General features: G+C 37.8%; 1 protein-coding gene, 1 long non-coding RNA gene and 3 other non-coding genes across 5 annotated transcripts; 3 read left to right on the top strand and 2 right to left on the bottom strand.

Moving 5' to 3' along the window:
* The first annotated feature begins 13,270 nt into the window (after positions 1–13,270).
* On the top strand, positions 13,271–13,386 carry LOC141327222 (U5 spliceosomal RNA). The gene has a single exon (XR_012354531.1). It is a non-coding gene; the product is annotated as a U5 spliceosomal RNA (small nuclear RNA).
* Positions 13,387–13,891: 505 nt separating this feature from the next.
* On the top strand, positions 13,892–13,963 carry trnag-ucc (transfer RNA glycine (anticodon UCC)). Its single transcript has one exon. It is a non-coding gene; the product is annotated as a tRNA-Gly (tRNA).
* Positions 13,964–14,065: 102 nt separating this feature from the next.
* Positions 14,066–14,137, bottom strand: trnad-guc (transfer RNA aspartic acid (anticodon GUC)). Its single transcript has one exon. It is a non-coding gene; the product is annotated as a tRNA-Asp (tRNA).
* A 16,601-nt stretch (positions 14,138–30,738) lies between these two features.
* On the bottom strand, positions 30,739–32,543 carry LOC141325634 (uncharacterized). The gene is made up of 4 exons (XM_073834407.1): positions 32,459–32,543; positions 31,907–32,050; positions 31,461–31,825; positions 30,739–31,301 (listed from the first exon to the last, which is right to left on the bottom strand). Exons 1-4 carry the CDS (start codon positions 32,541–32,543, stop codon positions 30,819–30,821), a joined length of 1,077 nt encoding a protein of 358 aa, XP_073690508.1. The 3' UTR covers positions 30,739–30,818.
* Positions 32,544–38,242: 5,699 nt separating this feature from the next.
* Positions 38,243–69,321, top strand: LOC141325639 (uncharacterized). Its single transcript, XR_012353795.1, has 4 exons — positions 38,243–38,463; positions 50,701–50,762; positions 56,656–56,730; positions 68,389–69,321. It is a non-coding gene; the product is annotated as an uncharacterized lncRNA (long non-coding RNA).
* The last annotated feature ends 2,768 nt before the right edge of the window (positions 69,322–72,089 follow it).

The following is a 72,089-nucleotide window of genomic DNA, read 5'->3' as shown; positions in this document are numbered from 1 at the left end:
ACATATTTATTTAAGCATCTTCACATAAAGATTCTAAACATTTTTAATTAATGCGGCTAAAAGTGCGGCATACGGGTCCATCATAGTGACTATTATTTTCATAGCGTTCGACCACTGGTTTCGTCATTTTTTCATAGCCCACCTCAACTGCATGCTGACACTTCTGGGTTAAAGGCTGCGTGATGTGCGCGTTGCAGTTAAATACACAAACACAGGAAGGCATGGATATCTGCGTGCATGGGCCAGTTTGTCGTCGGTTGATTGACTTCAGTCCGTTGAATTCAATGAAAATAATGCACACCCGAGGTGTAACGGCAACTCTGCTTCATGTCAACACCCCGTCATCAATTATTCCTTTCCTGTCTGTCACTGCTGTATGCCAACCTGGCAACCCATAAGCCTTAAATGAGTAAATTATTTATTATGAATGAATGTAATGCTTATGCAATGACTCGGCTAACTGATCACTGAAAACTATAGACCAATTATAGGTTTGTAAACATTCGGGAGAGATAGCTTTTATGGCTAGAGAATTACACGGATACGGTGCAAAATAGTTCGATTTGAAAACATTATCAATTATAGATTATATTGATTAGATGTCATTTTTGAAATGTCCTCAGCTCATTGCAAGAGCTTGTCCCCCATCGATAAGCACTGATATTCAACTAAATTGACCTTAGATAGTGGGATAGTCTTACAGATCCAAAACAGAGATGATGTTTTTTTTTTTTATGGGTAGAGCCCATCTGGTGGCAGAAAACTCACTATTTTTTTTAGTTAAATCAAGTTATAAAGTCCGAGTTAGGAGATATAAACTTGCGTTTGCAAAAAAAGGCTGAATTGTAAGATTAAAATAAATAAATGTTGTGTAAAAATGTTAATAGTAATAGGTTTAAATAATATTTCATGCTGTAACTGTAGGGCTAATACAATATGCCCACTGTTAACAACATGTGAATATTATATAGACCTATTGTTTAAATCAAATTCTTGGTTTAAAAGTAAAGTAAGCAGTTTTCATCCATAGTTTGTCCGTTTAAACATCTGCGTTTAGCTTCAAATGGCGTCTTTGATGACAGTGTTGTATAAAAATGATTTGCATTCAGATTTTGACATCAAAAGGCACAGAAATACATATTTTTCCCGGTGTTTTTCTGCAACCACTATGTGTGCGCAGCTGCAAGTGACTTAACTGTGAGATCTACTCTAAATTGGTCTATAGTTTTACAGAGAAGCAGTTACAGAGGCACGTGCATTTGATAAACACAATGATTTATTTGTTTACATAGCTACATTTGTATTGCTTAAAACTATCATATAGATGTTTTAAATATATAAAGTTTGAATATAGTGAGTATACGAGTAAGTAAGTCAGTAAAACAGCCAGTAGGTGGCAGCAAGTTACTATTTTTAGAGTAAGACATTTAATTAAATTATTGATTTAAATGGGTGATTAATTTAGTGAGGAATAAAGTGGATTATTTAATAGTGGGTTTGAATTTATGTCACGATTTGGTCAGTTAACCAGATGCGTGGCCATATTGGTGATATTGGATGTAAACAACAGCATGGATTGCACGGTTAATATACTACTAAATAGGTTATTCTGCTAATTTATGCTGTCTAAACCACACAAAATCATGTGGAAGCAGCTAAATCACAGAGAGATGGACTTAGTGAGCAGGAAAGGGCACAATATTTTGACGAACTAAAGTTAAGATACGTAGTATGAAAGGGTTAATTATGCTTCTTCCCTTTTTGAATTTGAGTCAGTGTGTGATGTGAGGCGTAGCAGTACTGTGTCGGGCCTTCATCAAAAACAGAACTAATCCAGGCATTTGTGCCAGGTTTGGGAGAAAGGTATTGTAATAATGTAAATTATGTCAAAAATAATGCGTTTTTTGAACCAAACATGAGAGCATGTTCTATTTCAAACCCCTTTAATTAAGATATTAGACTAATATTTTAACTCCTAGACTGGAAATGATACGAACAAACATGAATGTTATCAAGTTTTTTTGTCCGAGAAATTCTAGTTCAGTTTCAACCACAAACACCTTTTGTTACTCAGACAGTTTTTTTTAAATTTTGTCAGTCTATAGTACTCCAAATGTTTTTCCCGGTCCGACCGATTAGCACAGCCTAAAACATGACAATAACTGACCATTTTCAGCAGCAATAATTAGGGAAATATGCAAGTTTCATTTGGTTCAGTGGTATTGTTTACGTTCAGTGCCTCCAATATGGCTGACCGGCTGCTCCCTTTCACGATGTGAACGTAGACTAAAGATGGTGAAGATAATGGGGGCGGGTTATGGTTAGGATAGTTTGGTTTAATGTTAATGGATGGCCAGGCAGACGTACATCAGTGACAGACAGACAGACACAGTGTGCTGCATGGAAAGATGTTCCCAGCTGACGGATGGCCATTTTCACCTGCAAGTGAACAGCGAGCATCGGCAGCTGATGAGGCGCGTGGAGTGACGTTGACGCCCCTCTTCGACTGATTGGCTCGAGGAGGAGCTGTCAATCTAGAACTGGTGGACCAGTGATGACGCTTAAGCCTGCCCTGATTTACATCAAACTCTAAGCGCCACATTTGGAAAAGCAAGTGCAAAACCTGGAAACAAAAGCCTAGTGACAAACAGCATAAACATACGAATAAATCGAAATATGAACAAAAATTGTCTGAGAGCACTGAGAGTAAGATACATTACATTTATTACATTTTTGATGTACACTTATTATTTTTTGAACTGTGATCATTGTTTGCTATTCTGAAAACTTTCGTTTTTTTATTTTTTTGTGATGTACTTTTACTGACATTTTTTAATTTTCATTTTATCATTATTATAGTTTATTATTATTTTTCTTTTATCCGTAAGCGCAATACAGCAGGAAATTTGATCTTATAAGAATGGCACACTTTATGTATTTATGTATGTATTTATTTTATGTATAAAACTTATGTGCCATATTTCTAAGTCATTATATTTGTCATAACAATACTTGATGTACTGTTTGAAATGTTCCATGATGTGTTGAATAAAATAAATAAAAATGATGTTGTCACCCGTCATATGTTGCTGATTTATAATTTTTTAATTGTGAGGAAATTTGATTTATTTATTTATCTTTGGGTAATCTTTGGAAACTCAAAAATTCATTATTAGTAAATATTCCTGTGGGTTCAGCTGCTGACCAATCCTGACTCGAAAAGAAAGACATTTATGTTCACCAAGGCTGCATTTATTTACTCAAAAATACAGTAAAACAGTAATATTTATACTATAATTATTATTACAATTGAATATAATATAAATTGTATTTAATTTATTTAATTACAACAACTGTTTTCTATTCTAATGTATTTTAAAGTTGAATTTATTCCTTTGATGGTAAAGCTGAATTTTCAGGAGCCATTACTCTAGTTTTCAGTGTAACATTAAATCATTCTGTTCTTAAATCTTCACACAATGTATCTCCAAGTCAATCACACTTCTGTGAAATCAAACTGCCCACTTAGGAAGCAAAACTGATTGACAATGAATTTCACATGCTGTTGTGCAAATGAAATAGACAACAGGTTGAAAATATAGGCAATTAGCAAGAAATTCCCAATAAAGGAGTGGTTCTGCAGGAGATGACCACAGACCACTTCTCAGTTCCTATGCTTTGTGGCTGATGTTTTTGTAACTTTTGAATACTGGCAGTGCTTTCACTCTAGTGGTAGCATGAGACGGAGTCTACAACCCACACAAGTGGCTCCGGTAGTGCAGCTCATCCAGGATGGCACATCAATGCGAGCTGTGGCAAGAAGGTTTGCTGTGTCTGTCAGCGTAGTGGCCAGTACATCAGGAGATGTGGAGGAGGCCGTAGGAGGGCAACAACCCAGCAGCAGGACCGCTACCTCCGCCTTTGTGCAAGGAGGAACACGAGGAGCACTGCCAGAGTCCTGCAAAATGACCTCCAGCAGGCCACAAATGTGCATGTGTCTGCTCAAACGGTCAGAAACAGACTCCATGAGGGTGGTATGAGGGCCATGACGTCCACAGGTGGGGGTTGTGCTTACAGCAGGAAGTTTGGCATTTGCCAGAGAACACCAAGATTGGCAAATTCACCACTGGTGCCTTGTGCTCTTCACAGATGAAAGCAGGTTCACACTGAGCACATGTGACAGACGGCAGAGTCTGGAGACGCCGTGGAGAATGTTCTGCTGCCTGCAACATCCTCCAGCATGACTGGTTTGGCAGTGGGTCAGTAATGGTGTGGGGTGGCATTTCTTTGGAGGTAGCCTGACTGCCATTAGGTACCGAGATGAGATCCTCAGACCCCTTGTGAGACCATATGCCGGTGCGGTTGGCCCTGGGTTCCTCCTAATGCGAGACAATGCTAGACCTCATGTGGCTGGAGTGTGTCAGCAGTCCCAGGAGAAATAAATATATACTTAACCGCAAATACATTTTTAGTACATTGTTATTTTTTTGTGTTAAATAAAAGTGTGATGGTTATACACTATAAATACACTAATTAAAAGTATGTTTATACTTCAGTAGGACTTTAGTACACTTGAAAAAGTATACTTAAGTAATAATTAAATTTTTTGTGTGCTAAAAATATACTACAGAAAAAACTTACAAGCGAGTTTTATTAGTGTTTTTCAAAAGAGTGCTTTAAACAGTGGATTTTTAGTAGACTGCTTACATACTACCCCTAAGTTTAAAATAAGTTAATATATTTAAAAAATCTATTAGTAATATATTGTATGTAGTGAATTTTACAGGAGACTCATCTTATTTTAACTTGGCCCACTCAGGGATGCCAATTATGTAGTGAGTTCTGCTTTCGCCCACTAGGAAGGCGAAATAGTGTAGTGATGGGTACTCGTTTCACAGATGACATTATGATTCTTGGATCACGTGTCACTTCATGTGCGGTTATGAGTACATCACATAAGAAAGATTGGTGGGATATCTAACTTGTAGAACCTCTCACTGTATTATCAACACAAGGAAGACACAAGTGTAATAAAATAAATTTATTAACAAACAATAGACAAGAGTAATCAACTATTAAATTATTACCATAAATGCAAAACTGATAAAGTGCAAAAGATGCATAAAATGCAAGTGATTCAGTTGGATTTTGCTATGCCAGAGCTATGTTATCTTATGGAAATATACTGTTGCTACTCTTGAAAAAATAAGGTGAAGAACCTTATCATGCATCAAACAAATAAATGAGCTATTATTTGTTATCAATTGTTACCAGCTATATAATATCAAATGTAAATTAGGAAGATCATATACTGATAATACACAACAATGCCAAGGTCTCTGGAAGAGGTTTGGAAGTGATATTTACGTTCTCTGTGGTTGAGTGAGTAGTAGGTGCTGAAGGCTTGGAACACGCAAGCAAAGTTACCTGAAGTAAAGGTTTGCTCGCTGGAGCTTAACCTTGTTGGGAATGTCTGTTTGTCTTCTGCCTCTCTGGGCTAAAGACTCTGAACTTGGTTAATCTGCTTTGTCTCTCTTGGATGGAGACTCAGGACATGCTGCATCTGTTGTTGTCTCGCTGGACGAAGACTCTGAAAATATCTCTTTCCTCACAGACAGTGGTCATACCTGCTGCAGCCTCAAAGTTGGAGTCTTTAAGCGTGGAGTGTCTGTTTTCTGTCTCTCTGGACAGTAGGCTCAGAATGGTTGTATCTGTTAGTGTCTCACCCTTGCGGAGCTGGAGACTCAGAACGGAGATATCTGTTGCCACCTTCCCAGTAACAATTCTCCATTTGTGATCCTTGGAGAGTCTTTGGCTCCTCAAACTCTCCTCCTTACTGTGCATTAGGATGATATAGACACACGTCTTCTTCTAGGCAGATTTGTAACATATTTTGTTGATTGGAACTTCTTAAATATTGCTCTAATGGTGGGAATGGGGATTTTCAATGCTTTAGCTCTTTTCTTACAGCCACTTTCTATTTTGTGAAGGTTAACAAACTTGTTCTGCACATCAGAACTATGTTCTTTGGTTTTACTACTTGTGGTGGATGATTAAGGGAATTTGGCCTTTGTGTTCCTCATATTTATAATCCTGTGGAACCGGAAGTCATGGCTGCGCAACTTCATGCTCCTAGTAACCGTGGTACACTAAAAAAATGTAAATACGAATAGGAATATACTTCAGAGATATTTTATCCATAGGAATTTATAGGGATGCCAATAATTGTGATCAACATGCATTAGAGAAAACCATTTATTTCATAATGTGAGTTTGCCCCACTTTATTTTATTTTTTTTACCTCAATGAAAGGTTAGAATTTTGTACATTTTTTGAATGAAAGATCATAAAGGTAAACAATGCAGATTTATTTTCACAGCCACCTTTGCTCATATTTACCAAGGGTGCCAATATTAGTGGAGGGCACTGTACATGCTGCTTCCCTAGCCTTTAAGACTCCTTTTCATTTGCCCTTAGATACATTCAGAGCAGGTACATGTGAGAGCTTCACTAATCTTAGAGGATGCAGCTTCCTGTGTATGTAGGAGGAGTAAAATCAACAAAACAGCAATGATATACAGGTGCTATAAACTGTCAAAGAAGATTCCAGGAACGTTCATCTGGTCTACTGACACAAGGAAGCACCTATTTCGACTTAATAAATAAATATCTTACAGTGCTGTGACAGGTAAGCATTTTCTACTTTTTTTATTACGTATTGAGAATGCTTTAGGCCCTGTTTACACCCGTTAAGTTGCTACGTCTACTTACATTACCATGAAAGTTAACTGTTTTTGGAACCAATGCAAAGTTAAAAGTTTGTCTGGTTACTTACCCCAAATATAACCAGGTATTTCACATACCCCCGAATCTTGACCAATTCGTGTTGCATAAAAGTGTTGTATAATAAAAGTGGAAGTAAATTAATTTATTTAAAAAAAAATATGTAGACAATATATAAAGTATAAATACAATTCATTTTTTTTTTATAATAATTTATCAGTTTGCTTAGTCAACTTTAACATTAAAAAGATGCTTGATTTTCTCTTAGAATCTTAAATATTAGATGAGCGTCACACTACTTCATTGGTAGTTAAACCCCACTCCTGTGTTTTAGCTAAAGAAAGGTTTGCGGTTTTAATATTTTACTGTGTCTAAACTGATACAGTTTGTTCAGTTTACTTTATAGTGTTTACGAGCGATGTAAAGTTTATTAATTATTATTGAATGTAACATTGTAATAATTTCTATAACATTAATGTTATTTTGTGTAAATTATTATGAAAAACGGTGCGGCATTGGCGGCGGCCGGCAGACTAGAGCGCGGGGAGGAGGGCGGCCGCATCGGGCTGAGGACAGCGGTGGAGCTTTGGAGGATGACTGGAGATTTAGGACTGGGCTGGCGGTTCGAGCCGTTGGCACAGTATGTGGGGATTCTCGGCTTATGGCAGGCTGGTGCAATGCGCTGTTTCGGAGGGGGCAGCCTGATGGGATACCTGATGGGATAGCTCAAGGAATTCCTCCACATATCGCTCCAACGTTCGACCACCCTGCTGCAGTCCCCATAAAGTGTCCTCCGCCCGATTCATCTTGTGTATTGGTCCGTGATTCTGTCAAAATTGCCGTAGAGTGGAGCTAGGAGGAAACTTGCATGAGTTATAATTAAATGGACATTTATTGAAAAAACAAGGAACTTAAACCAGAATGACAAAGAACCAAAGTAACATTAATCATGAACAAGGGGAGTGTGGAACTAAGGACTATAAATACACTGAGACAGGGGAGTGGCAACCTAACAGGATAATAAGGGGAAGTACAAATATGGGCAGGGGGAAACCAAAGACGCTAAACCAAAAGGGGGAGACAACGGAACAAATCAAAACACTGGAAACACAGAACAAAACAGAACACAATACTGACAATAACATTATTGCAATTAGAATTTCTAAGTGTTGTCCAGGCATCACTTGAATTTCTGTAATAGCATGTTTAGAGTGGTTTTAATAAATTAGAGAAACTAAATTTGATTGTAACTTTATTGTTATACACTTAAAGGAACACTCCACTTTTTTTGGAAATAGGCTCATTCTCCAACTCCCCCCGAGTTAATAAGTTGATTTTTACCGTTTTGAAATCCATTCAGCCGTTCTCTCTTCACTTTTAGCATAGCTTAGCATAAATCATTGAATTCTATTAGACCAGTAGCATCGCGTTCAAAAATGACCAACGAGTTTCGATATTTGTCCTATTTAAAACTTGACTCTTCTGTAGTTATATCGTGTACTAAGACCAGCGGAAATGTAAAGCTGCGGTTTTCTAGGCCGATAAGATTAGGAACTACACTCCCATTCCGCAGTAATATCACACAGCGCCTGAAATTAGATCCCAGCTAGGTAACTTCCAATGTGACCAGTGCTAAGTTTGTGTAATTCCGGTTGTTGCAGCTGTCAGAGTTGCAGCTGGTAAATTGTTAGTGGCTGGATTTACCTGTGTGTGATTAGCTATGGTTATGTGCATTGTAAGGGGCTGTGATAGTAAGTCGAAGACGTACTCTAGTACCATGTTTCATAGAATTCCCACGAAAAAAAAGCAATTCCGACTAATGAATCAATGGCTGGCTGCTCTGAACATGGATCTCAAAACACCGTTAGAAACGATCAAGAAATGGCGTGTTTGCTCCGAGGATTTTGAACCAGATGACTATTTGGATAGTTTTACCGGTACTACAGCACGGCGTCTAAAGGACACGGCGATCCCAACAATCTTCAAACTAACGTTACAGACAGGACAACGAGGAGCATCGCCCACGGCTGTAAGTGTTACATGATTAATTGCTATTGTTGGCTAACGTTACCTGTGAAATGCAACCCCTGAAGAGTAGTTTTGGGCGAACAGTTGGCTTAGTATTTGCTATGACTAAATTCCATGTGTGATTGCAAAAGAAAGTTATTGCGAACAGTCGGTGGTGTTTTAAAGTCAGTTTTGAGTAAAAGTGTACATCATGAATATAAGCCTGAAAATGCAAACTGACAGTATGCATTTAAAATCTTTATATTATAAATTGTAGTGGTTGCAGGAATAACTTACTCTTGGGCTTCTGAGGAATAGGCGGAAAGGGCGTATCCCATAGTGAGACACCGAAACGTATGCTTGAAAGAGAACCAACTTTACCCAAGTCTGTCCTACTGCCTGACCAATTACACATTGCACTGTCTAAGGTAGCTTACTGTGGTAAATTGTTTGTGCCTGTTATGTTTTTAGGCCAAATTAAGTAAGGTAGACTTTAACATATGTCCTTTACGTTGCACAAGGCTTAATAGCCTAATTGTAGAAACAAATTTATGGGTTTTATAATAATTATACAACTTTCAGTGTGTGAAATAATAGAAATCCATTAAACAACATCACCGTTTTAGATAAAGCTACCAAACCATCTGTAAAAATCTCTAAATATTATTCCCTGTCATGCACAAGGCTTGTTTTCTTTCAGAATATCCCTTTATTGTGTTTATATACAGTACTAAATCCATATTTTTAAGTTTAATATACTGTACTTAAATTCATTAAACTCTGACACCATTTGAGATAAAGTTATCAAACCAACTGTAAACATCTCTAAATATTATTCCCTGTCATGCACAAGGCTTGTTTTTATATACGGTACTAATAATAGAAGGAATATTCCGAAAAAAACAAGCCTTGTGAATGACGGAATAATATTTAGAGATTTTTACAGTTGGTTTGATACCTTTCTCTGAAACGGTGTCGAGTTTAATGAATTTAAGTGGGTAAAGTATATTAAACATAAAAAATACAGATTCAGTACTGTTTATAAAAACAATAAAGGCATATTTTGAAGAAAAAAACAATCCTTGTGCATGACAAGGAATAATATTTGGAGTTTTTTTTTTTACTGATGGTTTGGTAGCTTTATCTCAAATGGTGCTGTTGTTTAATGGATTTCTATTATTTCATACATTGAAGGCTCCATTTTTGGAATTAGCCTTTTATCATAATTGTAATTTTTAATGTATGCAATAATATAAATCAATATCATTCCCTATAATGTACAAGGCTTGTTTTGTCTGGTTGTACCTTTATTGTTTTTATGTATGGTACTGAGATCATATTTTTTTATTTTTTAAATATATTTTATTGACTAAAATTTACATCCATTACACATGAACAACATTTAAGCTAAAGATATCAAACCAACTGTAAATTACTCTGAATATTATTCTGCATGATGCACAAAGCTTATTTTTCTGATTATTAAACTTATTTTTTTTATATACAGTACTGAACCTTGAATTTTTTTAGACAGTACCGCAAACCGATTTAAATCCATTATTCTTGAACAAAACTTCAGCTAAAGGAGTTACACTACCTGTAAATTACCAATTGCAAATAATATATTAATATTTTTAGAATTTACAGTTGGTTTGATTCATTTATCAAGGATTCCTTTATGTTTCTCAAATGGTGGCAGAGTTTAATGAATTTAGGTGGGTTCAATATATAAAACATGAAAAATATGGATTCAATACCATGTATAAAAATAATAAAAGTATAATCAGAAAAAAAAAAAAACAAGCCTTGTGCATTGTAGGAATAATATTCTGAATAATTTACAGCTGGTTTTATACCTTTACATTAAATGGTGTTGTCCTTTAATTGATTTATATTATTGCATGCATTAAAAGTTGTAAAATTATTATACAACACAAAAAAGGCTAATTCCAAAAATGAAGTCTTGTGCAATAACAGGGATTTATAGAACAGTATAATGTCATGTAGTTAAACTGTTTAATCCATGTACTACATGGTAATTTATCTTTTACATTTTTCTTGAAATTAAGCCTTGCGCAACGTAAAGGGCATATATTTTATGTATGTTAAAACATAAATTAATTGGCATGAATGTCTAATGAATGTCAAACTAACTTTACCGAAGTAATTAGCTTGACTACCAATGATATTTCAGGTATTGATAAGTAAACCTAAAATTCAGTTTTTCTTTCATGGTAGATCAAGATGCAGAAAAAAAGTGCTGCTCTTCCCAGGGAGAATCTGTGTTGTGTTACGCAAGGGACCACTTGGATTTCTCCTCCAAGAGCCATCTGAAGAAGCCAGACAGATTAAGGACGACCCCGCTCTGCTGGACAAGTCTGTGCCCATAAGGGAGGACCTTGTGAGGCAGAATGCTCTGGCTGTGGTCCGTCAAAGAGGAGGTGATGCCTCTGACAGGACGGAGGTCCTGGGAGACTACATTCTGCAGTTTGGAAAGTATAAAGGGAAGTCCTTCCGATGGCTTTTAGAGAATGATGTAGGGTACACTATGTATCTCATCAAGAACCTTCAGAAGGAGGAGGCGTCAGGCATCCCTATGGCTGAGGGGCATGGCAAGGACAGTCTACTGTCATTTGTTAATTATGCTCTTATTTTTGAAGAGATCCAGAAGAGATGTGAATGCTTGTCGTTCATTTCTGTATGTGTATTTGAAGAATGACCTTAAATGTTCCATATTCTAAAACACTCTTTAATAGTAGTTTACACTATTACACTGCTGTAAATCCTGAGACATGTAAAAGTATTCTAAATGTTTGTATAGAGGGGCCATGGCACACCACTTTAACATGCCCTCTTTCATCTTTTTTAAAATGTTTTTTTTTTTTTTTCATTTAAAACTTGCTTGTTAGGGAAACTCTTCATGAATCAAATAGAAATTGATGTAATTGACAAATGTCATAAAAATTATATCGCAGATTCTTTTCTACATTGTCTTATATCAGTGAATCAAAGTGTATGCAGTTCACTTGAGCAGTACATAATTGACAATGTTATGCAATACTATAATCTGATATAAACTACCAAAGCAAATTTTATGTGAAGTTGGAAATTTTTACAAGTATTTCTATATTTTCTACTCATATCTAGCATTTAATAATACTTCTGTCAGGATTTAAACTTGTGTTTTGTGAAATATTTAACATAAAGGGAAAACAAATAAATAATTAAATAAATGCTCAAGCTGCAATCCATTAAACTTGAACACCATTTAAGCTAAAGATATCAAACCAACTGTAAATTACTCTGAATATTATTCTGCATGATGCACAAAGCTTATTCTTCTGATTATTAAACAGATTTTTTTTAAATACAGTACTGAACCTTGAATTTTTTTAGACAGTACCGCAAACCAATTTAAATCCATTATTCTTGAACACAACTTCAGCTAAAGGAGTAAAACTAACTGTAAATTACAAATTCTAAATTACTTATTTGTCCTGATTATTAAATGTACAGATCTATGATATACAGATATATTATTTTGCATGTAGTTTAATACTGTGTTGTTATAGTTAAATGGATTTATATGTGTTCAGTACAAAAGTATGTTGTTTATGCTTGTTTTAGCACTCCAAATTCCACTGAAGGCACATGTTTGAGTCAATGTAATAAAACATTGATTTTAAGTGAAGAACTTGTCTCACCCGATTTAATCTTCAAACACTATTTGGCTTATTATCAAGAAGAATAATAGGTTAAATTGTTTTTGTTTTTTTTTTATAATTTTTTGAATGCAACAGTGTGATATATTGTACTGATATTACATACTTTATAACCATTCTCTATACAAAAAAATATATACACATTTCAGACTGAACTGATGTAGATTTTAACATACCTCTCATGTAAAATTTTGAATAACTCGTGCAGTATTTCAGTACCATGGACTGGGAAAGTAAAATTCAGCACCAAGGACAGCTGGCTAAAAATGTTGCAATCTGATTGGCTGTCAGTGAATTACAACTATTCACGGCTGGCCCGCGGGTGGCAGGCGAGAATTCTACCACTGAACCACCAATGCTCGGCTGGAAGAACTTCGGCCTTCACATTGCCCTGGATTTAGTAATGGTGCGTAACTGTTACACGTCAAATCCAGGGAAAGGGGGATTGGGTCAATATGCAAAGTTTGGAGCTCCTTCTAGCAAATCAGGCTTGGCCTTCAAGGCTCATTTTAAAGAATCCCACACACATGCAAACACACACCCCTTACTTAAAAGAACTCTGTTCCTGCATTTGCCCGGGAATCAGAGCCAGGCCTCCTGTGTGGCAGGCGAGAATGGATGATGGAAGAGACTTTTTAACTTTTACTCCTCCCATTTGGAGTGAGGGGGAGATGAAAATCTTATCGGCACCCTAGATTACCCTTTGTGAGTATAGTGGTTTACCACAGGGAGCGCACATGCTCAAGCGCATGGGCACACAACTCGAGTTTCTCTTCATAGACGCATAAATCTTTCGCCTTTTACTAAAGATTTCCGTGGAGGGGAGCCTTTCCGAGTGACCTGTATTTTTGGGTGCTCTGCTCACAGCAGAGCTGCACTGCAGTTTCAATAGCAGACTAAATCTGACCACACACCAATGTGCATTGGAGCAAAGCGTGCTTTCTCGTGGACCGTGTTTGCAGCCTTTGCGCTTCCTGTGTCGCAACTTCACATTTTTTTTCAGCCAGCATGGAAAGACAGCACTCTCATGACATGATGGGATCCAAACCTTGGGCTTCAGCTACTTTGGCCCTGTCAGTGACTTATGTACTTCCAGCATTCTTTTCTGCTCACAACAGAGCTGTATTGGAGTGTCAAGAGTAAAACTGGCCACCAGCCAATGGGCGGTGGAACGAAGCGCGCCTCACCACGTTCTGTACTTGCGGCCTTTGTGCTTTCTGCGTCGCAGCTCCAGATTTCTTTAGCCCGCATGGAAAGACAGCACTCTCTCGTACATGACGGGATACAAACAAAGATGGCTTCAGCTCCTTTTGCCCTATCAGTGACTTGTGCATTTCAAGCATTCTTTTCAGACGGCTAAAAGCTGGAGTCGGGAACTTGCGTTGGTGGTATAGTGGTGAGCATAGCTGCCTTCCAAGCAGTTGACCCGGGTTCGATTCCCGGCCAACGCATTTGTTTTGGCTCTGGCTGACGTTGAAGCAGAACTCCTTCTGTGACCTCTGTCAGCACCAAAATCTTTGGATGAGTCGTTCAGCAGCAGCAAAGAGCTGGGTCTCCCCGTCGGGGAATCGAACCCCGGTCTTCCGCGTGACAGGCGGAGATACTGTCCACTATACTAACGAGGAGCTGTACCCGCTGTGCTTCGCCCCCAGCCGACTTGACTTCACCGACATCAGCATAAGGAGCCACTACTCCATGAAAAAAACAAATCAACCTGCCTTGATCTTATTGAGTCTCCCAATATCTTGAATGCTACACATTACAGGGGGTCCTCATTTGGACCACTTTACTATTATTACTATTTTTTTTTTACTTTTCATAATGGGAACATGAAAAAAAGGATGGGAAATCATGTGGCAGTAACATCGCATTTACGTGGATCATATCGCCCACTGCTAGAATTCTACCACTGAACCACCAATGCTCGGAAAGGAGGGAGAACGTTTGGAATTAACACCGCATTTACGAGTATATTGCCCACTGCTAAACTTCGTCAACCTATAGATAAAGTGAACAAGTTTTATAGGCATTTGACGAATATAGACGGACTCATGAGTTTCTGAAAAGATTCGGCAGGGAACGGGGGTTGGTCGGTATGCAAAGGTTGGAGCTCCTTCAAGTAAATCAGGCTTCATTTTAAAGAACCTTACACACATGCAAGCACACACACAACTTAATTAAAAGCACTCCGTTCCTGCATTGGTCGGGAATCGGACCCGGGTCTCCCGCGCGGCAGCCGAAAATAGTTAAGCTTAACTTCCCTTAACTTTTCCCATTCATTCTCAACGGTAGTGCTTAACACTACGGATGCTATATATATTTGGCCACGTGTAGATTTCATGGCGCTGTTTCGCCTTTTCCCGTGGCGGGGAATTTAAGAAGTCTAGTGTCATCTGTCAATCATTCGCTGTGAGTGGAGGAGGGGAGAACAGTTTTACGATCGGTGGGTATCTGTTTACCGAATTGTTGTACAAAACAAAACTATTTTGCTGACAAGAATTTATTGTCTAAAGTACCTTTGCTCACACTTTACCTTTTTTCAAAAAGTGACCGCTCAGATGACCGCTGTTTTTACGTCGAGTTCGAGATCAACGCAATTAAAGCCGTCAAACCGAGAAGGTAAGTTGAATGCTATACTTTAGCAGTATTAACTTACTGTATTGTATTTACAAAATCATATAAATTGCATGTATATTATCATGTATTGGTTTTGTGAGAGTGAATGTTTCATCATTGATCTCTTACTATGTACTTCAAATGTTTAAACAAATGTTAACATTGATAAGATACTTATAATGTAATTAATATGTATTACACACATATATTACCTTTAAATGACAAAAAAGTGCATGTAATTTACTGTTATAATTTAAAAGGTGTGTATAAAACAACATTTTTACAGGGTTTCCGCGGGGTCTTAAAAAGTCTTAAAAAGTCTAAAATTTAAAAATCAAAATTTTAGGCCTTAAAAAGTCTTAAATTCGCTGTTCTAGGTCTTAAATAATTTCACACAGGTCTTATTTTTCCGATGTCCATGTAACGCTACCTCTAAAGCTCATATAAATTCTCTTTTTGTTGTTTCCGTGGTGTTGTAGTTCTTTATTTCACTGGTCCAAATATAATTTGCTGTATTTAAACTACAAATGAGACCAACATGCAATAGCCAATCAGCTTTCTGTTATTGGCGCGAGTCTCTCTCGGATTGTACCGCAGAAGTAAAATGGATTTAACTTTTTAGCTTTGGGGAAGTGCAAGTTTAGCAATACTTAGCTTGAAAAAACTAAATATAGGGCTTGGCTAAGGCCAGTTGCTAACAACTGTAGATTTTTTTCTCCCCCTGCGGAAGTTACTGCGTCTTCAGACAGAATCGCAGTAGCAGAATACAGGTCAAACTACCTTTTTCTGTATATAATGTTCTCAATAATAATAATAAATATAGGTCGAGCTAGCTGACCGCCAGCCTTGGAGATACTTTTAAAATGTTTTTTTTACTTGCCCGACCGAACAAACCGCCTGATTAAAACTGAAGTGACAAAAACAACTAACGTTAGCGAAGCATCGAAAGGCAAGAAAGATTCATATTTTAATACATTCAACGTAAACAGAAATTGATAATGGATAGTGTATTTCTGGTCTATTCGTGACGTACTTTAAAACAAATGAGCGTAACAGCACTCTAAAGAAACACACTGAGGTAAAAATGTTAAAAGTATAGTTTATTTATAAAATGATATAGTTCAGTAATATACCAAGTGAGCTTTATGCTGAATATTCTCACAATTACAAATGTTACATTAATTTTAGCTCAATAAACAAGTAGTTAGTCAAGTAGTTACTTGCATATTAGACAAAATATTTTCACTGTTTTGTTCTGTTTCACCAACGAAAATAGTTCCAAACAAGGATCGCAGCAGAAGCATTCTCCTATCAGCGTTTTGCTATGATTCAGCGTTTTGCTCGAATCAGTTGAAATAACTCGCTCATGAAGTGACTTACCGCCACCTGCTGGTAGTTTAATGTGTTTAAAAGTATGCCGCCACACCCAACATTTCTAATTTATATATTTTATAAATCAATAAATGTATTTAAAACATTAATCTCACTTTTAATTTTGCAGTGTAAATTGTGTAATCTCACTGCTAACAGCCATTTACAATTTATTGATAAATTCATAAAATAAAATTTCAAAGTTAATGCATACATTTCAAAAGTTAAAAAAAAGGCCTTTATAAAGGTAAATCAAATATGCAGATTTAAGATGTAAAAGCTTATAGAGCACTGATGAAAAAATTGCTTCAGAATTTTTTTTTACATCAGATATTTCTAGTACTTTTATGGGGATATTTTGTGTGGAATAGTATCTGCTGATATGAAAAGTTCACTGTATATCGTAGTAATAAATTTAATTTATGACAGCCATGAAATTGTTTACTTTTTACATTAAACACATTAAATATTACATATATGCATGTAATATATTATCTATTTCCATTACAGGTTTCGGTCTTCAATTTCATATAAGGTGGTATTAAAAAGGTCTTAAAAAGTCTTAAATTTCACTTGTTCATATCTGCAGAAACCCTGTTTTTAATTAGTTAAACTTGTTTTTATACATACATTTGCATATTAAATATTTTTATATACACACTCACACATATATTAAATGAAATATATAATAAATATTACATAACACAAATTTATTAAACATTACTTTAAATTTAAAGTATCTTATGCTCTAAGTCTGCATTTATTCAGCTAATAAACAGTTATATTATTAAATATTATTGCAATTTAAAATAACTATTTTATATATAACTGATGCTGATGTCTTATTTCATTATATTATGTATTTTCATGTGGCCATGATTTCAGAGCAGCATCATGAAGAAAACAGTTTTTTTTCCCGGGACAGTCAAGGTGTCTTTCAGGAAAGGACCATCGGGTCATTTACGCCGGGACCCATCAGAAGAGGCAAAAAGAATTAAAGACAACCCTTCACTGCAGGATAAGTCAACACCTCAAAGAGAAGATCTGGTCAGGATGAATGCCCGTTCTGTTGTCTTACAGAGAGGAGGGGATGTCTCTGACAGGCAAGAGGTGTTGGGAGAATACATTCTTCAGTTCGGCAAGTACTTTCAGGTGGTTATTGGAGAATGATGTCGGCTATGCTTTGTACCTGTTCGATAAGGTTGAGGAAGAAGAACAGGCTGGGCAGTTTAACCCAGAGGGTCCTTGCAAGGACAGCCTCATTTCCTTTCTTGAATACTCAAGAAGCTTTAAGGAAATTGAGGATCTTAAACGGTATCTGTCTCAAAGGCCAAATCCAGTGCCAGTTTTGATAGAGGATGACAATACTGTTGGATTTGGAACAAGAGCAAAAGATACTTGGAGAAAAATTTGGGATACCAGGGCAGACGAATATGCTTTCTTTATAATGAAGCAGAAGTGTGTTCCAGGCAGCAAAATGTACAACTTGCAGCAGTATCTTTTAAAACTGCAGCAAAAACAGCTAACGATAAACACTCCTCCATTGCAATCACCATCAGCTTCTACTGGAAGACCACCTGTTACTTCCAGTAGTGCCTCTGATCAGCCTGGTAAGTTAATAAAATTCATGCAAATTTGCTTATATTGGTTATTAAAGCCTACTGATGCATTGATTTTGTTTTATAGTGATGGAGGAGGATGAAGAACTGGAGAAAATTATGCTGAGTCTTTCGCCAACAAAATATCTAACACAGCTGAGTAAGTGAATTAAGAATCACGTCATGTGTGTTAGACAGAGCCATGTCAAGTTCAGCATGTTTATGACGCATTAAATTGCACACACTGGAGGAAAACTATTCAAATTGTAATGCTTAATTTTCAGGATCATCTGAAGCCATGGGATCCACAGTCTTTTCTACAGCAGGTTAATTTATCACATCAGATTTGGAGGCTTATTCTGTTACATACAGACTTCTGATCCTCCATGTCTGAATTTAATTATCTTAGTTGTTTTTTTGGCAGTGTTCTTGCCTGTTCTAAAAAACATGTTCTTTTGTTCTAACTACTGTTAAGGGTTGAACATGCCAGTGGTGAGGGTGAGTGCACTTCATGAATTGTATGCATGGTATTTAAACTGGTCTTCACGAGTTCCCACTTACTAATAATAAACAGAGTAAAAGGATAGCGATAGCGTATAAGGTTAAGCGTATTTGGCGTGAACCCAATAGCTCCCCCCTATAGAGAGGAGACGGGGTGGTGGAGGGATGTTGAAATGAGAGATAGGAAGGTAAGGCTGCTTTGATTATTTATAGTGATTCCCCTTAACACTGATTGGATAGGGAGTGATTACTGATGATGCATTGGCCGTGTTAATTATCTGTGCGCGCTCCTCCTGAAATTAGTTTATAAAACGTCACTTCACGAGTTCCCACTTACTGATAATAAACAGAGTAAAAGGATAGCGTATAAGGTTAAGCGTATTTGGCGTGCTGTCCGGGAGAGGGCTCCGAGCTCGAAATTCGTTCCCGAGCCCGGGGCACTCCCCCTGCCCGGGGAGAGGGTCCGAGCTCGGCAATCGGCCCGAACCCAATAGCTCCCCAAAAGGCTAAATGATCGCAGGACAGCAGCCAAGGGAAAACCGCTGTAACCCCCCAAAAGGTGCTTAGTTTTTTGGCTGAAGGCATGCTTGATGATTGTAGCAGTGGGGCTGCTAAGGCAAAATATGCAGAAAAAAAGGGGGAAGGGGGGGGGGGTGCTTCTGCGGAAGCTGGTACTGCTGCGGCAGTGGGGAAAAGGGGGGGGTGCTTCTGCGGAAGCTGGTACTGCTGCGGGAGTGGTGAAAAAGGGGGGGGTGCTTCTGCGGAAGCTGGTACTGCTGCGGGAGTGGTGAAAAAGGGGGGGGGTGCTTCTGCGGAAGCTGGTACTGCTGCGGCAGTGAGGGAAAGGGGCGGGGGGATGCTTCTGCGGAAGCTGGTACTGCTGCGGCAGTGAGGAAAAGGGCGGGGGGGGGTGCTTCTGCGGAAGCTGGTACTGCTGCGGCAGTGGGGAAAAGGGCGGGGGGGGGTGCTTCTGCGGAAGCTGCTTGGGCGGGACCTAAATCAATTGATGAGGGCCTGGTGGGCTTTTTTAATATGGGATCTGTCTGTTCGGACATAACTCTTGAAAGCGTCCGATGACCAGCGCCCCAGTGTTTGGATTTGTTGCTGTGACATACCTTTTTGGGCTGCTGTGTAGCTGCACCAATTCGAAAGGAGTGGCTAGAGAAGTTATCAGCTGGGGTACCTGATAGAAGCAGCACCGCCTTGAGATGCTTTTGGAACCAGAATCGAGAGACGGGACGGTTGAAGTCGTCTGTGAAAAGGGGGTCAGATGGATTTTTTGATTGGGATCTTCTGAGCTGGAGGAAGTCTAGGAGGGTTTGGAATGGTTGGATGGGCGACTGGAGATTAAATATATAGATAAAATGGCCTTTCTTTAATTGGTCTGACTTGCTTTGCTTTATGAAGTAGGAAATAACTTCATCATCTAGCACTGCTAGGTCGGAGATGGTTGGGTGCGTGTTAGGGTTAAAAATGGATGTGGTAGTGAGTTCAGAGCATCTGAGGAAGCCGAAGAATGCCAGGATGAACATGGCGTCTAAAGTACGGGCGGTGTGTAAAGATTGGTAACCTTTACAGAGAGTAGAGACGCATTTAGTAAGAATTTTCAGGGTTATAGGTTGGCGGGTGTTGGGGCGGGTAGGGTGGGTTTTTTGAATACCTTTGATGAGCAGGGACGTCTGGGAATTGGATATATTGGGTGAAAGTGAGCCGTATATGAGCTTATGAAAAAATTGGATCCCGCTTAGGTATCCTTTGATTGAGCTGATCTGGAGGTTTTTAATGATGTTGAGGTAAGAGATGAAGGAGGTAATGGCTAACAGGGAAAAATCTGGGAACGCTAGATTATAGGCGGAGTGGAAAGTTTTAAAACATTTCCACGCTGTTAGGTATGACTGAAGTGTGTTGGGGGAGACGGCTTGTAAGATGGACTCCAAAGATGCTGTTAGGAGAGGTCTCAGAGGATGATTTAAGGGAATATCAGCTCTGAATAGGGAGGTACTGGGGTTGGGAGAGAATCCGCCTCCGGAGCCAATGCTCTGAATTTCTGAAAGGAAAAGTGAGAGAGAGAGTCAGCTATTACATTTTTTGAGCCAGAGATGTGATGAGCAGTCATGATGAATTGGTCACGAGCTGAAATCCGTCTTAATAAGGGCATTAATGCGGAAGAATGGGAACGACCTTTATTAATGCAATGCACGGTGGCTTCGTTGTCGCAGTGCACGATTATACTAGTGGCTGACCATTCTTTACTCCATAGAGCGGCAGCGACGACTAGTGGGTACAGCTCGAATAGCGCTGAGGACGATAAGTGCTGCGGTAAGTCTGTTAGCTGGGGGGCCATGTAGAAGCGAACCACCGGCCGTGGTAGAAACCTCCGAACCCGACGGAGGGGGTGGCGTCGGTAAATAACTGAATGTCGACTGGGGAGGAAACCAGATTTTTGTAGAAAAAAGATAAGCCGTTCCATTGTTTAAGGAAGGATATCCACAGGCTAAGTTCGTTACGGCATGAGTCATTTAAGTATATCTGATCTTCTAGCGCGTGAACGGTTGACGCGAGGGAGAGGAGATGCGAGATGAAGGGGCGGCCTTGCGGAATAATGCGCATCGCAAAATTCAGGTGGCCTAGGATGGATAAAAGCTTGCGTTTGGAGCAGCTGGAGGCGGTTAAGAGAGAGGAGGCTACCAAAATGGTTCTGTCGATTTTCTCTTTAGGAAGGGAAGCCTGAAATTTTTGGGAATCTAGGTTGACGCCCAAAAATTCGATGTAAGTGTTAGGACCTATGGTTTTTTCTTGTGCGAGAGGGATCCCTAGTTCGGCAAAGAGTTTTTGGGTTGTCGCGAGATGGGCGTTTGGAAGGGAGTCGGGGGGAGAGATAATTAAAAAATCATCCAGGAGATGAACCAGGAACGGTAGATTGTAATTGTTAGAGAGGATCCAGCAAATCGCCTCTAACAACATATAGAAAATTTTAGGGCTGCTTCGACAGCCGAATGTGAGGCAGACGGAAAAATAAAATTTTTTCTGCCAGCGGATCCCGAATAAATGCCAGTAGTCAGGGTGGATGGGCTTGACTTTGAAGGCAGAAGTAATGTCGACTTTGGCCAGCCAAGCGCCACGACCTGCTTCTTTAATCAGGGTGATGGCTTGATCGATGTCGTGATAGTGGAGAGAAAATTCTTCAAGAGGAATGAGGCTGTTAATACTTGGGAGCGGGGATGACAGATCGATTATGAGGTGTTTTTTTACCTGAAAATTTTCTGGTTGCGACGCCGATGGGGCTGACTCGAAAAACATCAAAAGGCGGAACAGAAAAGGGGCCGATCATGAAATTTTCTTCTATTTCTTTTTTAATTAAGATGTCGACTGTTTCGGGTTCGGTGAGAGCAGATTGAAGGTTGGGACAGATGAGACTTTGGGAGGGGAGGCTTACGACACCCGGGTTAAAGCCATGCGAGAGACCTGAAAGGATATAATCTGTAAAATTAGAATCAGGATGGTGAAGCAATTCAGCAGATAAACGAGAAACATTGACAGGAGTCGATAAGTACTGTTTGTCTTTTTTATTTTCAGCTCTCTGCACTGGACAGATCAAACGGGCATGGGAGCCGCCACAGAAATTACATACATGCAGAAAACGACAGCGTTGTCTAGTGCACCTCGCATTTTGTTAAAGTTAGCGCAAGCTTGACTGTCGGAAGAGGAAGGGCGGCGGTGAAGAGAGGGGAAGGAAGAGGTGTCCATGAGGCGTGGGACATAGCTGGTAGATATGGGTTGGGATGGTTCGATAGGGATAGAAGGAGGGATAGAAGGGTTGACGAAGGGGCAAGAGATGTAGGAGTGCGAAAGGGAGCAGCAAACTGTGCAAGCGATGTTGCGGCAGCCAGTGAACACCCTGCTGTGGAGCTCGTAATCCAAGGCCCCCCAATAGGGGCACTGATTCCACTGAGTGGTACGGATTGCACATTTTGCCGAAAACATTTTGTGATAGGTGTAAAAATGTGAGCCACCGTACGAAAGCGCTGAGCGTCTCCTGTGGGGAAAAACAGAGCATATTACCTCTGAGAACCTGTTGAACGCAATGGTGACTTCAGTAAACGAAAGAATGCGCGATGAGTTGTGAGTGGAGTTTTTAAGGGTAACAGAAAATTTGCGCAATTTATTAGGCGATCCGGGTGTGAAGGAGAGAGAGGGGATAGAAGGGTGTAGAGGTCAATGTCTGCACCTGCTAGGATTTGTGTCCGGATGGAATTGGCAACAGGAAGTGGATCCAGCACGATTTTCGTTTGGAGGGATGGGCAGGGGTGTGCACTAATGCGACGGCTTGGAGGGGCGACGGCCTGAAGATCAGTGCTGTCATCGGCGCGCTGATGCCCAAGACGGAAGTGGGGGCGCGCACTGGCAGGTGCTGCGCTTGGGGCGCGGCCCAGGCTTGCTGAAGGCCTTTTAGCATTAGCCTGTCCTGGCCGTGAATAAGGGGCGGCGCGGCCCGTGCCTGCGGTGTACGCGGCTTTAGGAGGAGGGGTGTAGTTTGGCGGATCGCCCGCCTGCAATGAAGTGAAGAGGTCGAGGAGCTCCGCTTTAGTGGTTTGACGCGGAAAAGTCGCGCCGGCACTGGTGAGTGCTTGGCGCAGTCCAGCCACGGTCCATTTCCCTGTAGCTGGGATGGAGGAAATGGCTGAGGCGAAGGAAGACGCTGGCGAAGGCGGCTGATGCCTCGAGGGTGAAGGTGATGGTGGGGTTCGGCTAGCGTGAACGGTAGAACGGGAGGTTTTACGGCCCCGTTTGGCAGCCGCAGGCTCGCTTTGAAGATCCTGTGGGACGGCGTTTGCCTGCATCATGGCAGGTGATGTTGGCGAGGCAGCAGCCTCAAAAAGATTCTCCTCATGGAGTTCGATCTCGGACATTCTTAAAGCTTGGTTGGACCAAAGTCTGTTGAAACGAGAGATAGGAAGGTAAGGCTGCTTTGATTATTTATAGTGATTCCCTTTAACACTGATTGGATAGGGAGTGATTACTGATGATGCATTGGCCGTGTTAATTATCTGTGCGTGCTCCTCCCGAAATTAGTTTATAAAACATCACGTATGTTTTTGTCAGGTACACTATCTCATCCATACTCATGGCAGCTCCAATATAGGTGAGATGGTGAGGCAGGCCTTTAAAAGCATAGCATCAGACAATGTTCTCTGTCTGTATAACAGAACGGGAAAAGATGGGAAGAAGGTGTTGCCACCTGTGCTCCTGACATGTTTGAAAAGTAAGTGTTTAAGTTTTGGTTTGTGCATCTGGATGCTGCTATAGAAATTGTAATGTTAACACCTTGCTCTTTGTGTTTTTAGAATGTGTCAGGTCTTTTCACAAACAAAATGAAATAGAGGTGAAGAAGCTAAAAGTAATCACCAGAACAACACCAGACGCGGAATGTATTCACCAAGTAGAATTTTTTGTCCAACGCCAACACCAGGCTGAAAAGGGAACCAAATAAAGGAAAAAGCTGACTTTTTGTCTGATTGTTTTTATTGATGGAAATAAAGAATGTGGGTGTAAAAGTTTGAGTTAACTGAATTATTTTAGATAACAGTGAACTAACACAATTATTGTATAGTGGTGTTACATGGTGATCTCACGGTATGAGCACACAGTGACCACATTACGGACACACAGTAACCACAGTATGAGCGCACAGTGACCACAGTATGAGCACACAGTGACCACATTACGGGCACACAGTGACCACAGTATGAGCTCACAGTGACCACAGTATGAGCACACAGTGATCACAGTATGAGCGCACAGTGATCACAGTATGAGCGCACAGTGACCACAGTATGAGCGCACAGTGACCACAGTATGAGCTCACAGTGATCACAGTATGAGCGCACAGTGACCACAGTATGAGCGCACAGTGACCACGGTATGAGCTCACAGTGATCACAGTATGAGCTCACAGTGATCACAGTATGAGCGCACAGTGATCACAGTATGAGCGCACAGTGATCACAGTATGAGCGCACAGTGACCACAGTATGAGCTCACAGTGATCACAGTATGAGCGCACAGTGACCACAGTATGAGCGCACAGTGACCACGGTATGAGCTCACAGTGATCACAGTATGAGCACACAGTGATCACAGTATGAGCGCACAGTGACCACAGTATGAGCGCACAGTGATCACATTATGAGCGCACAATGATTACAGTATGAGCACACGGTGAGTGTGATGTGACCTCATATTTTGGCCACAGTATGAGTGCACTGTGATTGTGCAGTGACCTCATGTTGTGAACAAAGTATGAGCACACAGTGAGAGCTCTGTGTGGTTACACTTTAAGGGTGCTTTCACATCTGTGGTTCGGTTCATTTGGTCCGGACCAAGGGCAACAAATGATACATTGTAGCATTTTTCTGCCGTTTTGGGTCCTTTTCACACCACACTGATTGCTGTGGTCCGAACCATTTGAAACGAACCAAAATGCAGTCATGTGACAACATCCACATCACTCGTTGGCCAGATCGTGTCATTGAACCACTGATCTATAATAGAGAATTATATAGATCAGTGTATTGAACATATTTTCTAAACTGTTAGGCATGTTTTTTCAATTCGTGAACGCGCCGCATCGAGGTAAAAACATCTCAACTTTTCAGGATGCTGCAAGCACACCGCAGGTCATGTGACATGAACCAACCAATCAGCTTCATCCTTTCCCTTAATAACATTGAAAGTACTGGCAAGTTGGAGGAACAGCTTATACAGGAATAAACATTTTTTAATAAATATAATAGCAGAGCTACTGCAAGCGATTTTTAATGCTGAAAATCCATTTATCCTTTGCTGAAACTTTAGCGTATTTATGGAGAGCGCAGGTCATAGTTGCTAAGCAACGGCAGACGCCACTGGAGCGCAAGCTTTCCATGCGTTTTTAGGCGCAACATGTGAACGGCACCTTAAACAATGAGAAAGATTGTGATGTTCTTGTGAGTTTTTGAAAGTTGGGACCTATATGATCATCAGACCAAATTTAGAGGCTCCGCACCTCCTCACAACTCCAAGTTTGTCCGCGAGCTGTCAAGGGGCTATGTTGCTAAAGCGCTAACTGTCAACAAATACTTGTCCTCATCCCATAATGAACAGCGCAGCAGACTACGGCAGCTGGATTAGTCCAAAAAGGTGCAGTACTTTTTGCGGTTGGGTCTGTTCAAGTTCGGTTCATGTTCTCACCATAAATGAACCGCTCCAGTGTTCGTTTGAAAGCTTACCGAGACCACCTCTTCAGACAGGTCTCGGTATGCTTCTTTGGTCCGCTTTTGGTGCGCACTCGAGTGCGATTGCTATATTCACACCTGCCCAAACGAACCGCACCAACAGGGAAAACGAACTCTAGTGCGATTCAACCGAACTAAATAAGGCAGGTGTGAAAGCACCCTTAGTTCACTGTGACACACACATTATGACCGCACCATGAGAATATTGTGAGCTCATTGTGACATCATTATGAGATCAAATTGTTGACTGGGTATAGTGTATTGTGTTAGTGTGTTATTGAAATTTGAAAATTAGTGTCAGAGTTAAGTTTGATAGCTGAAAACTTTCATAGCGATCGTAAAAAACGAATCATTTCTGCTTCTCATAGTTTAGCCTTGGTTGCATTATTGTTTTATTGCAGTAACAGTCTTATTCGAAGTGTCGCATAAGTAGATGTGTTGTGGGATTTGGCTATTAACATTTTTTACATTTTAATTATATTCTACTGAAGTGAATGAAATGAACAAAATGCCTGAAAAAAGATGAGTTCATTTTGATGAATGAGTTTCAAAGATCTGAGTCAGTAAAATTATGCGAACTTCCCATCACTAATACACACATAAGGGATCTTAAAGAAAAGGATAAAATAAGATAGGCTTCTTTCATAACAATAAGCTATTTTTTTCCCTAGACAATAATGGATAAAGTAAAGCAGTGTTAGGCATTGATAGAATTTCCAGACAAAAGCACAGATATTCTCCCACAAAAGTGGCTTTTTGAACAAAAGTGTTACAGGCCAAGCAAACCAAACAAATTTGAAGGCAGCAGTGAAGAGAAATGAGCCTGTACGTTTGATTGCTCAAAAAGTGTGGTAAAGAATGTGATGCAAATATTTTTTATTATCTCCATGATCTGATTACTATACATGCTTTGCTGAAGATTGTTTTTATATCTTATCTAATAATTTATTATATTTTATTTAATTAATATATTATTAGAAACACTAGAGAAAGTTGCTAAAAAAAGTATGTGGATTCTGATCTTTATACATCGGAAATAACTTTTCATGAAGCAGGCCATGATAAAAGAATAAAAAGAAAGAAGAGGTTAACAATGATAAATACTAAAGAACTGTATTCAACTGATGATGGCCATAGGTCTTTAATCATCAAAACAACAAACTATAAGTTTAATACAAATTCCCTAAATATAAACATCACCTAAATCATCAAGACTCCATTCTTCATTCAACTTCATTCTTTGTGATAATTACATGCTCTTTTGATAGTTCAGTTCAGTTCATTTTTAGAGTGTTTGTTATTTGGTTTGATCAGAGAGCAGGAAGAGTTACTGCATCGTCATTCCATGAGGCAGCAAGGACAGAATTATCTTCATCGTCAGTTTTTTACTGAAGCATGCAGGTGTCGGAAACTCAGAAGAGAAGACCAGGGGCCGGTTGCACCAGCTGTGCGTAAGTTACAACTTAGCTTAGTTGCGACGTAAATGGACACTAAGTTACAATTTACGCACGACTAAATATTTTTGCGTTGCACCATTAAACTTAGTTTCAACGTAACTCTACGTATAAACTAAATATTTACGGAAGGGTCTGGTCAGGAGTAACGGTTGGAATAAAATAGCAGACTGAGTGAGCTGCATCAATATGTGTCAGGCTCGGGGTAAAGAGAGAGAGAGGTAGGTAAACTTAAAGTGGATTTAATGGTCGAACTCAAACAAAAAGGTAAACATTCAGAATACAAATGACATCATAATGAAAAAAGGCAAAACAAACAGAAAGCAGGATTAAACTTAACTTGACGAACGAATGAATGATAGGCAGGCAGGTTGGGTAAGGATTTTGGCGAGAGGTTTAGAGTCCAGTGTCTATCGAGTAGATCTGACAGTTTGTGAGTGAGAGTGCTGTGTATTTGTAGAGGGGACTGATGAGGAGCGGCAGGTGCAGGTGATCAGTAGGCTGGTGATTGGGAACGAGTGGGCGTGGTGATGGAACCTGACGGTCCGGATGTGTTGCTGACAATATGCTCTTTATTTTTAACCGACAACCTTCAATCATTTAGGGATATATGATGCTGCTGACATTTACACTCACTTACATATTAAGAGAGAGAACAATATGTGAATAAACGTACTTGTTTCTTTTTTTAGCGCGTCTTTAACACCCCATCTACAGTGCGACTCTGTGCACTTCGTGTTACAGATGTCAGATGAAATAATAAATAAATGGCATTTCTTTTTTTATTGATCCTTATTTATTTCAGTTAGTCTCTGAATGTTATTTACAAATGTGACCCTGGGCAAAAAATAGCTTTCATATAAACTAATATTATTGTTTCGTTTTTAATGGAAACTTGTTTTTACCGTTAGTATATGTGAGGCAAAATAAGTTAAAATGTTGGATAAATTACAATTCATAGCATTTAAACAAGTTTTGCTCGCGTATTTTGAAGGTTTCTAATGGATGATTTAGTGTAAACGTCATGTTATGTGACTACGCATTACTTTACGGAGAGCTTACGAACTACTAGCTAAGTCCTGTCTTATGAACAACTGGTGTAACCAAATAATGTATAGATTTAGTTACAAACTAGCTAGTAGCTACTAAGCCTCTAGTGTGGACTTTACGTTCCAATTTAAGTAAGAATTTACGAATGGCTGGTGCAACCCTACCCAGGAGACTCTAGAGTATCTTCAACAGAGTTCTTTATCTAGAACACGCTGCGTGTCACTGCAGTCATCGAAAGTCTAACTAAAGCAGATGCATTGTAGTTTATATACATTTGGGGGTAGTGCTCAGAAATGGAGACAAAGCACCTGGGTGATGACCTTAACCTTTTCACACGTGCGTTTAAAATATTCTATCTAACCCCAAAGAGTGAGTTTTTTTAGGTGACCCTTATTTTGGAATGTTTGGCATTACTGTTTCATTATATTATGAAATATCAGATATTCCGATTTCGAAATATGTGCAAATAAATGTATTTAAAAGTCCAAACACTTTTATAATGACCACGTTAGTTATTCTAAACCGTAAGTTATTCTTTGAATCCGAGCTGTGGGATTTACAACACGCAAATGCATCCTCTCCTCCCGAAAGACATTAAAGTAAGTCTCTGGTGAGCTGGGAGAAGAGGAGAGTGAACTTTATAGTTACCTACATAATCTGTATATGATATCAATAAAATATGTTTGTCAGAATATATTTGTAGGATCATTATTGCCGCTTCCATAGACATCAGTGTGTATTTTACAAACTATAAATGTATGGTTTTGCTAGTACTTATGTCTATTTAAATGTCTGAAACCTAAATTAAGCATTAAGCTGTTTCCTTATAATGGGCTTCTATGGGGGAAAAAACGCTTAACGTGATATTATTCACTTTATCTGTGGAATAAGGGCTCATTCTTTTGATAGTAGTTAGTGTTTGTCTCAAGTAAGGTTTGACAGAAACTTTAAGCGTTTTAGAATGTCCCGTGTATCTATAACTTTCAAGGTAAGTAACGTAGCTAACGTTAGAGAGCAATCAGGCTAACAAATTACTAGTGTGTCCACTTAGACCGAGGACTAGGGTTACAAGATTATGTATGGATAGTATAGAGGACATGTACAACTTTATTAAAGCAATATAACAGTCGTGGTCTTGATGTTACAAAAATCTTGCTCGATGTTTGCGCCGTCTTTGTTGTTTAACTGGTTACCGGCATACTGGGGCGGAAATAGGTTTTACTCAGCAATTGCGTATTTCTGGTGCAAAATACGGAAGTTGTGAGAAAAGTCTATTGAGCATGTTTCAACAGCTTGTTCCAGTTCCTGCCAATATTCAGCAACTTCGCACAGCCATTGGAGAGAAGTGGACCAACATTCAGGCCACAATCAACAACCTGATCAGCTCTGAAGGAGATGTGTTGCACTGCGTGAGGCAAATGATGGTCACACCAGATACTAAACAAGGTAACACGGTAAAGCACACAGGAAGGGCTTCCATGGAGGACATAAATAGAGGATATAACGCTGATAGACCATTACAAGTAATGACTATGAGCGCTTGTGGTGTGAACAGCTTTATTGTTTTGACGTGCTGCTTATTTTATCTACAAATGATAAATTGGTGCCTCCATTGTCTCAGAGTCTAGTTAAAACCAAGCCGCAGTCCTCAATTGGAATGGCTTGTTAAATGAACATTAGCGTTTATATAATCTGCACTATTTAGTATAAAAGTTAATTAAATCTATCAAGATCTTAGCAAATAATGAATTAAACAAATTCAAAAACAGCATTGCCAGCTTCTATATTCAGCTTCAGAGACTATTTATTCTCTTCATATGGCTACAAAGGTTTTTGAAATATGAATACACCACGACAGTCCTGATATAAACTGCAGGAGCAGATATTATTCAGTCCCTCAGTCATGTAGCTCTGGTGCAGCATCACAATGCTCCTGACACTGAGAATGAGTTGCTCTGGTGTGGTGATATTTTACAGGACATTACTGATGAACATTTACCCATGTTGCTTACCATTGAAGACTCCATTATGAAATCAAATGAGAAAGAGCTCAGGTGAGAACACAATACTCTCTAGTCATCTGTTAGTATTCAGCGTTTTACATTTCCTCCTATATTCCCATATTTACACTTAATGGGACCCCAGTTATTACTCCACACACCAATATTTTATTACCTATTTGACTGAAACTTAGAATCATTGCTCACATACCATTTTCAATTTATCACTTTATTCCTCTGCTATTTACTATTACATAATACCATCAATCCTCCATCTTCAAGTACTTTTGCACACTTGCAGCAAAGACTTCTCTCTGGTGTTATTACATGACACACATCACACTGATAACATAAACATACAGTTCTCTCATGTGTGGAACCTCATGTGGTATTGAAATGCTGCTTTATATCTGAAACTCTTTCCACAGTGATCATATACAAATTACTTCTCTTCAGTGTGAAGGTTCATGTGTCTGTTAAGGTTTCCTTTTTGGTTGAAACTTCTTCCACATTGCTGGCAGGTGAAAGGCTTCTCTCCAGAGTGAATTCTCATGTGGTCTTCAAAGTGTTGTTTTTGACGAAAACTTTTTCCACAATCAGAGCATGTGTAGGGTTTCTCTCTATGAATTCTAATATGAACTTTAAGGTTTTCTTGTTTAAAAGTCTTTCCACACTGATCACACGTGTAAGACTGATCTCCAGAGTGAACTCTCATGTGTCTGTTAAGGTTTCCTTTTTGGTTGAAACTTCTTCCACATTGCTGGCAGGTGAAAGGCTTCTCTCCAGTGTGAACTCTGAAGTGGTCTTCTAACTGTTGTTTCTGATTAAACCTCTTTCCGCACTGAGGGCATTTGTAGGGTTGCTCTCCAGAGTGAATTCTCATGTGGACTTTAAAGTTATGTTTTTGACCAAAACTCTTTCCACACTCAGAGCATGTGTAGGGTTTCTCTATGTGAGTTCTCATGTGGACTTCAAAGTTTTCATGTTGATCAAAACTCATTCCACACTGATCACACATATAAGGCTGATCTCCATTGTGAATTCTCATGTGTCTGGTAAAGCTTTCTTTTTGAGTGAAACTTACTCCACACTGTTGGCAGGTGAAAAGGCTCTCTCCAGTGTGGACTGTCATGTGGCAATCAAGGTTTCCTTTCCGGTTAAAACTTCTTCCACACTGATGGCAGGTGTAGGGCTTCTCTCCAGTGTGAACACTAATGTGTCTGTCAAGGTTTCCCTTTTGGTTGAAACTTCTTCCACATTGTTTGCAGGTGTAAGGCTTTTCTCCAGTGTGAATTCGTAAGTGGTCTTCAAGGGATTGTTTATAGTTAAACCTCTTTCCACACTGAGGACAGGTGAAAGGCTTCTCTCCAGTGTGAATTCTCATATGTTTTTCAAGGTTTACTTTTTGGTTGAAACTTCTTCCACATTGTTTGCATGTAAAAGGCTTCTCTCCAGTGTGAACTCTCATGTGTCTTGTAATGCTTTCTATTCGATTGAAACACTTTCCACACTGATGGCAGGTGAAATAACTTCTTCCCGTCTTTCGATATATTTCTTTTAAGGAAGTCGTTTCAGCCTGTGAACAACTAAAAGATTTTTCTCCTTTTGTGAAATCATGATCTTTCTCTTCCATTTCATTCAGTACTTCACTCTCCTCTTTCAGTGCCATCAGATCTAAGGTGAAAAAAGACAAGTACAAGTTAACCCCAGTTTAATGGCACGAAGCAACAGATTTCAAAACATTCAAACATGTAAAGTGTCAAAACTAACATATAACTACATCCTATATGCTATAAGCCAGTGATCATCATTACATCAGAGCAAGACCACATGCATGAACTATTATTTACCTATTTCACATGAAAAATATTACTCAATTCTAGCAGTGAACATTAACATTTAAATATTAAATGACAAAATTCATTAAATGCTGTTTTAAATAAAAGTAAAAAATGGTCTTTAAGAGAACTTTAAGAAAATATGAAGCTAAAATCTGCAGGAAGGCAGACAGTGTAGAAAAACACCAGCCAAAGACAAATTAATTGAGAATAGGACATTTCAGCTTTGAGAATGAAAACCAACCTGTTTGTTCTTCAGTATCTTCATGTTTGACTCTCAATGTTTCTTCAATCTTCATGTCTTCACTCTCCTCTTTAATAAACTCCATCTTTATAATAATGTGTCACGTGGATCTCAGTTGCTTCAGCAGGAGTTTTTTTTAGGTGTTTGGAAACTTTTTCCTGTTTAAGATGACAAAAAAAATCTCAATCTAGTTCAGTAGTCAGTTCACTAGTGAGGGAGTCAGAGTGATAGTTAAATGACTTAAATGATCGTTAGCTTATATTCAGGTTTTTAATGATTTGTATAGTACATAAATTATTATAGTATATTACATTCAAAAGCTGTTGTATTTTAAGATTGTCATTACAACAACAAAACGTCTGCAATTGTTTGTCAAAGTTGTCATTTCTCATGTTTGAGTTTGTTCTCGTTGTATTTCCACTGTTTTGAGCAGCAGGTCTCTCAGCGAGCGGCGATTCGAAACAGTGAATCATTTTGTGAATCAACCGATTCAATTGACTCGGAGTTTGTAATTCGTGTTTCTGATCTGAATCACTACACATGGAGCGACATCAGACGCTGTGTGGATGCGGTTTAATAACGTTCATCATTAGATAAAATATTACCATGTTGCATTCAATAATTACGTTTACATCACTTGTAAGCCATATAAAACAGACTGAACGTATGGTATGAATTTAAACATTTAAAAGTTTAAACAGTAAAGACTACAAACCTTTCTTCAGCTGAAACAAAGATGCAGGAGCGGGATGCAGCTTTATGATGTCACACACCAGATCAAAATAAAAGTCCTGTTCACGCGCTTCTGTGTCTACAATCCGAATAGTGCATAGATATTTACAAAAAGGAAACATATTCGAATAATAAATCATGACAGTATTCAGAGTTTTATTTTTGGTGAAATACACATTGAAATGTATATAAATAAATCTACAAATATTTACAAATTGTAATATTTATAGTTTTATTTACTTATTTATGTATGATTACTTTTATTTTTTCCAAATGTATTAATGAGTTCTTTCATTTATTCATTCATGTATTTATGACAACATCTATTTCCACAAGTTTATTTAACATTTACAACTTTGTATTTGTTTATGCATTATGTTGACATTTATTTATTAGACCTTTCTTTGTTAGCAAGGGCTACAGTAGCACCTTGTGGTGTCACCAACCAAAAAACAATTGCTTTTTTGTATCAAAATCACCAAAATGGTCGCTCTGTAGTTGCAGCTTTTCTGTCTCTCACAAACTTTCATGCAAAACTTCATCTTATTTGACCTTCTATACTTTTATGCATTACTGATACAAATATACATATGAACGATTATGTAATGATTTTAAGTTTGAGTTGAGAATAATTACTCTGTTTTAGCATAGATTGTTTACTACTTCCAGATCGACCCCCTCTCTAAGTCCTCAAACATGGTTATATTGGAGGAACTCAAGAGGGTAGGAAACCTCTTTTCAAAGATGTCCTTTTTGTCCTCACATGGCACTTGTTTTTGAATGCAATATTTAATTTATTGATTTATTTGACTAATTTCATACCTCAAAGTTCTTTTTCATCATCTTGTGTTGTGTTATATCGGGTAGGCTTATGCACGGCTGTCCCATTTGCTCAATCGACCACCAGTTGATATAGTTTTTTTTGGAGTGTGCCTGTTCCCAGGAGATTTTTTTAAGTGCACTCTCAAGCCAGGGGGACTTTTTTTTCCCCACATGCTGCTTTGGATCCCTGCTGAAAAAACCAGCATATGCTGGTTAGGTATGTTTTGGTGCTGGGATTCTAGTTTTAGCTGGTATATGCTGGTTCTTTGCTGGTTTATGCTGGTCCCTTGCTGGTTTTTGCTGGTTAGTGCTGGTCATGTTGCTGGTTAATGCTGGTCCTTTGCTGGTTTATGCTGGTCCTTGACCAGCAACATGACCAGCATAAACCAGCAAAGGACCAGCATTAACCAGCTAAAACCAGCATATACCAGCTAAAACTAGAATCCCAGCACCAAAACATACCTAACCAGCATATGCTGTTTTTTTCAGCAGGGATGGACTCTAAGAGGTTGTATATGATTGGTGAGAGCTGTGTTCACACAACAGTCTGGACTTTGAATCTGGCAACTTTGGGCGGCCCAGAATTGTTATATCAGAGGTATATTTCGAGGAACTGATAGCCTGGGAGTGAGCACAAGGACCAGAGGCGTACCGCACATCTTAGAGCCCCCCCCCCCCACCACCCCCACCAGCAGTGATGTTATGTATGGAAATTTATTGTGCACGTGAGTCTGGCTCTCCCATTTACATGACTGATTTATCAGTAATGAATGTGGTGAATTATTGCTGCATTGATGTATTTAATGTTATTTTTAATATTATATTTCATATAATGTGCGTTTTTAATAGCTTTTCAATCAAACTGAAATCCATGCAGGAATAAATATTTAGTCTTTATTTACATTGCGAGTGTTTTGGTGTGCGAAGACTTTGACTACAGATTTTATGTCGATATTGTGAGCGCTAAAGAGCTAAACCGGACAGTCTTTCTTGTAACATTGTGTTTCAGAGAAATGTCTTCACCATTTGAATTTCGAGACCGAACAATAAATTGTATGGAAAAGTCTGGTGACAAGTCGTCAGTGAACCGTAGTGTTGTTTTCGGCGACCGATTTTAATTTTAGTTTTAGTCTAGTCTTTGTGTGAACCTGACATTTTAGTTTTAATTAGTTTTAGTCAAGTTCATACTCCTTTTAGTGTAGTCAAGTTTTAGTTGACTAAAAGTCTGAGCATTTTAGTCTTATTTAAGTCAGATTTACCCTAGACTATTTTAGTCTAGTTTTAGTTGACGAAAACTGATTACATTTAGTCTATTTTCAGTAATGCAATTTTATTTAACCCAGTCAATATAGTATAAGTACCTAGGAGTATAGACAAAAACCAAAGTTTTCTTTTAGCCAAACCCATTTCAAACAAGGTTATCTTATTATATTATTGTTACCTTATAGGCTGAAAAATGCATCCATTGCAGAAGATGCTCTAATAAATTACAACATTTATTTTACCTACCAAACATGTTAGAAGTACACATACATAAATTGAAAAAATTTAATAAAAGCAATAAATAAAATTGCATCACATGACAATGCCAAAAAAAAAAAAAAAAAAAACAGAAACAAGGTTTGAATGGTCAAGCTACAATGTACTAAAAAATAGTGATGTGACGTTCAACACAGAAGCTTTGAATAATAACATTAATCAACTTAACTTACTTAACTTCTTACTTTACTTGATCATCTATGCATACGCGAATCATGCTTGTACTTTTTTTCTTTTTAGTTTATTTACAGATTAATTCATTTATACCTTGTGTAAGTAAAATATTTCTTATGGTTTTCTTAGCACAAATTTATTTATTTTATGAAATTGTCCAAAAATCGCTTGGACATCTGGGATGCAAAAGAAACGTTTTCCACCTTTGACCACAAGATGTCATTAGTGTACAACGTGTTGAAAAGCTTCGAGTAATGAACCATTTTAGATACAGTTGAGGGGAAACCCTTCGGTGCTTGGAAAAGCTTCATTTTCCCATCACTACTAAAAAGTGCCAGTAGTGTTTAGTAATGTTTTCATGGAAGTGTTAAATATAAATTAAGTACCAAATGTAAAAAATGAATTCCTAAATAAGAAATATATCTTTAGTGTGTGTGTGTGTGTGTAATATCTTTATTAAAAGGGGTGCTATTATGCTTTTTCACTTTTTGAACTTTAGCCAGTGTGTGGTGGGTATGTTTGGGCATAAAAACATCTACAATGTTACACATCTCAAAGTCCACTCCAAACGGAGATATTTAATTTAAAAAAATACCTTTTCAAGAACTACAGCGAAACGACTCGTTTGGACAACAGCGCTTGTTTTCCGCATGCAATGTCACAACGCGGTATCTCGCCTACAGAAATTAAATTCGTTGGCAGGTGGGGGATTCGCCTAACTTTACCCATGTAATATGGACAGCCGCTTTTGGGATGCTACAGCAAGCTGTAGGTCGGCTAATTTAAACACAGCTTTAACTAAAGGGTCCACGAACTGTTCCGGTAGCCGTGCTAAAGCAGCGCCATTCACGTGTGTTGAACAGAGGGTCCAAACACACACAGATCCGCAGCTGATGTAAACACGAACAAGTTCCTGTACTGGTGTGAATGTCTTTCAAATGAAGGTGACTCAATCAAAATTGGATTGGATTATTGGTCCAATTTTCTTAAAAAAAAAAAAATGAAGCCTTTGTTCCTCAATATTTTTGCCTAAATGTTCCTCAAATTTAGCCTGAAAAAATTACCCAAGTTTGCTTAAAAATAGATGTGAAATTTATCTCTTAATTTTATTAGTGAAATGTTCTCAATATTTTAAAAGAAATACAGAAAACTGATTTTTTTAACAAAATATGCACATTATTTTTAATGATTACATCAAATTTTTTAATGAAAATTACAAGCCTCATGATTCATTTTTTACAGTGTAGTTAACGTTTATAGTATGAGGAAGAAATTGAGGAGTATCCTGGCAAATAAAAATTATTTAAGACATCTCAAATTCTTAACTCTGCAAGTAAGTGACAAAATTCATGCAAAGATTGACATGAACCTTTTTATTATGTGGCTTTGACTGTGTATAGATCCTTTTCAGCGTAGTCAGCGTTTTGTAAACTTCTGTAGTGGTAAATAGAAACTGTGACAAATATATTGTCGTGTCCTCGTTTACCCCAATAGCAAAAGAAAAATAAGATCCCTGACAGCGTTTCAATGATTTTTCAAGAGGAATAAATACACAAACAATATATCAAGACACTGATTACAATAGTCAAAAGAGTTATAAATCAAATTTGCCAGCAAACCCTCTTTGTAACAGTTACACAGCAGCATTAACTAGTTTAATGTGAGTTTAATGGTAAGGTATAAAAACAGAAAGCGGTAGTTTTTTTTAAATATACATAAAAAAATATAGAAAATATTCCTAGATTCACGATGTTAATAACTTTAGACAAGCACCATCATATGAGTACGAAATTTTATTCTATATACAACATTTCTTTGATGTATTTGTGATTCTAGAGAGCAGCGCACCAATCGGACTTTTATTTTGCTCTGGTGGTGTGACGTCATAAAGCTTCGCCGCGCTCCTCATCTGTTGTGAGTCACCTGAAGAAAGGTTTGTGGTTTTAAAGTTTTTAAACCAATGTATATTGTTGCATCAATAAAGCGTTTTTACAAGCTATGTAAAGTAAACCATCCTTATTAAATAAAACGTTGATGCTTTAGTGTTACTGAAGACGCTATCCTTTAGAAACAGAATGTGCGTCTCATTTCTGTCTCTATATCATGAATCAATCGTGTGTTGATGTTGATGTAAGTTGAAGTGATGATAGAAACTGAGAATCCGAATCATTTGAATCAAATCATTTGTGAAATGATTCAGTGATTCGATTCAGCGGCACGCGGACTACAGACGACAACAACAAACACAAACGAGTGAATCACAACCGAGAATGATTTCATGAAAGTGTAATATTAGATATGAACAAATATTTCAATACGAAATTTAAATAAAAAATTGCCTGCCTAAATATAAACCTTCTGGGTAATTTGTGTATTTTATAAATTGTATATTAACTTTGTCTTATTAGTGCACTGAATACTGAACTAGGAGCTGATTGAGACGCACCCAGAGATTTAGTTTGCATTGATTTTTCTTTCTATTAATTATTCTCATCTTAAACAGGACAAAGTTTTCAAACACACAGAAAAACTGGAGAATCAACAGAGATCCACAAGATACACTATTCTAAAGATGGCTTTTATTAAAGAGGAGAGTGAAGACATGAAGACTGAAGAAACATTGAAACATGAAGATACTGAGGAACAAACACAGATGGTGTTTATTAAAGAGGAGAGTGAGGTCATGAAGATTGAAGAAACATTCAGAGTCAAACATGAAGAAACTGAGGAACAAACAGGTTGGTTTTTATTCTTAAAGCTGAACTCATCACAGAAATAAATATACAGAATATTTATTAATAATGTCTCACGAGTGTAGAAATGTTTTGACATTTGACAGAAGTTTAGGTCACATACTAACACTGTCTTTAAGCGCAGCTGAGAAGATCCTGCTTTTAATCTGGCCATTTGTTATTATGACATCGGGCATTTAATTTGTAGCATTAATATGGAATTAGCTACCCTGGAAATCCAGAGGTCTGGCCAGAGCACAATTTGAATTGTCTCTGCAAGATAGACTTGTAGTCAAGCCCAGAAGGTATAGAGACCAAGACAAGACCAACACCAAGACCAAGACAGACCATGTCAAGACCAAGACCAAGTAGAGACCAAGAACGATACCAAGTCGAGACCGGAGAAAAAAAACAGACTAGTGTTGAAGCCAAGGTTAATGTAGTTTAGCTTTTTTAAACTCGTTTTACTTTAGTATAGTTTTCAAATTTTCTATAAAATTTAGTTTAGTTTTTATTAGTTTCAGGACCAGTATAGGATTCTTGTTTGAATCCTTTAGGATTGTTTTGACAAGGGAACATTTTGCAGATTCTGAAAGGGGATGTAAACTTTTGACCTCAAATGGAACCGTGGTTTCAACAATGTGGTTGCAGAGAAACAAAGAGGTGTATGTTTGTAGAGTAATTTACAACAGCTTTGATTGTGGCCAATCAAAATCAAGGACCGGAACTGTCCGTTATAGACATTTTGTTTGAAACTCTGTCCATGTTAAGGGGATCTGTTAGGCTTCTCTTTATTGTGAATTTTCATGTGCCTGTGAAGGCTTCCTTTTTGACTGAAACTGTTTCCACACTGGTTGCATGAGTAAGGCTTCTCTCCAGTGTGAACTCTCATGTGAATGTTAAGGTATCTTTTTTGAGTGAAACTCTTTTCACACTGTTGGCATGTGTAAGGCTTCTCTCAAGTGTGAAATCTCATGTGTCTGTTAAGGTTTCCTTTATCATTGAAACTCTTTCCACACTGTTTGCATGAGTAAGGCTTCTCTCCAGTGTGAATTCTCATGTGACTTTTAAGGTGTGCTTGTTGTTTGAAACTCTTTCCACACTGACAGCAAGTGAAAATACTCATAGTTCCTGTCTTTTGAGCACTTTTTTGTTTAGAAGTCTTTTCAGACTCTAAAGAACAAAAAGATTTTTCTCCAGATACAAAATTATGAAGATTCTCAAACTGATCTTTCTCTTCAGTTTCATTCAGTACTTCTCTCTGCTCTTTCAGCGCTGTTAGATCTAAGGTGGAAAAACAAAGAGATAAAAGTTAACCCCAGTTTAATGGCACAAAGCAATTAATATCAAAACATGTAGATATGTAATGCATGTATGCTAGATCCTATACCAGGGTGTCCAAACCTGATCCTGGTTGGCCGGTACCCTACAGAGATTAAGTTGGCTGTTATACAATTAATTAAATCTAGAAAATCTATACAGACTCATCTCAATTATTATATACAATTTTTATGTCTCCTAGGGGATAAAATTCAACAAATTTAGAGAGAGACTAGGAAAAAAGAAAGGGGACAAACTCCCCACTCAACCATCAGATGAAATATTCATCACACAATAATTCCTTCTGAGGTTTTATTAAGGGGGCAATTATGTTAGCCAATCATAAAAGTTGGCTGTTACACTTGACCTTTCAAATGGAAAACACCAAAACAGACTGTCAGAGGATGAGAAATGGTGGAAAACTGTCATCTCAAATCAAATCTCTCAAAAATCTTATTTAAAAAATGTAAATCACTCAATTTTAAATGTTTATGTAAAAAAAACATTAGTAATATTATAATTACACATCTAGAAACATAATATAAAAAATACTAAAATTAAACTTCCTTTAAAAGAAAACATATTTCATGTAATATCTTAAGAATACACCTTATTTGATCAGCACATCAAACTTGTTGCACCTTATTTTTATTTTTGAAAGTCTACGCCGTCGGAATTTTCATTCAAAATGAGCACGTCTAACGAGGACAGGCGGTAAACAAAAAGCTCATCATGATCGGGCCTGTCAAGAAAGCAGCAAAATGGCGGATAACGAATCCACATCTTCGCAGCTTACAATCGAATCCCTAGTTAAGGAGCTTGAAAGATTCAGAAAAGAGATGACTGGGGAATTCGTTGCACTTTTAAACACTTCTCTGGAACCAATTCGGTCTTCAGTCGAATCATTCAGTGTGACCTTAACAGCACAGGCAGCGACGATCAACGAGACGTAAGCGGGCCTTTCAGAACACAGTGACCGAATAACTTGAGCATGATGTAAAAGCTCAGTCAAAACTGATAAACACCGAAAAGGAAAACACCGGCTCTTAAAGCTAATATAGAAGATTTGATATCTCGCTCGAAGTGCCAAAATGTACGACTTGTAGGTTTACCGGAGGACATTGAAGGAAAGAACGCAAGGGAGTATGTGTCTAACCTGCTTTTTGAGTTTCTTGGCGATTGCCTAGCAGAACCATCCGAGCTGGATCGTGTCCACCACAGTCTCCGGCCTAAACCTTGCGCAGACGAACCACCACGGCCGTTAATAATCAGATTTCACCGATACATCATTAAGGAAACTGTCATGAGATAGTCTAAATCCCAAAAGGACATTTCCTACAAAGGCCACAAGATCAAGATGTTCAAGGACTTCAGCATAGAGTTGGCGAGGACACGAGCAGCGTTTAACAAGATCAAGAGGCTACTTTACAAGCAAGGAGTACGATTTGGAATGCTGTACCCGGCTCACCTCCGAGTGAGCTATAAGAGCGCAGAACGGATCTTTGATTCTTCTGAGGCAGTGGATTCGTTTTCCCAGAAGAACTTTCCTAACTGACTTTGGCAATAATGGACTAATGTGCATTTCTGCAGGTTTAAGCTGCGGTAAATAAGATGGCTTTATACTGGGCCGTCAGTTATTGTCCAATATACGTAGACTTTTGAATGTAATCTTTACTCCATCCCGGTCTTCAAGACCAGAAATGGTTATCTCTCTCGATGCAGAGAAGGCCTTTGACCGGGTGGAGTGGGATTACTTATTCATGGTTTTACAAAAATCTGGATTCGGATCTAAATTCATCTCATAGATTCGTTAACTATATTCCACTCACTCAGCTTGCGTGAAAAACTCTGAAAAGTACCCTTATTTCTCGCTTTCTCGTGGCACCCGTCAAGAGTGTCCACTCTCACCTCTCCTTTTTGCTTTGGCTATAGAGCCTCTCTCTATAGCCTTTAAATCGTCTTCAGTGTTTTCAGGTATTTGTAGAGTGGGACCTTACAGACGGTGTGTTCCTCCCTGCCAACGCTTCATTGTTAGTGGGGATACACACAGTCTGTTTGTGGTCTGCTTGAGAGCAGAGCATGCACAGTCAGCCCTCGAGGGGGCTGGCTGCCCGCAGTGTGAACGTCTGCGTCTGCATCTGATTGGTTGCAGACTACGTTCAGAGCGTGCTTCGCCAATGGCGTTCCCCATAGCGTTCGACGCAGCGTCTCGTTCCCTCAGGGAACCAGGGTTACATACGCAACCTGAGACATTCCCTGAGATAGAGAACGATCATCCTCTAGGGGGCGCTATGGGGAACAACGTTATCCCTATCCTAGGTAGCAGATGGTCAAAAAGTATCTGTGATGATACCTAAGTGTAGTTGGGCCAAGGAGACCGGGGGTTATAAATCAACTCAAAAACGAAAACAACGTCTAGCACATAACTTATACCATACAGGATTTTAGAAAAGTGCACAAACACTTGCTATGCACTTATCACCCTTGCGGATTTTAGAAAGTGCCCAGAGACTAGTGTGCACACTTACCATAACATGGATTTGAAAAAGGTGTGACAGAGAGGTCACACTCGACAGGGTTCCAGATGTTTGTCACATGATGGGAAATACTAGGGTCAACCCTCACTGTGAGGGGAGCAATGCTGCACTCAATCAGCATAGGCAGTTTGCAATTTGCTAATCGACTGACGGTATTGCCATGGAGCTAGACTTGACCATCTTTCTAATAGTGGATATAGAGGAGGACAGGCCCTTAACCCAGAGAGACAGGGAGGAACTCCTGAGCCGTCAAGAGGTGGCACTCTATAAGTGACCTTTCCGTAGAAAGGGAGCATGCCATTATCCACAAGGCTTGAGAAGTGGAATCAACCTGGACATCAGAAAGGACAGGCGCCTAACCCTGAAATAGTTGGTACAATGACACTAAAAGCTCTGTGGGTGTTTATTTTAAACACAGAGTTGATTCTGCACTAATTTCATCTAATATTTCATTCTTTTTTAAAACATAGTACATTTAATAACAGAATATTCTGTTATTTATGAGACAACGTTTCCCCCAGAATTTTCTGGGTTCCCACATTTACACTGTTTTATGTTAGTTACGCATCTCCACAGGAAAGAAAACGAGCAATTGCTTATGTAAGCAGATGCAATTGAAAGATAATGCAATCTCAGGCCTTGATTTTTCAGTGTTTTGAAGTTGTGGTGGGATGCTGATGTGAACCCATTAGATAGCAAGAGACTGGACTATCATGGGGGTGATGCATCTGGGCATCTTCACAACCAGGAAATCTCTGCGTACCCTGAAAGTTGGTTTGAGGGCGGATGGTGAAAACGTGTTTTCAAAGGCACTTAACGACGAGTGCTGTTGGCATTTTTAAATTTGAGGTACACTGCTCGTGTGTTAGCTGTTGACATCTCTGCCATGTCTGAAGAAAGCCAAGCAACCTTCTTTGACAACTGGTGTCCAGTAAAATAAGAAATGGCATAGATCATGAATGGCTAAGGACAGCACAACATACTCAAAATAGGAGGGAATTTACCGCAACTGCTCAATATTTCAAACTACAGCAAAGATGATGGCCAGAAAGCCCTATAGTAAAGCATAAAGAGATGAAGGATGCAAGTAAAAGTAGTCAAGGTGTCAATCATACAATTTTTCTGACCATACTCTACACTGTAAAAAATGATCGCGCCAATTAGTTATCTCAACTTAACCTTTTGAGTCAAGTTAACTTATTTGGATTGAACTTGTTGAGATAACTCAAATATTTAAGTTTTCCTTTGTTGAACTTATTAGACTTAAAAGAATGAGTCAACTGAACTCAGATATATCAGTTAACATAACTGCTTCAAATTTCTGAGCTTTAAATAGTATAAATATGTGCAAATGAAAACTAATTAATATTTTATGATATCAGTACATTTAAAAAATGTTTTTATGCAGTCAACTATTTTGTAACTTATTTTATTATTATTGATGTATTTCTATGCATGCCATTTATAATGTAATGTCTGTGAACTGCAAAATGTAAATATCAGTGTAATGTTTCATCTATATTATGATAAACATATTGTAGCAATTTATATATATATATATATATATATATATATAAACATACATACAAATGAAAACTAATTAATATTTTATGATATCAGTACATTTAAAATTTGTATTTGTATGCAATCAACTATTTTGTAATTTATAATTTTTTTAATGTATTTCTATTCATGCCATTTATAATGTAATATCAGTGTAATGTTTAAGCTATATTATATATATATATATATATATATATATATATATATATATATATATGTTTAACAGAATAAATTTGAATCTTCTTTTGATCCACAACATTAATAATAGAATGACAATGATAACAGTAATTCAGTTTTGCGAGCAAAAATGTGACCATTAAGCCAAATAATGTTTTATATATTTAAAATGAAATACTGTATGGGAAAATTAGATCAAATTGATTATACTATTGATTAGATTAAAAATTTTGTAGGAATTTAGGTTTCTTTTTTTTCTGAATGACGTCAGACGATGAACTTCTGCCAGAAACCACCACCATTTTCTCACTTAACACTGATGTGTTCTTGTTGGAATTTCTCTTCGGATACCTGCGTCGTTTATCTTGTTGAAATTTGTTTTGGCAGACAGTAGAAACCAGATTTTTACCGTGTTAATTGAGCCGTGGAGCTTCATCTTGGTCAATTTAAGGCGAGTAATGAAAAGGTCTGTTTAATATCTATCATCTTTGTTAATGCCATTGTGAATATCAGAAAGTTAACTTTAACGTTATCTATCGAAATACTTGAAGATTTCAATTTCATATTGAGCCACGACATTTATCATTTGGAGTGTTTCTGTATTCTCGTCTAAGATATTGTTTTAATATATTATTTTTATTATAAATGAGGCCAATGCCTTAAACCAGTTTCGCGCTCAAAAAGTTAACTTGAACTTTGTAAGCCAAGTCATTTAACGCCTTTGATATTAAAAATGCAGTACTTTGTGGACAAACAGCTATTCGCTTCAAAAATACTATCAAATATTTAGAAATTGTTTAATTTAATATTTTTTCTAGATGACGTCAGATGATGAACATCAGTAACGTTAATTGCCGGCATTTTCTCACTTTCACGCTGATGTGTTCTTGCTGCAGTATCTTCTCAATTGCCTGCGTCTCTTATCTTTAAAATTTGTTTTGGCAGACAGGAAAAAACAGATTTTCATTGTGTTATCCGTGGAGCTTCATATTGGTCCGTTTAAGGTGAGTTAATACAAAAGTCTCTTTAATACCTTTATTATTTGGAGTGCTTCTGTATGCGCTTATAAGATATTTCCAGTATAAACCAGGCCAACACCAGTTTCACGCTCAAAAACTATTTGAACTTTGTTACGTTATAAGTCAATTCATGTAACGCATTTCATATTGAGAATGCAGTACTTTATGGGCAAACAGTTGTTCGCTTAAAAAAAATTTCTCTAATGATTAAAAATTATTAAATTTTTTAGTCTTTATGCAGATAACGTCAGACGATGAATGTCTGTCTGCGCATAGATGTATGTACGTAGATGCCTCATTAGCGACTGTTTCTATGGGCCATTAATCGTAAGCCGTCCGCCATTTTAGCGGTCAACTTGACGTCATTCACCCATAGATCTGTGTAATTGACCATAGTAATCACTGAATATTCGAAATGCCACAGTCCTGCACAGCCGTTGGTCTGCGAACCTATAGTATGGCGAATGACGTCAAGTTGATCGTTCCAATATTGCGGACGCATCTACGTGCTTGGAGCGTTGCAATGGGGTATCTACGTATATATATCTATGTGTCTGCGACCTCCGCCATTTTCTAATTTTTACGTTGCCATGTTGCCTCGAGTCATGAGTTTTTCCACAAATGCCTGCGTCGTTTATTTGTTAAATTTGTTTTTTAAGATAGCAGAAATATGCTTTTAAATGTGTTAACTGAGCCTTCGAGCTTCATCCTGGTCAGTTTTGGGTGAGTAGTACAACTGTTACTGGTCCCAACACAGCAACCAATGCTGTGCAAACCATTTTTGTGTGTGGAATTATTTGTAAGGCATTTAACGCGTTGTACATTCCAATCAGTATTTTTTTTGTTGCATAAATAATCGCTGTTGATTAGATACAAATAATGTAGGAAATGTGTTTTATAGACGATTAACTGACAATGCACTTGCAAATGCAGACATTTTCTTAATTTAACGCTGCAGCCTCGTCATGTGTGTTGGTAACATTCATGTGTGCTTAGCTCTGTTCCGAGCAGTGGCGGCTGGTGCAAAAATTTTTTTAGGTGGGCGCACACGAAATGAATCACACTATTAATACAGGCTTTATTATCAGTAAAGTAATCATTAAACATTTGTAATCATCCAAAAAAATATTAGCCATTTATATTAATGTGATTCAGAGATGAAGGCCATAATACTAATGTTATCCACACGAGGGAGCCACAGGATAAATCTCAGTTTAAAGACAGTGGAAAATAAATTGATTTGTAGCAAAACATTGCATATAAATTAATTTTAAAGTTATATATAGTCCAATATAATAAGTAACTGTTATGCAAAAACTGTAAATACTAAATACTTTTAGACCATTAATTGTTTTGACCTAATTATAATGGTATTGACAAAATATATTTATCAAGTTGGTGGACATAACTGAATGTATGTCCAATTAAAGAAGGAACACTATATTATTAATATTGTGCTTATAATAATACTAACATAAACACTCACAATTTACTTGAAAAAAAGACGTCTTTTGTGTAATTTATCTTGTACCCCGACGATCGAGTTAAACTGCATTGTTTCAGTTACTTTCTGTGTAGTTGCCCACAACGCTTTGGTGACAGGACTTTGAAATGACAAGCAGGGAAAACGATAAAAGGCATGACTTACATCGCATCTAGCGAGCAAACTTTATCCAAGCGCCATGATTCGTAAGTTTGTTTTATTTTTTTCTTCATTTGAAAGGCTTGTGATAGTTTTTTTTTTTAGATAAAATCGAATTTACTTTCATCTCGGAAAAGATATTGCACATGACAGTTGAGAACGGTCCAATCACATGAGGACAAAATGTATAAAAACAATATTGATTGGCTAAGATCTAAAGTGGGAGGGTCTGAGGTCCGAGGACAATCTGAAACAAGCCAATCAGAGCTCAGCCTCAAGTCACATGCGTTTCAAAAATTTACAGACCTAATAGACACCCATTTGGCCGGTGTCCCGCATACACAATCAAACGAAAAACAGTTTTGATTTTTTAAATCATGTTAGTAGTCTTCTTCCTTGGCTAACTTGAGGGGGGCGGCGCCCCCTATTGACCAGCCGCCACTGGTTCCGAGGTTCATTTATCTGTTAAAGGTGATAGATTTCTGCAATCTGTATTGCTCTTTCCTTTTTAGTTTAAGTTTAAGGTGAGTAATGGAATTTACCTATTAACAACCCTAACAACAACAATCTTTATCATAAGCAACCAACCATTTTTGAGACTGCAAGTGCAACCTGAATAAAATGCAAATTTAGTTTTTTCTCTGCTTTTATGCTTGTGATTGCGTTAATGTCTATGCATCGCGACATTTCACGACAACATTGTATCCTATCGCTCAAAAGTTTGGGATCAGTAAAACGTACTGTTTTTATTTTTAGTCTCTCATCAAGGCTGCATTAATTTGATCAAAAATACAGAAAAGTAATACTGACAAAAAGCAAACCGTTCTTGCGCAGCACAAGCCATTTAAAGTTTGGGGTTTTATAGGGCAGCACAGCCCATTCCGCATCCTGTGCGGAAGTGTAGCACCTGCATGATTGTGGCTTGTGAAATCAAATCGGCACGACTGCATTAAAAGCTTGCGTTAAAAGTGGGCCATCACAAACATATTAAATAAAAACTTACCACTGACAGAAACAGTGGGTTCTCGTGCCTGTTCTTTTGCATTTAATGTCTTTAATACAAGCAATCCTGCGGGTCCTAAACTAGAAGTGGTGATGAGGTCTAAAACTGTATGGAAAGAGTCTTAAAAAGTTATTAAATTTAACTCCCATGATTCCTGTATATACCCTGAAAAGGTATTTTTTTGTAGCTTAAATGTAAGTTGATTGCAATAGTATGTAATATAAAGTACTCTAAAGACTTTTTGACCAGGCCTCATGAGTTGTCGTGGAATACTTTACAATGCAAGTTAAATAATTAGATGTCGCATATAATTTGGTAGTACAATGTAAAGTATTGTACATTTTATTGTTGCAAACTGCAGAGTTCTATATTTGGAAATAAATTGGCAACTGCTTTTTATCACAATAATCACATAATTGGTTTGATATTTTGATTTTATTTTTTTTAGATTGCTACATCGGCGTTGATGCATCAACTAACAGCTTGCTGTTAGGCTAAATGAAATGGACGTGCAAATTTTGCAGATACTTCACAAACCGTCGCCAGAGAATACTAGAACATTATAAGTCCAGTCACAGTCACCACGGAAAAATATTTGGTTTCCCTTGCATTTATGGTGATTGTGAAGATAAGAAGAGCTCTGCAAAGAAGTCATATAGATGACACAACAATTGGTTACAGAGTGTCTTCAGGAAAACGATCCCTTTAGCTGTTTGTCAAGTGTAGGCAATTTTGGAACGGATTATAAGCGTGGGCTTTATTATAAGGAGAATTTCAATGTTATTGACCCTGTTGAGTATATTTTGAAAGGTTCAGAAAAGAACAATTTTGTGTATGTACCACTTTCTAAGGTATTACCTGCCTTGTTAAACAGAGGTGATGTCATAGACAAAATTCTTGAACAAGTAAACACACCATCTCAACATAGTGTGTATCAATCTGTTCGTGATGGTTCAAACTTAAAAAATAACCCACTTCTATCTGGTGAAAAGTTGTGCATTTCCTTGGGGTTATATATAGATGAATTTGAAATCTGTAATCCCTTGGGAACCTCAAGGAAAAAAACATAAGGTTACTGCAATATACTTGGTATTGGCAGATTTGCCTGTAAAATATAGATCAGTTTTATCCAGCATATACCTTGCAATCCTATGCAAAAGCAATGATTTTAAGACTTTTGGATACAAACAAGTAATTGAACCACTTCTGAAAGAACTTAATATGCTTGAAAACCAGGGATTTTACATTAGCCGTTTGGATACATGTGTTAAAGGTACAGTTCTTTATGTTTCTTCAGACAATTTAGGAGCACATTCTTTTGCTGGCTTTCAGGAGTCATTTTTATGTGGAAAGATTTTGCAGATTCTGCCTTGCTGGTCACAGTGAAATTCAGGCAGTTTCGGTAAGATCGGGTACATTTCCAATTAGAACTGAACTGTCCTACAATGATGCGATCAAGACTTTAAAAGAGCAGGAAACTTCAGCAGTTGATGGAGTAAAGAGAGAATGTGCCTTAAATGAACTGAGCTACTTTCACTGTATTACTGGCTTTCCTCCGGACTTTTTGCACGATTTATTGGAAGGAATTGTCCCTGTGGAACTTGTTTTGTGTTTAAAGACGCTGATTGGCAGGAAATACTTTACATTTGAGGAACTGAATACAGCTATCCAGAATTTTCCCTACAGATTTTTTGACAGTAAAAATAGGCCACAGAAAATCCCTAAGACCTTTACTGTCAATGGTACAATTGGAGGGAATGGACACAAGAAATGGTGTCTCTTGAGACTGTTGCCTCTACTAATTGGAGATAAAATCCCTGAGAATGACTGTGTATGGTCTGTAATTTTAGAGTTAAAAGACATTGTTGAAGTTCTTGCATCATCTGTATTTACTGAAGAAAAACTTTGCTACCTTGAGGCCAAAATCCATGAGCACAGACAACTTCTGCGGGAGGTTTTTCCAGAGTTTAAACTGAGACCTAAGCATCATTTTATTGAACATTATCCATATCTCATTCGCTGTTTTGGACCTCCGCTTGACTTCTGGACCATAAGGTTCGAAGCAAAGCATAGTTTTTTTCACGAAGGTTGTACGGGATATAAATAAATAACTTCAAAAACATTCTACATACATTAGCTTGCCGTCATCAGCTTATGCTGGCTTATTACATGGACTCACCCGCTTTGTTTAAGCCAGCAGTTAAAGCGGAGAAAATTTCAGTGGTGGCTCTTGACTGTTTGATTCCTCTGTCAAAAGTACCATCAAGAGTCAATTCAGTAGTGTGACGACTGTGTCTCTTGCTACAAATGCTACAATTCATGGAACAAAGTACACCAGAGGGATGTTTCTGTCAGCTGGGAGCACAAGTGGACTTCCTGACTTCGGTAAAATAGTCAATGTATTGATTGTTGAGAACAAGCCAAATTTCATCATTGAGCCTTACACATCCTGGTACATAGAACATCTCCGATGTTATGAACTCTGTGTCACGATGTAGGCAGGAACACACGAACAACGACGTAGTAAAAGACGAATATTTAATAAATCCAACGGAATACAAGCAGACACAGGAACAGCAGGGTAAGACATCCATATAACATCAAAGACCGACAAGAGTACAGGGGAAAACACACTCCTTAAATAGACAGACTAATTACACAGACAGGTGCAGACAATGACGGAGAAACCAAAAACACTCGGAACAGCGGGGGAAAACGGGAAAAACCAACAAGAAAGTCCGGGGGTGTGACACTCTGCAAGAACCACCTAGAAAAACAACGTGCTGTCCAGCCAGAGGATCTAAATCATTATTCTCCCCTATCTGCATACATGGTGAGAGGCAGGTGCCTCCTCTCTCCAAAAGCATTTCTTCTTAAGTGAAGTGAGTTAACTGGATAGGTGAGGTTTGTTTGTATATAACTGGTTTGTTGAGCAGTATATTTATTCACATGTGATTTCTCTAATGCTTTTGTTATTTGCAGACTTACACCCCAGAGCGTCCTGTTTTTGTGTCCAGATTAAGAGGCTCCGGTTCACTGGATAGGTGAGGTTTGTTTGTTTGTATATAACTGTGGTTTGTTGAGCAGTATATTTATTAGGAGGCTCCAGTTCACTTTATTTGCATTTTTATCTTATAATTATGTAGGGCTGCAACTAACGATTATTTTGATAATCGATTAGTTCGCTGATTAATTTTTTCGATTAATTGATTAGTTGGCTTAAAATTTCCAATTATTTATTTATTTTTTAAATCACACTATTCCACATTCTGAATGCTATGAAAACACAGTGCTTAACAATTTACAACAATTCACCTGTCGTAATAAAGAGAAAAGACAAATATCTGAAGAAAAACAGATGTTTCTTCTATTTATTCTGCTGTGGCGGTGTTTAGTCCCTCGCCAGCAGCAGCAGCAAGTGCCTTCAGCAGAGTTTCGCGTTCAAATGCACGCAGTAAGCTTAAACTGGCCGCAAGGCCCCAGCTTAAGTAATTACCATGAATGTGGCGGGGGAAAAGTAAGGAGATATTCAAATGATTTATTAACCCCTTAACTGTCGCCCCCCATTTTTTTAAATAGGTATGAAAGTGCATTATCCAAACTTTAATTGTTGTAATTCATGAACTCTTTGGAATACAGATCTAAGGTTGGTCTCTTTTTAAAGAAGACAATCAGCAGATTTTTGCAGAAGTGGAATTTTCTCAAAAAATTAAAGTGTCAACAAATTATTGAAGTTAAAATTTACTGTAAATAAAATGCACTGTACAATTTTTATTATATTTTATATAAAATACATATTTTACATAACAGGTTTTATCCTAAATTTGATATCAAATTGAAGCCTCACATCTAAATAAGTTATGTTCCAAATTTGAAGTTGATATGAAAAAAATTAAGGTTCCTGTGAAAGTTTGTTAAGGGCGTTATACCACAAACAGCCACCGGGTGCCATTGAAATGCCATATATATTTTTTATGCAATTTTATGTCACAAAAGTCTAAATTTGTCTGAAAATTTTCATTCTATCACAAAATAACCACCAAATATGAAATCCTGAGACTCAGACCTTTCCAATGATATATTTTTTGTCAAGATTGTAAAAAGTTGTGATTCTAAAAGGCCGTAATGCATTTTGTAATATGACACCACTAAGGGGGAGGAGACCGCCAAATGATTTTAAAGTACAATTTCCATGGTAAGGCAATATCCGATTTCAAAATGGTTTTCACAGGATGATTCTTGAGCTTCTAAGCTTTCAAATGATATATAATTTATGATGGTTACTAAAAGATTTGATAGAGAAAAAGGACAACGGAAAAAAGAGTGCCAAGCGTCCCACAGGTGGGACGGTGACAGTTAAGGGGTTAATAAACTAATATTTTCAGTCAGAGTCGCAAAGATGAAGTTGACGATCCTGACTCGCCATCTGCTCACTGGACGCGCCTAAATGCATCTTAATGGATTAGGCCTATAGCTAATAAAAGAGTTTTGTTTTTGATTTGAATTATTTCGTTTTATAGTACCGAAGTAATAATAATTTAAAGATAAATGTAAGAGTAATAAATTTAGAGTAAAAATTAGGTTTCACACAGCGCTGAAGCCTCCATGTCCTGCAAAGCTTTCACTCTCCGCACAAACGATTGGATATGCGCCTATTTGTACACATTTATCTAGGTTAAACGATTAAACTAATATTGTAATATTGTTATATCTAAGGATTTTAATTTAAATCGTGATGATTTGAGAAGGCTAAACTGATCTGTCTGCCGCTGGCAGCTTTGTCGTTACTTTAAAAAACAAAAACTTGAATTTCACAAAGAAAACGTGTTCCAAATATATATCTAAATTAACTTTATAAACTAAAGAAACGAAAATAAATGTTATTACTTTGCTATCCTCCTGAGACCCCGCCCATTGACTTATGTCCTCTGTAGTGGACCTTGTGTTTTCATGCATTTTCTTTGAAATTTTTGAGCTACTCTGTCAAGTCCTGTTGTACTGTGCAGAGGACATCCTGGGCTTTCTAGTGATATGTCATTTGATTGGCTGGCATGCTAGGAACCACTTCTTACACTGAATCCAAAATGGCCGGCATACAAATGAGCACATTTTATGGGAAGGAGAGAGATATGTAAAATTTTGCTTTTTTACATGTTTTTTACTATTATTATCACATATATATTTGTTTATTAAAGTGTCAGTAACAATACAAATAGCTTTTAAAGCTGTTAAATTGTTTATGATTCAAAATATCATCCTTTTTTAAATGTCAACTATAGTGGACATCAGGACCATCTTAATGTAATTAATGACTGCATGTTGTAGGAGGCAGAACTGAAGCAGAGAGGATTTTTATAAGATAGTTGAGGGAGACTCTGACTTAGAGCTGTCAGATGAGGATAAATTTGAATGTAACATACAAGAAGATGTTGAAGAAGAGGAAGAAATTGCAGGAGACTCAGATGAGCAGACTGAGACAGACACAGAGACAGAAAAGGAAGAACAGGAAAGATGCCGCACTCTGTGGTTCTGCAGCAGGACAATGCACACCAGCAAATTCACTTCTGAATGGTTGAAGAAAAACAAAATGAAGACTTTGGAGTGGCCTAGTCAAAGTCCTGACCTGAATCCTATTGAGATGCCCACAGCATGACCTTAAAAAGGCGGTCCATGCTCGAAAACCCTCCAATGTGGCTGAATTACAACAATTCTGCCAAGATGAGTGGGCCAAAATTCCTGCACAGCGCCGTAACAGACTCATTGCAAGTTATGGAAAATGCTTGATTTCAGTTGTTTTGTTTTTGTTACATAAATGTTGGATTAATATCCCTTTACAGCCATATTCTGTACAGTTTTGTTGTCTGAGTTTGGGTGTCGTTTCGAACTAAAATGGTCCTGTGGTCCACTACAGTGGACATGCTGTAAAATTAAAAATAAAAACTAAACGTAAAAACTCTAAATTATAGATTTTTTTTTAACCCAAAGGATGTAGGAAATCACAAAAAAACAACAAAAAACAGACACTTTTTTTCAAACAGCAGCTGTGCAATGGGGAAGAGAAAAAAGACAGGTTCCAGTCAGACTCGGGCCAGTAATTCTGATCAGCTGTCGATGTTGTTTTTTTGCAACGATTGTTTGTTTAATAGCCCATTTAACTCTTATTTAGGCTACTTTTTATTTATATTTATTATTTCGTTGATTTATTTTAGCGTTTTGTAGGCTGCTTGTTCACCGACGGAATTGCTAAACACGCACGTTTGTGAATAATGTTTGAGCCTAATTTATTTATATATAAAACACCGCCACCATCACAGCCATACAGTTCCTACCCTCCATAAATATGCGCACTACATGTTTTATTTTAAATCTAAATTCAACATTCACCGACAGATGTTTCAGCACAATGAATGTTTTTGCGCTGAGTATTAATTATCTCTCTGTCTGTGTTCCTGTCTGACACGCTCATTCAGTAAAGATTTAAACTTAACACACTGCCAGAATGGATTTTTATGCATAAATGGAAATGGTTGTGAATTTGTGACATTTACAGATAAGAATATGACCGTAAACTAAAAGTTTTTCATGGTGAGGATGCAAACGGATCTCAAAGCGCCTCACAGGGCAAGCCATTACACTATTAGCTTCAAGATTAAAATAAGGAATTCTCATGTTTTGGGCAGCTTGTATCACGTAACTCTCCTGCAGCATCTCAGTCTGTTTCCTCCACTATTCTCAGATGCATTTTGTCCATAGAAATGCGTCATTCAGTGCTGTAATTTGACGTGATCCTCTGAAGTTGTACGTGCACTGTGGGCAGACCCGATTAATCGATAATGAGAATCGTTGTCGACGAATTTCATTATCGATAATAATCGATTAGTTGTTGCAGCCCTAATCTCCAATGATCCGTCTTGTATTTTCAACACAGACCATGTGGTTATAAAAATGTTCTAAAAACATTATATAACTGTAACCGTTCGAATTAAATTGTACATTTATTCATCCACTTCGTAATTAAATTTTTTTTGAAAGTACTTCGTATTTCCCTTGCTTATAATTAAGATGAAGCTGTTATCCATGGGTTAAAGGGATAGTTCACCCAAAAATGAAAATGTGATGTTTATCTGCTTACCCCCAGGGCATCCAAGATGTAGGTGACTTTGTTTCTTCAGTAGAACACAAACGAAGATTTTTAACTCAAACCGGTGCAGTCTGTTAGCCAAATAATGGATGTGGATGGGCAGCAAACCTTTAAAAGTAAACAAAAACAAACATGCATAGACAAATCCAAATTACTCCCTGTGACTCGTGACGATACACTGATGTCCTAAGACACGAAACGATTGGTTTTTGTGAGAAACTGAACAGTATTTATATCATTTTTTACCTTTGATACCCAGAAATGTCAATCTGTCCTGAGCATGAGCTCATCATCCGGCTCGTTACATGTGAACGCGCTCTGGCGTAGTATACACAAACTCCGGAAGCGATCTGTCGCATGTAAACGACACTCATTGTTTACACAGAGCACAAAGATTGTGGGTATAGCGGCTATTCAAAATGGTAATTACTTGCGCTTATCCTGATTTAATGCTAAAAGATTACGTTTGCTTGCGCAAACTCATCCAGGACTTTTCACCGATTTCCCCTTCCGGTGTTTGCGTATTCTACGCCAGAGCGCATATACAAGGGTAACAAACCGGATGATAAGCTTGTGCTCAGGAAAGATGGACGTGGCTGTGTATCAAAGGTAAAAAATAATATAAATACTGTTCAGTTTCTCAAAAAAACCGATTGTTTTGTGTCTTAGGATATCAATGTATAGTCACGAGCCACACTGTGTAATCTGGATTTGTCTGTACATGTATTTTTATTTTTTTTTTTACTTTTAAAGGTTTGGTGCCCATCAACATCCATTATATGGCTGGCAGACTGCACCAGTTTGAGTTAAAAATCTTCTTTTGTGTTCTGCTGAACAAACAAAGTCACCTACATCTTGGATGCCCTGGGGGTAAGCAGATAAACATCAAATTAATAATAAATCCCTTTTAATAAAATCCCTTTTAATAATAATGCTCAAGTGATTACTCGCCAAGAATCTTCTGCTTCAACTCTGACATATAACCAATAATATAGCATCATATCACTTGCATTCTTTGCCAACTACACTGACTTCCCGTTGCCTACCACATTCAGTTTAAAAACTCCTTCTGCTGGTTTGTTTGATCATAATGATCATTAATTAAGATGTCAGAAATTGTTTAGGATTTTAGTTTGAGACAGACAAATCTTGGCCAGAATCACACAGTGTGCACCAAGCTTAGAGACACAACTTAAAACGCACCGTCATTTAGCTTTGTAAATAACTATTTTCCCCTTTGTTTATTGGTCATTATTTGCCATTATGTTATTTGTAATTTCTGTATTATCTGTGATATCTTGCCTTATAAAATGTCCTTAGGTCCTTGAAAGCAATTATAAGGAAATAATTATTATTATTATCATTATTTAGTAATAGTAGTATTAATTGTGTAGAAAGTATGTGATGCAAAGCTAAATTGTATCAAGCCCCCTTAAAACTTTTGTTAAGTTTTCAGCTAGCCATACAAACAGCCCCACTACCATGGCACGGATGCTTCTCCTTGAAGTATTTGATATTTAGATACTTCTAAAGAGCAATCTTAGAGGTATGTTATTGGTCATAATATGTGCATGTGTCATATTGTTTCATCAAAATCAAAAAATAAAACGGTCCTATTTGAGTAATTCTGGCACACACACACATATATATAAATAATATGAGTTTGACTATTTACCTTATCCCCATTTTACTGAAGCAGACTGTCCAAGAGTTATGTTGAATAATGTAATGTATGGTTGAGTAGTTAGGTAGGAGTGGAGTTAATTCTGATTTTATTCTATGTTCCTCTTTCTTAGGTGGCAAGTCCAAAAATGCAAGCCCTGGGGAAACAAAAGAGCCTTTGGACAGAAAAAAAACTGATGCAATAATGAGTATGTATTTTACTTGTTTAATTGGGCATTTTTTAAACTGTGTAAAATCAAATGACAGTAAAACCATCAGAATTTATCAGTTTCATCTTGTATCAGTGTGATGACACTTACACCTGATTCTAAATCAGGGGTGGGGAACCTTGATCTTGGAGGGCTGGGGGCTGTTCCATAAAAGCCGCTTAGAAAAGCGGGGATTAAAGTCCAAAACCTGACTTGAATGAGCCAAGCTAAACATCCGCGCTTAAATTTGTTCCATAACAGTAAGTTGAGTATCATGTGATCTTACTAATTTGAGTCAGGTTTAAATAGTCTAGATAATTGCGCGTGCACGCCATTGTTTAAAAGTCCTGAAAAGTCGAGCATGGGTCAATCGATTTACTGTGGGCTACCATGGCAACAAAAGGAAAAGATAGAGCAGTGATGTTCACGGCAACGGAACAGCGTTTGCTGTTGGAAACATATGAAGAATTTAAAGATGTCATCACCAAAAAAGGCAACACAGCGGCAATGAATAAAGCAAGAGAGAAAGGTTGGCAGGAAATTGCTGATCGTCTCAATGCGTAAGTAGCGGTGTAAACTATTTAAAATACTTTATCAACATTGAATGTGTGTCACAATACATTGCAAAGTTTGTGTGTGAATAACAGTAACGTTAATTGCTTTCACGCAGCAGCAACTTAAGTGAAGGAAAAAGAACCTGGCAGCAGGTGAAAATAAAATATAAAAATATAGTTCAGAATGGTAAGTAAATCCAATGGTATGTACATATGTAATCAATGCCAGCTTGAAGTTACAACTATTCAGGGGTTTTTTTTCTTCTTTTTTTTAAGACTTTTTGCGATTTAAGTGATTACTAGCATACCTCTTGCTAGTTGCTGGTAGAGAGACGAGGCTCTAAAGATTCTGGAGTCATGCACAGAGCCTGGCCATTTGGCCTCTACATTTCTGATGATGCAATCTGCATCACTAATCATCTAAAATAAATTAAACCTGTAGGTCACTACATTTTAATTGCAATGAACTAAACACTGGTGCCCAGCTTAGTACAGAACACTCAGTGCTAGAGCATAGCCTTCAATATCATCTCAGTGGGACCGTACCTGTACATTGATGCTGTGTACTGATTTCCTATTCACAAAGTCTGCTTCATGTGGACCAGACGGACACTTAATACGCACATGGGTGCAGTCCAATGCACCCATAACATTTGGGAAACCTAGGAAAATTATTTGTTTGTTTTAAATATGTCCCATGTAAAATCAAAAGTCAAGAAATATTTCCATGTTTTATAGAGTTATTTGAACTTACCAGCTATTCCATAAAAGGCATGTTTAATGGTACGAATAGCTTTGTGGCCAGGGAATGTGATGAACACATTGAGTAGTCTTTTTAAAGAGAGGTACACAGTTCGTACAGAACGGCAAACTGATGCTTTGCTGATATTCTCTGCATCTCCAACTGTGTACAAAAATGTTCCACTGGCAAAAAAGCGAAGTGCAATGCACACCGTCTGTGGGACTGTGAGCGCTCTGTTGCGGCGTGTATTATTGGCAATGTGTGGGCTTAGTAATCTACAATTATATGCAATCCCATCTCTTGAGAACCTATATCGCTCATACAGGTAGCTGTCATTAAACGCCAATGGGTCTGACCTGTCACTGAAAGTTCTCTCTCTTTGAAATGCCCTCCGCAAGACTATAGCTCCCTCATCCACCACCTCATCTATGAAAGGACACGCCATGGTTAAGTTTGGAAACGAGTTCAGCTCCCTATTTATATACTTTTAATTAATTAATTACCAAACTCATTAACCAAACTCACCAATTAAACACACAAGTTTTGAACATTTCTTAGTTTATTTATACCTTATAATTTCTTACATTTATTAGTAAAGTACATTTCCTTATTTATTTAAAAAAATATATATATTAATAGTGGTTAAGTAAAATAAAATGACATCGAATTACCAGCAGGGGAGTATAAATGGTATGTTCGTTAAGCCTGAACTCAGACTTAGCCTGACAGTTAGCCTGCCCCGGACCAAGTTAATTTGCCAGCATAAGTTGCCGGGGTAACTGAGTTTGAACTTTTTAAAGTTTGATTTATGAAACCGAATCTAGAAAAAATAAGCCTGACTAACCGAAATAAGCCTGGCTTATACTCTAATCTTGGTTTATGGAACAGCCCCCAGGTGTGCTGGTTCCTGAATGGGTGGAGCTGTGTGTGGTGGTGTGTGGCTGGAAAGAGCCAGGTGTGCTGGTTCTTGGATGGGTGAACCACATGGCACCAAATTTAGAATGAAGTTCTCATCTTCTTGTGGCAGTTGGTCTGGGTTGAGTCTTGTCCAACCTATAAATGGACATGGAACACACACAAATATAATATATAATATGCAATTAGGCCAAAGTGAAAATATATGCAACCCCAAATCAACCTAGATGGAAAAAAAAAGATGGAAGTAGTGAACGTGATTATACCCACATGATTCTGAAAGGCATAGGGCAGAGGAGTCAAGGAAAAATGGAGAATGGGTTGGATATGTTTCCTTTTTTTAACAGTAGAAAAAGTATCGCCATTATTGTGTCACAGTCTAAGATACAAAGATGATTGTCATCCATTGTAAACTTTGTGCAACCAGCCAAAGGTCTACAACCGCTAACAATTCTAAATCTAATTTATTGAAGCACCGCCATGTAAAACTTATAAAAAGAAACACCGGCGCTGACCGGTAGGATGCTACTGCCAGTGATGGATGCACTCGTTGGGAGAGTAGCATTAAATAAAGTTTAATCTTCTGTAAAAACACTGAATACTGCTCTTATAAATACATGTGCAGGAAAACATTAGTTCAAAAATCGAGGGTTGAGTTGCTTTATTTTTTATTTCAGCCAGGGATGTTAGGAAGTGTTATAATGTTTTGTAAAACATACTCCATGCTGCTCTTATCAATATGATATTAGTTAAATAGCATTAGATATCTATTAGTTGGGAGAGACTTTATTATTCTTAAATATGCACATTGCTTCTCTGTATGTCATCACCTGGTTGGAAGCACAGCAATGTGTAAAGATTGGCTGATTGTTGACTCCTAATGTTAATTATTGTTCCAGTTAAGTGGATTCATTTCTAATAATAATAAGCAGACTAAACAGGTTATCTGTCACTTTTTTAGAAAGGGGTGGACAAGTAACATAACTAGTAACTTTTAATTCCCTGTAATAAGTAAACTGATATAATTTTTACAGGAGGAGTAACAATTTCTGAGTAACTTTCCCAACACTGGTTGTGGTCTCAGTTAGGTACTTTTTTGCACATCCAATCTCTATTCGCAGTGGCACAAGTAGTAGATTTACTTTGACTAGGTACCATTGTTTTTAAAAAATACATTAACATAAACGCAAGTTAGTCTTAAAGGGCAAAATGAGTAGGATTGTCTCTTGCTGTTTGTAAACACATGATTTAAAGTTGGCCCCATTTAGAGAGAGCAGCGATTGAGTGAACTCCAAAGCGACAACACCAACAATTGTTCAATTGATAGATAATTAATTCAATAAATAAGGTTAAATAAATGCAATCTCACCTTCAACCATCAATTTGTAGATGGCATTCACATTCTCTAAGCATGTCTTAGCGGATGTGCGTCCCTGTCACCATCTTAGGAGGATGTGCAATCAGAAGCAGGGGCTTCGTGCCAAGGGCATACAACTTCTCAAGCTGGAACAGAGAGGTAGAGAGATCAATTGGATATATACCCAAAACTGTGGTTTACAGCTGAAATTTTCCCTCAAGCTTGATCTGAAGTTACATCAATCCTAGAAAAAATCTACAAACAATCAAACTATGGTTTTTACATAATTACATAAAACTCCCTAGAAATAATAGTTTGGAAAAACCAGTAAACATGAATTATATTCTTATTAATAGTGTGGATCTATGAGGCAATATATCATACCAGTTATTATACCAAGACATTTATTTGCTTATGTAAAAATAATAAAACACATTTGGTGAATGATATGATCGGAAAACTACATACCAGAATGGCAGCATCATCAAGAATGTGGGACTTTATTTTTTTTTTTTTTTCATGGATGCCAACCACTACTTCTGCTGACTTTTAAATTTTTCCAGCTTTTTTTGAAGTCTGACATGCTGGGGTTGTGGATGTTTGCAAAACGAACAAATTTTAAGTCCGCAATATATTTTTTCCCCGCAGTTTGGGCAGGTCTTTTTTTGTGATCCTCCAGCCATTACTGAATAGAAATAGCTGGGAGTGAGATAGCTAGATTAAAAGAATGATTAAAAGAGAGAGACAATAAGAGAAAGAGAGTGATCGAAAGAGACAAGTGAGAAAGAGAGAGAGAGAGAGAGAGAGAGAGAGAGAGAGAGTGGCTCTTAAAAGTGCCGTTGTTTTGATTTGTGTGTGTGTATATGTGTGTGTTGGTGAAGTCAAAAGTGTTGCAAAAAAGCTGTAAAACAGGATAAAGCAAAAGATTATTAGAATAGCCTTTGTGGTAAATTAGCATTTCTTAATTGTTAGGACAGAGTAATTGTAATTATTAATGAAATATTAATCAAATCACAACCATTACGTACAATACAAATCAATCCTTACTGTACAAATGTCAGATTTGTAACACAGTCACTTGACACAAGCAAGTACATACACAAATCTATTTTTTTAGGCCTACAAATAATGGAAACAGTGAGGGTCTTCTTCTGTCCTGTTGCGTAAAATGCTTCTCATAATATCCACTGCTCTCTCTTCTCAATGTCACACATAACTAAAGTAACAATTAACCTCAATTATCTCATGATGATTTCATTGTCTTCTAAAATGGCAAAGTCATACAAAAGTATGGCACCATAGTGTTACAGAACATTCTATCCATATCTCTCTATTTAATAATGCATTGATTATACAGGTATGAACGGTCATTGACAGTCGCACTGAGCCGTCAAATCCTCTGGAAAGACTCCAGGTCCACTTTTTTATTCTAGTCCATCCTTGATTCCGGTAATTCCCCTTAGTTACCCTTCTGACATTTACTTTGCTCTTTGAATAAAACTTTAACCTCTCCAACAACTCGTTGTTAATTGTTTTCTTCACAACACATGGAAAAATACATGAGTTTAAACTGATTTTGGTAACTGTGGTTAGCAGTGCCACAATCCAACTGTGCCGGGGACAGCTGTCATGTGGCTGGATACCGACGGGTAACGTTAACGTTAGCCGTGTAAATGAAAATACAACACCAACAAATTCAACCTAATCTCCAGGATTGAACGCTACACATATCGGGCTACAACTAAAGAAATAACAGCAAATGTTTTGCGTGTTTTTTAACAAACAAACACCCATTGGGTTGAGATACTTACTGTAGTCAATTGGCGGGTGAAATGAGTGGTAAAAGTGATTGTGGGTACGAAGCGTGCATTACGGTGCGTAACGTGACATATCGTTGCCGTGGTAACCACCGAGCGTTTTCTGATTCGTAAGAATTATTAATAATATTCGCTGCTATGACAGAAAATACATTTGAAAATCATAAAATATCGTAAAGGGTTTAATAACGTAAAGGGAACAATCTATTTAACACTGCCTCTGGCCATTCTTTAAAGCTACTCCATCTATAAATTGATAGTTATATCACAAACAATTTACTGTTATTTAGACAACAAAAATAGCAACAAATTCACTATAATAAATTATAAAAGGTGGACGTTTCGTAAACTAGAAAACATTTACCGCCGCCCACTGTGTGACGTTGTTGAACCAGGGAATCCGTGTGTCCACCACGACAAATTAGCCTCATTGACTTTGTATGTATGTAGTTTCCGTGGTGGTGGCACGGAATGTATCAGGATTAGGGGTTCGTGTTCATTTCACGCATTTCTTTGAGATCAGGTTGATCAAAACAAGATGAAGGAGAGCAACAGTGAGAAGGATAGAGATCAGGAGACAGAGGAGAGCAACAGAGAGGAGGATAGAGATCAAAACAAGATGGAGGAGAGCAACAGTGAGAAGGATAGAGATCAGTAGACAAAAGAGAGCAACAGAGAGGAAGATAGAGATGAAAAGGAGACAGAGGAGGAGGACAGAGAGCAGAGGAACTTAGATGAGGATGACATCAGTGATGAGCAGGGCAGCGAGAACACTGAAGAAGGGACTCTACATCCCTTTGACCCTGTGAGAATGAAGAATAAAATAAATAAGGGCGAGAGCCTCTCAGATGGAGATAAAACCTGTTTGCTCCAAAATAGATGGATACCACCAGAGCAGCATAGCTATCCCTATCGTAAATTTGGCACAAAACAACTAAAATGCAATGTCCAGTAGGAGAAAAAATATGAATGGCTTCGTTACTCACCATTTGAGGATTCAGCATATTGTGCTCATTGCCTCAGCTTTAATAAATTAAAGGGCTCAAACTATATTTTTCTTACAAAGGGCTTCAATGATTGGAAGAATGCTGTTGGTGAAAAGAGAGGTATCATCCCAAGGCACAGTTTAACAGAAGGACACCGAAAATCCACAGAAAAGGCAGAGAACTTCCTTTCTGTTGTCCAAAAAAAATAAAGGACATTAGTTCAATAATCAGCCAGAAATATGAGGAAAAAGTCATTGCGAACCGTAATAGTCTTCTATCTATTATTGACATAATTGTGTGTCTTGGCCAGCGAAATGTAGCATTCCGAGGGAGCTGGGAGGGGGACAGTGAGAATGGAAACTTTAACCACTTTGTTAACTGGAAAGCACAATTTGATGTGGCCTTAAAGCAACACATGCAGACTGCACCCAAAAATGCAACATACCTTTCACCCGCAATTCAGAATGAGCTTATTGAATGTTGTGCAGAGGAAATCAGAGGAACCCTTATCAATAGAATACAGGCAGCCAAGTACTTCACTGTATTAGCTGATGAGTCCATGGATATAAGTGGGACTGAACAGATGTCCATGTGTGTCTGTTACGTCAATGAGGATGAAGAAAACCTAGAGATAATGGAGGATTTTCTCGGTTTCTGTCTGTAGGATCTCAGCGCGAATCAGACATTCAGGAGATTCGATTAGAAGTGAAAACACTTCTACAGACTCAAATTCCACAAGAGGCCCCGTCATAAATCTGACGTTTGATACCCTGGTGCCAGCCTGAAGCAAACCTAACTAAATAGGAACTTGCAACATTAACACAAATGGACCCTTGTTGATAATCCCAAATTTAGAGCAAGTAACCAAGATTAATTGTCAAAGAGATGCACATCTTGAACATCACATGAGGAAAATCACTAGTAGAGACTGTGCTTGGTTTGTTCCCCCTATCCACACACTGAGATTCCTTCCCTAACCTTTCGACCTTCCTGCTTAGAGAACAGACCCTCGCATTCCCAATACGGCCCAGAAAATGGCCTATTGATGTATATATGCACCTAAAATTATGCTAAAAGACCTTTTGAGCAACTCATCATTTCTATGCATAACTTCCTATCCTCTTTGTAACCCATACATTTGCCTATTATGTTTTAATCACTTATCGTGTATGTCCTTTTTGATAACTATTGAATAGCTTAATGATTTATATTGGTGTTTGGTATGTTTGAATTCGAAATTGCATTCTTGAAATGTCTCTATAATTCAAATCTTTGTAAAATGTATTTTAGTCTTCCCAGCAGGCACACAACGTCATATGACGTTACTATTAGGTTAGATTTAGGTTGTGACGTCAGGTGACCAAAATCCAACGTCGAGCCAACATCTTAAACCAACGTCATATTGACGTCAAATACTGACATTTATTCTTCAGGTATGGCAACCAAAACCCAACGTCTGATAGACGTCATAGTGGTAACGTCCACACAACGTCAAGCTGTAACATCATTAGACGTTGATATTTGGTTGTTTTTAGGTTGCGTTGTCAGAGGTGTAAAATCCAGGTTCGGTGAGTAAAAGTCCTCCCCAGTATTTAGTTCCAATCGCCTGGATTTGCTAATTAGCACAGTTTTTCAGCCAGGAGGACAGAGATTGGACCAAGTCATTTCTTTTGAGTCTCAAGGCAAAAGTCCTCAAAGAGTTAAAGTTATTGAGATAACTGAATGATGATTGTGCATTATTGATGAACACCTGTTGTTATTATAGAGTATCAGATGTTGATGTTTTATTGGTTAAAATGATGTGACCATTGTGGAGGTCAGTATTTGCTTTAGTTGGTCTCCTGACCCTTGACTCTTGCGTTAGATATCTCTCTGTTACAATGCATCTGGTGTTGTAAAGCAGTGAGATCAAAACTGTACAGTGAGCAACTAATAGCTGTTTTTATATGATGAGATAATCATCAAGAGCTTATTTGAACACACACGAAATAACTTTCTTTTCTTCTTATGTTAAGGTTTTGCACTATCAAATCTGCAAAACTACCGCAGGTTATGCACCTTTAGTGTTGTTCTAACAGTTATAGCGAATTTAAACCCTGTATAAAACGTAAACATTTTTTAACATCTGTACCACTTAGATACACACAGACATGAAGAACCAGCATATGAATCTCAACAATGGTGACAATCAACAAAACGCTTCATGCTGCAATGCATGTTGGGTAAAAGCATAGTAAACACTCCCATCATGCACTGCAGTATGAATAATTATTGTCACCACTGTTGAGGAGCATATGATGAGTGTTCATGTCTTAAAGCCTGAGCTGATGCGGTTTCCTGTCTACACTTAAGCATTACAGTGACATTTGTTTAATAAGGTTTCTTTTTATTGCAGTTCTACAATAGCTAAATGTAACTCAATAAATCAAAGAGAGAGACCACTTCAAGATGCTCATCTAAATTAGATATATGGGGAAAGTGTGAACTCATCTGCTGCTGCACGCTTTCAATTCAACACAAATGTTTGCTGAAAAACAGCATTGGAATTACTTCACTTCTGAAATTACTAAGTTACTCCAAGAGTCAAGAGACAAACTAAAGCAACCCTTGACCACAATTATAGTGACATTGTGTTTTTTTTTTCTTTTTTTTTTCTTGACCAATAAAACATCAACATCTAAACCTCTTATAATTCTCAATAAGAGATTCTGCAGACATGAAATAAAGTCAACCTGGTTAGTAATGAGTGAAGCTGGTGATGCTGTTTGTGGAGATGTTTAATCAGATTTTGAGTGATGAAATGTTTTGTTCAGTTGATTCAAGTCAGTTGTAGTTCTTGTGTTTCTCTTTTCTTCAATGATGCTGCTTGTTAACAGCAGGTGTTCATCACTAACACAATCATCATTCAGTTATCTCATTAACTTTAACTCTTTAGGGGCTTGAGATTTTACTTCAGACTTGCTTGAGACTCAAAAGGAATGACTTGGTCCAATCTCAGTCCTTCTGGTTGAAATACTGTGCTAATTAGAAAATCCAGGTGATTGAAAAACTGGGGAGGACTTTTACTCATGGAACCTGGATTTTACACCTCTGTGCGTTGGAAAGTGACCAAAATCCAACGTCGAGCCAACGTTGGACATTGACGTCGGCCTGACGTTGGGTTCTGACGTCAACCCGATTTTCATTTCCAACCAAAATGCAACGTCTGATAGACGTCATAGTGGTTGGGGTACAACGTCAATCTGACGTCATGTTGACGTCCTGTGCCTGCTGGGTTGTTATCGAAATCATGTCCAAATTTAACTTTGCCAAGAGCGGGAAAGTTGGGACCACGGGACTGATGAGATAACATTATGATTTATGGTTGGGGAGGAGAAACTAACAGTACCCCGAGTTAGGACAATGTTTTAATTGGTCAAGACACCATTTGGGATGTGTCCAAAAGCTGAGTTTAAAAACTCAGGACACCATCAAATCGCTCTCTTACGCTTACGCTCTTACGCCATACCCTTGCTCTCTTACTCTACGGCTTCGTGCCGCCGCGTTTCGACGCTGCCTGGTCTGCCAGCTGCTCCTCTAAAGGAGACATGAGGAGATCATTACACTTCTGTCTTTTACGTTAATTCTTTTATTTCTTTCCGTTGAGAGTTTCCTGTTCTAGTTAAGTTTTGTGCAATCCGCGACCGACCCAAACGTCTTCGCTGACCTGAACTTTAACAGCGCACAACTCGCATCATCAGGCAACCCCCAGAAGACATCACATCGACCGACCACCAACCAATCGACAACCTCGGGAAGGCCCCTTTCTGGAGCGACGCAACAAAAGGAATTCCCTCGGCACAGAAAAAGGCAACGCAAGTAACCTCCAGGTTCTAACTGAACTGGTGCATTTGATATAAAGTTTAATAACCTCTTTGAGAGAGATTGATGTGATTGATGGTTGTTCAGGTCTAAGCAATTGCACATATTGCTATAAACTTGGGACTTCATATTTTCATTCCTTTAAACTCATTCTTTCCTCACTTTCTCTTTCTGCAACCTGTGTGAATGCGTGTGTTTATGTTAGTTTAGTTTGTATGTGTTAGGTCTATCCAATAAAATCGTATTTTTATTAGAAAAGATAAGTATCTTGTGTTTTGTGCTTACAAGTTAATGTCTTAAACTGCTGATTTTGCTACTGTGCTAATATATAGTGTTTTCACTATATTCTGGATAGTAATATCCATTGCAGAGTTTCTGTTACACGGCTTGTGAATGAATCGCGGGTCGACTCTTGAACAGCCGTAAAACAGCGATTCTGTTCAAATTCCCTTTGAGCTAAATTATAAATTATTATGTAATCAATCCTTCTACAACGCGTTTCGTGCTTCAATCCATATAACTGCATAACAAATCAATTTGCATGCCATTTCGTAAATAGTTCACAATCTTTTGACTGCAGTACATTTTTTTCCCTTAAATTCTTTATATTGGATTTATGCATAAGTTTATTATTGTACTTTTTTCATACAGACCACTTATAGTATTCAGCTGCATATTTAAGTAATATTTTTATGGAATAACTAAAATGTCACTGACATTTAATGTAATGTGGTCAACATTAATTGATGCTGAAATCTGTAGTTGCTGCTTCACTTGCATGTGCTGCATTTCTTCCAACAAAAAAGGTATTTCTATAGCTTCCAGTTCATCTGCAATAAAGTAGGCAAACGCCACGTGATCTGCCATGTTTGAGGAAGCAACGAGATCCCCAACATGTCCGACTTGACGGCTCTGTTTTCCGCTCCTCCCCGACTGCTTTCGGCTAATCTCGCCGATCGGTCTGCGCAGCGCAGCATGAGCTCGAACACACCTATTGTTACGGCGCGAGACGCGCCTACGGTGGGGGGTGTAATGTTACATGTATCCTTGTCTGCCTTGTCTTCGCACTGTTTCTGTTTTGGTTTCTCCCATTGTCTCCCCTGTCATTCTGTTAACTTTGGTTTCTCTCTTAGCCCTTCTGTGTTGATTTGATTATTGTCTTCACCTGGTCTTGTTATTAGTTACCCTTTAATAAGTCGTTTGCCCTTCTGTGTCTTTGTGTCATCTTAAAGTTATGTTACTGGTGTTTCATTGTATTTCCTGGCTTGTGATTAAAAACGTGATTTAAAAACGTTTAAAAATTAAAAACGTGATTGCTTTACGTTTGGATCATCGAGTTTTCATTCTGACTCATCACCAACCAGCTACTTGTTTGGTATTTATGTAAACAACCCCTGAAACTAACTAAAATATTTATGCATTTCAGGTGACTAAACTTCAAGCAACTGTGGTAAAGGTAAACCCACCAACAACAGTCAATGCCTGGGATGCAGCATATGAAATAAAAGAATGCTTCCTAAGAGACAAATCAGGTCAGATTATGCTTACACTATGGGACAAACTAGTGACTCAGGTGGAACTAAACAAAACGTACGAGTTTGGAAATCTACAAACCAGAGCCTTCAGATGCACCCTGACACTAACATCTTCAAGGAGCACTACAATCAAACCCATTCCACAACACCAAGTATTTTTACCTGGAGAAGAACCAAACGTCACAGAAGACCCTGACATCCAAACAACACAATTGTTATCAAAACCACAGGGAGCAAAAATTCCAATAAACAAAGTTTGTCCCAAATGCCACCACTCACAACAAGTCTTTAATCCAAAATTACGTTGATGCGCCACATGTTAAATTCTCAGACAAGGAAACAATTACCTAACAAAGTCCTGTGTAATAATTGAAGTCATGAAAAATGATCAGGTCCTTTCTTTAATGAATTTGGACAAAACAGAATTTGATATTGTTAGAGCAGAAATGGACCTTTCAACAACTGATGCACAAGATATTGAGGAAATGCTTTTGTCAAGCAACAACCTTTTGTTTACATACACCAACACCCTTGAAATAATTGAACTACAAAAAGCTCCAACAGACAGTGATGATGAACTTCTGGACATTGCATTTGATGATAGCTCATCCCTCTCTTTCTTCAGTGACAAAACATCAACTCCGTCACCAAAAAGACCTGCAGAAGACGCAGACAATAAATGTAAGAAAGTTGCTCTCTCCATCATTGAAAAGTCTTGTAAAAAAGTGAAACCTTTTCCTTTTGTTATTAGTTTTCTCCTTTAATAGAAAAATGTTTTTTTTTTTTAATCAATTAGTTTGAATTGATGGAGGAAAAAAGTTTTAGTTTCTAACAAAAAAATTTACTTTAGTTTTTTACTATTATTATGAAAAGTGTTTTCATGTTGTTTTGATGCTTAATTTCCAAAATTATTGCTGAATGTAAAAGAAATGCATGAATAAACATTACAAATAATGTTTTCAGTGTATCTAAACTAGGGTGACCATATTCTGAGAATCCAAAAAGAGGACACCCTCCCCAGGATGCACATACTGCCCTCCAAAGGCAAAGTGCAGTAACTATGCATTTGGTCAAAATCGAGGCTTAAAATGGACTTTATGAAAACTGTTTTGTCTTGTGGCAAAGTCTCCTGATCAATTTTGTCCCAAAGAAACGAGAGTGTTTCCGAGAAACAAGAGTGTCAACATGTTTGACTAGCTGGCCTAAAAACTTTAAAGGCATTTTTCTCTGTTTCAGTGTTGGTGTAGTTACTGCACTTTGCCTTTGGAGGGCAGCATAGGTGCAGATGGTGCACATTGCTTCCCATTTATCACAACCACGAATGAACATCGGGTATTTTTTTGCAATTCGTCTGTGAAACTACATTTGCGTTTCGGCATGATAGTGACACACAGCTCTTGCAAAGCAGCTCCTTGTTTGTTTTGTTTTGACAACTGGGTCTTTCACGTCATCAGACAGGTACCTCAGAATAATGTTGGTGGGCAGTGGCTGCATTTAAAGTGTTGAATTAATGACGGTCAGTGAAATGAGGTAAAAAAACCCGGACATTTTATGATATTTTACAAAATCCCCCCGGACATAATTTTATAGCCAAAAAAGGAGGACATGTCCGGGTAAAAGAGGACGTATGGTCACCCTAATCTAAACAATTAACTTTCTTGAATCGGTGATCATATTTATACATTTAAGACTATACTTTGTGTCATCAACATACTGATGGATTGATTCATACTGATGAACTCAAACCCCCATGTGGAATTGGAATTCCTCTCATCTCCTCATCTCCCTTCACCAAGGTTACCAGAGGTTCAGCTGATATGGAGTACAACAACGCAGACAACAGACATCCCTGCTTAACTGACATTTCTAATGGAAAGGGATCTGTTAAACACCATTCACCATTTATCTTTATGCATTACTATACAAAAGATTTATCCAGAATCCTCTCCCCAAATCCAAATCTTCTTAGTGCTTGTTCCATGAATCAGCCTTATTTAGATCCATAGATCCCCTTTCTCATCCTTATCCAAACTATCCTTTACATCTCTTATTGTACAGATTGTGTCTGAGATGTCCCTTCCCGGTATTTTGTGTGCTTAATTTGGTGATATTACATTCCCCACAACTTATGTCAAAATCTATAATCCGTTTAAAAGACTTAAAGGTCTGTAATTTTTCAAACTAAGTGGACTATTTTTATTCTTGTACAAAATAGTTATTATTTCTAAACCTATTGACTGGTAACTCCCTTTTGTCGTTCATGCTCCTACATAGCCTCATCAATATTGGTGCTAAAATGAATATCCTATAAAAATAATGCATTAAACTAACTGATCCTGGACTTTTTTTGGACTTTGTTTGTTTGTTTTATTGCTGCTTTTATTTCTTTAATCCTTACGTATCCTTCACACATATTTCTCTTTTTTTAATGCACATTTTAGAGTGGCCTTTTATTGTGGCCAGCCTAAGACACACCTGTGCAATGATCATGCGTGCCTGTTCATGCTCTGTCTAATTAGCATCTTGATATGCCACACCTGTGAGGTGGATGGATTATCTCGGCAAAGAAGTGCTCACTAATGCAGATTTAGACAGATTTGTGAACGATATTTGAGAGAAATAGGCCTTTTGTGTACATAGAAAAAGTCTTAGATCTTCGGTTCAGCTCGTGAAAAATGGGGGCAAAAACAAAAGTGTTGCGTTTATAATTTATCTTTACCATCATGGCAGCATGATCACTTACTCCAATAAACTTATATCTCACAATTTTAAACATAAATTTATTTGACTTCGTTTGAAGTTTCCGAGCACCATCTGCCTTCTTAAAAGTTCCTTTTTAGATGGTTTCTCCTCTCAAGGCATCTACCATATCCTAATTTGGCTTTAATTTATTAAAAAACTCTCTGGACCCAACTATACAGTTGCCTGTACATAATGGCTTCATTTGCTTAAAAACTCCTCTTCTTTTAATTTCTACATTAGGTCAGGGTTTCCGCGGGGTCTTAAAAAGTCTTAAAAAGTCTAAAATTTAAAAATCAAAATTTTAGGCCTTAAAAAGTCTTAAATTCGCTGTTCTAGGTCTTAAATAATTTCTCATAGGTCTTATTTTTCCGATGTCCATGTAACGCTACCTCTAAAGCTCATTTAAATTCTCTTTTTGTTGTTTCCGTGGTGTTGTAGTTCTTTATTTCACTATTCCAAATATAATTTGCTGTATTTAAACTACAAATGAGACCAGCATGCAATAGCCAATCAGCTTTCTGTTATTGGTGCGAGTCTCTCTCGGATTGTACTGCAGAAGAAAAATGGATTTAACTTTTTAGCTATGGGGAAGTGCAAGTTTAGCGATACTTAGCTTGAAAAAACTGAATATAGGGCTTGGCTAAGGCCAGTTGCTAACAACTGTAGATTTTTTTCTCCCCCTGCGGAAGTTACTGCGTCTTCAGACAGAATTGCAGTAGCAGAATACAGGTCAAACTACCTTTTTCTGTATATAATGTTCTCAATAATAATAATAAATATAGGCTAGCTGACCGCCAGCCTTGGAGATACTTTTAAAATGTTTTTTTTTTTACTTGCCCGACCGAACAAA

The sequence above is a fragment of the Garra rufa genome, chromosome 2 (assembly GCF_049309525.1).
Source record: "Garra rufa chromosome 2, GarRuf1.0, whole genome shotgun sequence".
Taxonomy (NCBI): Eukaryota; Metazoa; Chordata; class Actinopteri; order Cypriniformes; family Cyprinidae; genus Garra; species Garra rufa.
Note: the sequence above shows the minus strand (reverse complement) of the source record. Positions and strands in the feature narration are given on the sequence as shown.

Excerpts from the sequence above, each read along its gene's own strand:
- LOC141325634 (XM_073834407.1), bottom strand. The coding sequence starts at position 32,543 with ATGGAGTTTATTAAAGAGGAGAGTGAAGACATGAAGATTGAAGAAACA. Across the intron at positions 31,826-31,906 it reads ATATCGAAAGACGGGAAGAA|AGAAGCCTTTTACATGCAAA; the intron begins GTTATTTCACCT and ends TTCACACTGGAG. Across the intron at positions 31,302-31,460 it reads TCACCTGCCAACAGTGTGGA|TGTGGAAAGAGTTTTGGTCA; the intron begins GTAAGTTTCACT and ends ACATGCTCTGAG.